Consider the following 68,428-nt stretch of genomic DNA (forward strand, 5'->3'; position numbering starts at 1 on the left):
TAGCACGTTGTATTCCGTCTGGGTAGCTTCCAAACTGATGGCATAAACATTGATTTCTCCAACTTCTGGTAATGACCCCCCCCCACCACCCTTCATATTCTCCATCTCCTCCTCCCCACTTTTCTTTCTTCCATGGCCTTCTGTTCTCTCCTATTATATTCTCCCTTCTCCATCCCTCTATCTCTTTCACCAATCAACTTCTCAGCTCTTTACTTCACCCCTCCCCCTCCCAGTTTCATGTATCACCTTGAGTGTCTCCCTCCCCTCCTTCCACCTTTTAAATCTACTCTTCATCATTTTTTTTATTCCAGTCCTGCTGACAGGTCTCAGCCCAAAACGCCGACTGTACTCTTTTCCATAGATGCTGCCTGGCCTGTCAAGTTCCCCAGCATTTTGTGTGTGTTGCTAGAAATAGAGTTAAAAATTCATAGTACAGAAACAGGCCCTTTGATACAACTCATCCAAGCCGATCAAAATGCATATCTATGTTAATTTGATTTGCCTGTGTTTGTACAGTATTTCCTGTCTATCTACCTATCCAAGTGCCTTTTAAACATTGTAATTGCACCTGCATTTATCACCTCCTGTCAGTTCGCACCATATACTCACTGTCCTCTGTGTGACTAACTTGTCCCTCAGGTTCAATGTGAGAAGGGAAAAAAACTTAAAAGGGAACTATGTCCTCTAGGTTTATACCCTCCTTATTGGGGAAGAAAACTGATTATCTATCCTACCTATGCCCCTCATAATTTTAAAAACCTCACTCCAGGAGAAAACAGCCCCAACCTTTCCAACTTCTTTATAACTAAAACCCTCTAATTTAGGCAACATTTCTGTGAATCTTTTATTTATTGAGATACAGTGCAGAATAGACCCTTTGAGCCGTGACACCCTACAACCTCCGATTTAACCCTAACTTAATCACGGGACAATTTACAATGACAAATTCATCTACCATCCAGTACATCTTTGGATTGTGGGAGGAAACCAGAGCACCCGAAGGAAACCCACGTGGTCACGGGGAGAATGTTTATACTCCTTACAGATAGTGGTGGCAATTGAACCTGGCTCTCTAGTATTGTAAAGCATTGCGCTAACTGCTATGCTACTGTGCCGTCCCTGACTAGTTCTCAGCCCTCACGCTAGTTCCTTCCTATAACACATTGATCAGTATTGCACACAATGTACTTATGATGAATGAAGGAGCTGGGCGACAGTACATAAGACCATGAAACATAGAAGCAGAATTAGGCCATTCAGCCCATTGAGTCTGCTCAGCCATTCCATCACAGCTGATCCCGGATCCCATTCAACCCCATATACCTACCTTCTAGCCATATCCTTTGATGCCATGACTGATCAGGAAACGATCAATTTCCGTCTTAAATATACTCAGGGACTTGGCCTCCACCGCAGTCTGTGGCAGAGCATTCCAGATTAACCACTCTCTGGCTAAAAAAAAAGTTCCTTCTTACCTCTTTTATAAAGGATCGCCCCTCAGTTTTGAGGCTGTGTCCTCTAGTTCTGGATACCCCCCACCATAGGAAACATCCTCTCCACATCCACCCTGTCTAGTCCTTTCAACTTTCAGTAGGTTTCCATGAGATCCTCATACATTCTTCTAAATTCCAATGAGTACAAGCGCAAAGCTGCCAAAAGCTCCTCATATGTTAGCCCCTTCATTCCTAGAATCATCCTTGTGAACTTTCCCTGGACTTTCTCCAATGACAACACATCCATATGGAGCCCAAAATTGTTGACAATACTCCAGGTGCGACCTGACTAGTGTCTTATAAAGGTCAGCATTATCTCCTTGCTTTTATATTCTATTCCCCATTAAATAAATGCCAATATTAAATTTGCCTTCTTACCACAGACTCAACCTATAAATTAACCTTCTGGGAGTCATGCATGAGGACTCCCAAGTCCCTCTGCACCTCTGATGTTTGAACCTTCTCCCCATTTAGATAACAGTCCGCACTATTGTTCCTTTTTCCAAAATATGTTATCATATATTTCTCCACACTGTATTCCATCTGCCACTTTTTTTACACATTCTTCCAATTTGTCGAAGTCCTACTGCAATCACATTGCTTCCTCAGCCCTACCTACCCCTCCACCTATCTTTGCATCATCCACAAACTTTGAATCAAAGCCATCAATTTCATTTATCTAAATCATTGACAATGTAAAAAGCAGCAGTTCCAATTCTGACCCCTGAGGGACACCACTAGTCATCAACAGGCAACCAGAAAATGCCCCTTTTAGTCGCACCTGCTGCCTCCTGCCTGTCAGCCATTCCACTACCTTTCCTGTAAAGCCATAGGGTTTTTATCTTGTTAAGCAGCCTCATGTGTGGGTACCTTATCTAACAGCTTCTGAAGATCCAAATAAATGACATTCACTGCCTCTCCTTTGTTTATCCTGCTTGTTACTTCCTTGAAGAACTCTTAACAGATTTTCAGCCAAGATTTCCCTTCACAGAAACCATGCTGACTTTTGACTTATTTTATCATTAGTCTCCAAGTACCTCAAAACTGCATCCTTAATAGTAGATTCCAATACCTTCCCAATTGCTGAGGTTAGACTAACTGGTCTATAATTTCCTTTCTTTTGCCTTCCTCTCTGCTTAAAGAGTGGAGTGACATTTGCAGTCTTCCGGAACCATGCCAGAATCAGGTGATTCTTATAAGATCATGACCAATGCATGCATTATCTCTTCAGCAACTTTTCTCAGGACTCTGGGATGTAGTCAATCTGGTCCTAGTGACTTATCAACTTTAAAACCTTTGAGTTTATCTAGTCCCTCTTCCTTTGTAATAGCAATGGCACTCACTCCTCCTCCCTGAACTCGCGGACCTCTGGCACACTATCAGTGTCTTCCACAGTGAAGACAGATGCAAAGTACCCTTTAAGTTCATCTACCATTTCTCTGTCCCCCATTACTAGCTCACCAGCATCATTTTCCAGTGGTCCAATATCAACTCTCACCTCCGTTTTAATCTTTTTATAACTGAAAAAAAAACTTTTGGTATCCTCCTTTATATTATTGGCTAGTCTGCCCTCATATTTCATCTTTTCCCTTCTTATAACTTTTTAGTAGCCTTTTGTTGGATTTTAAGAGCTTCCCAATCATTCACCTTCCCACTCACTTTTGCCACCTTACATGTCCTTGGCTTTTATGCAGTCCTTAACTTCATTTGCAGCCATATTTGCCAATCCCATGTAGAACACAGTTATTAAAAGTGCAAGTGTCATTAATATCTTCACCTTAAATACATCTCAAGAAACTATTTCAGAATTACTACCCCGTCTATGCAGAAACATAAATGATAGCCAAATTTGACCAGTAAACCGTTGCATCATCAACGAATTCAGATTGAATTTGCAACCACACTAATGACGTCCAATGAGAATACACAAATTGTTCATTGAAAGAATTAACAGATTCTTTTCACAAAATTATCAAAGACACCAGTGAATTTGGTCTGAAATTATTAATGTTTACTCCCCTCAAATAATAAATTGCAACAATTAAATCTTAAGAAGTGGAACTCATTTAAAAACCTACATATGGTGAATAAGTCACCTATTTACCTTTTTTAAGTTTCCATTTATTACCAAAGTATAATGGCTGATGCAGGTTAACCTATATTAGGTATGCCAAATATGTCTTGATCATACAAATATTTTGCTAACCCCTGTGCCATACTAGATAGTGATTTATCACTTCACTTGTGGGTGGTCTTGTCAAATCAAGCCCATTCCAATGCTGGATTTCTGGCTGAATTTGTTCTCTTGGCATCTTTGAACAATAAAACCTGTCTAGTTAGCATGACACATAGTCATTATCTGTGAGCTGAACAAATGGATATACTTTAGCAGTAGGTAAAACAGGTTATTAAATTAATGTTTTGTCAACTTTCTTGAAGGTTCTTTTTATCCATTCATTCCAGAATAATTTCAAAGGGAGAGAGAGCAGCCCTCACTATTTCACTGATAGACAATCTTCATTTATCCCTGAAAAGTCTATGGCACATTCAAAATTATGAACATCTCAATCATGCATAATCCACTCACACCTGTATTCCCACATTTTTACTAGTTAATAGAAGTAGCCCAGTTGCACAGATTTAGATCAATTTTTATTTATTGAGAGAAACCAGGAACTTTCTGGTTATGATACATTCTACAATACAATTTCCATTGATACATTCTATTGTATATTTTCCATTGATGGATTGCAAGAATAGATCTTAATTTATTTTATAAGTTCATTTTTCTTAACTTCATATTAATGTAATTTCAGAATAGATGGTTTGTGAATTACAAAAAGACAAAATTACATTTTGTATTTTTAATACTGTAATTTATTTAAATTACATCTAAAGTGTTCAGGAAGTGACACATTGATGTGCATAGCATTTTTTTAAAAATATCAAACTGCATTTTATTGCATCCATAAATGTTACATTATCTGCAGATTATGTTTAATTATTTTCCTCATTTAGTGGATTTTGACCTTGTTGAACTAGACAGAATTCTACTAAACCTAATGGTACTTAGCTGTATGTGTTCAGATATACCATTTTTAAAAGAATCTCCAGATAAAAATCTAATTAAAAGTAAATGAAGGCAATAAAACTAAATAGAGAATGTTAATTGCAGTTCAACAGCTTCCTTTAAACTAGTTATTGAATAGTTTCACTGTTACTAATTCTGCTAGGGGTCATGTATGTTCAATGCAATTTCTCTAAATGGATTTCTCTGAGGTGCATATTGTCTCTTCCTTAGTTAGATGATTTTTTATTGCTCAGCTAGCAGTTCTTTAAACATTTTAACTTTAGTCAGCTAAAATCAATTTTCAAATTGATATTAATGCCAAGACAAATATAAAAAACTGCCACACATTTGCTCTGTTAGCCATAATATATTAGAATATTACATTTTCTATTCTCTGCTGAAATCCTTTGATTTTGTTTGTGACGGGGGAAGTGCCAAGAATTTTCACCTTCCCAGATAGAACTCTTGCTGGGTGTCAGTTATAACAACTCAGTTTTCATCTTTATTAACAACAGGGATCAATGCATTTTTACTTGTTTTTGTTTTCTGGGTATTATAAAGGTTCGTAAGTTAAAATTATAGACACACTGAATAAAAGACGATTTTACATGGGTGCTCTCATTACCTTGGAGTACTTCACTGTTCAAAAGGACCTCATTGATTTTAGTCAATGGTTTTATGTAGAAGTGAATGAAATCAACTATTCCAATCAATTATCCTTAATTGGAAGCATCTGAAAACTAGATATTTTTGTATTTAAATTCACACTTATTTCATTTTCTTTTAGATTGTACAATTAATCATCCAGTTACTGGGTGATTGATGTCTCTACCCAAAAGCCATAAGGCGCTATGTTTGCCTCATTTCAGATGCAGGTTTGTTGGAGTTTGCTTCCATGGTGATTGCTATACTGCAAGATTTTTGTAGTTTGTTGGCAGAATTATGGGGGATCAATGAAAGAGCCTGCAGCCTGCCTTCAACTTTCTAACAAGAATTTGCAGTCACACATCTGTATGTCAGAGAATAAAGAAAGGTACAAAGACTAATTCTACAATTAGGCTATCGATAGTACTCCAATTTCATTATTTTTGATGATTGTCACTGCTTCAATTTTTTTCAAATTTTTGAACAACATTCCTAGTGTACACTGTTGTTTTTCCTTAAAAGCTCAACTGAGTTCCAATAAACATTAGGTGACTCTTAGCTTAGATTATACCAGTTATAAAATGCACAAAGCTTCTGTCTGCCATTTTTGGAATTAGTAGGGCAAAGTGTCTACTGTTAGCACAATAGGGAGAGGATTAGGTCCAAATTTCTGCAATCTTCAAATAATATTTAACTAGAAACTCACACAAAGTCTACTGGAAGGGCCAATAGCATTCTAGACATTATTTCATCGGAACAGCTGAGTTTTATTCTGTAAATCAAGATATTAAACTCCTAATTTTCAACACTTGTTTTTTCGCTTTAGTACAAAGATAATTAGCCTGCTATATATGCTGACTTTCATCAAGAATAGGATAATGTGTTGGTACCTATGGTCTCCAACACATAATTCAATGATAAAAAGGGTAATTATGAAATATTATCCTAGTCACAACATTCAAAAAGATCTAAATTTAATGTTATAGAGGAGCTGATCCATTTATGGAAACTGCCAATAAGTGCAAGTTTGGAACATGGACTGCTAACCTAACCAGTAACACAAATAACTAAAATGGACAGGATGATCCTAGTGAACTTACAAGCAATTCACTATTTGAAGCAATTATTTATAATGGTAGACTGCTGCCAAGGTGGACTTTTCAGTAGTAGGGTACAAAAGTATTTGAGTGCCGTTACCATCACAAATACCATTACAAATAAATTAGCTAAAAGTTTGCAAAATGCTGAACATCAGCTAGTCAACATCGAAAGCTTTTTAGCTGTGAATAAGAACACTGAAGCCCTAAAGAAAATAGTGATACTTTCCTCTCGGATTATTGGGCTTTACAAAGTTGAAAAGTTATACAGATGCCTACAAAACAAGTAAGGATATTCTAACCCAACTGTGTCAAAAGTACACATTGGTTGTCGTTGTCTTAAGTGTTGAAGAAAAATCTAATTTTTTCAAATGACTAACTTAAAATTCAGTTAGAGAAATAACCAGCCAATAATACTTACCATTCTCAATAAATCATTATGTACTTTAAATGATATACTATCAACAAAGCAAATAAATATAATTGCCTTCACCACCATGAATTTTCCATAATTACAATTTGCTTTATTTAAACACTTATAGGCAATATTGTACTGATTTCTCCTTTCTTGAGGAAAAAGTGCATTGCCCAGTAAAGCTCTAAAGCTTACTGATTTTCTGAAATTGAGCTACAAGACTCAAGACCTGTTCAGATGCTTCAATATGTCTTGTCCTCAAGTACTGGACACTGTTATAATTGGTATCTTCCAGGAAATAACGATAATTAGCCATAATTCCAGAGGATGATGAAATGCCACGAGGGCTTGTGTCAGCCAACCAGTTTAACCGCCACATCACAGCACCATTTTGAAGATGAAAGTTGGCTACTTGATTAAGAGCAGCCCCACGATGTTTTTCTCCATACAAGTACCAGGCACAAAGTCTCATAAGTGGTAGCTCCAGAACTTGAACAAGTTTTTTGGACTTCACCCACTCATTGGTGATAAGCAAACTCTTAAGTTTTTCTAATACAGAGTCTCCAATAATTTCCTGGATTTCTTTACACTCAGCTTGTGTAAGGATTCTGTTTGTAGTTCCTTCCTTCATTTGGTCACTGATGATTGCAACTAACCATTTTGTGAAGCCAGGAACAGGAGATAGACTGGAAAACCGCTTCATGTGAGGAAACTCGCCCTGAAAATTAGATTAAAAAAATGAATGCCAAAGCCACTACATATTTCAAATATAATCAGTAGTGATATTACTTCAGCCCTGCTACATCAAGCTTTGTCTGCTCCTCTTTATTATCCCATTGTTCCCTAAAAGTTTAATTTGCATAATATTCAATGTGATAAAACTGCCTGCATTATGAAAGTAGCAATTCCAAATAAAGGTTGCATACTACAATGCACATTGTCCGAAAACCAGATAAAAAGGTGCTGCAGTTCGACTAATTATAAAGAATTGTGCTTTTCAGAACATGACATGAACCATAAGCAAAAATGTAGTTCCTCAAGTCTGCTGCAGCATTCAGTAAGGTCACAGTTAAATCCACTTACAATAGTTTTGTTGCTGCCCAAAACTATAGTAATCTTCACCTGAATATTTTTACCTATCAAGCAGCTACAGCTCTGGAGGTTGAGAATTATAAAGATTTATAAATGAGTAAAGGCATTTCTTTCCTATGTCTGAGACAATTTCACCTCGTTCTAGACCCTGTACAAGAAATTGGACTTAACCTATTTTTGCAGTGCTGCATTTTATCCTCACAGCAATTCAACCAAAAAAAATTGTGAAATCTGGATAACTTTTCTTTAGAAATCATTATTGTGATTTATTTTCTTTAAGTAATAATAAAACTGGCCTGCACAACCAAGGAGGCTCCTGCTAGGTCATTCACATGCTGTTTCATGGTGAACCTCAGACTGGCAAGGGGATTAAAGAAATAAGAATGAGAGTCAGATCTTGGCAACTCATAGATGACAAACTGATTGTGGAGGTGGGGGTGTGTGTGCAAAAGAAATAACAGTATAACATGTGGAGCGGACGGGTCTGTAGATAGTGGCAGGCTTGTAGATCCACATTTCCTTCGCCAATATAAGGAACCATGAATATCTCTCAGTCATGGTGGAAAGTGGCAACATTGTAGCTACAGATCAAGGCATCACTGAACCAAAGATTCACAAATGCTTGATCTCATTCAGGTTGCTGACAAAGTTTTAATATATTAGAATGGCAGGGGTCGAGGCCCTATAAAATATATTAAAAATTCCATAGTTTGGATTATATATGATTCTTTACATTCATCAAGAAGTGTGTGTGTATTACATAGAATTAAAAAATGAAGATCTTTTGATCCAAACTCCATTTGTATGTTGTTAATGAGCACTGCATGCATTGATGATGTTATGGTAGGCACAGACTCCATAAATGTCACTGAAGTTGAGTAAATTACAATAAGTCTAATTTACTAAAGAGCATGAGCATAATACTTCAACACATGCAAAACACATTTTTGAATGACTTTCACATAAAGAAGGGTGCAAATGCATTTTTAAAAAATCCAATTATCAAGCAGTACCGGTCTCTCCACAATATACCATGTCAGTCTCTCAGAATCTTGTAAGTTTTGATGAGTTCATCTCTTATTCATCTAAACTTCCATGGCTCAGAAATTCAACTGCATACCACTTTGTTCAGGATTAGACATACACACATTTTAGTTTACCTACAGTGACCACAATGACCCTGCATGTCATTTACTTATTTACTTAGCAATACAGCATGGAGTAGGCCCTTCGAACAGCACGGCCTTGACAATCCTGATTTAACCCTAACCTAATCAGGGGACAATTTACAATGACCAATTAATCTACCCAGTACGTCACTGGACTGTGGGAGGAAACGGCAGAACCCAGGAAAAACCAACATATTCCACAGGGAGGGTATACACACTCCTTACAGAGGAAGCCGGAACTGTACTCTGAACTCTGACACTCCAAGCTGTAATAGCATTGCATTAACTGCTAAACTTCTGCAGCACCTTTTAAACCACTCTGGCTACTTTGTTGGAGTGAATCAAGTTTGCATACCCTAATCAAGCAGAGGGTGACAGTTTTTTGTCCAAAACTTGCATTAGAGAATTGCAAGGGAAATTAGAAAAGCCATTGTCTTCCAAGGTAGGTGAAAACTGGGGAATGTTCCTTGTTCTGTCCAATGTTTTTGATCCAGGTTTTAGTCTATTTGTCATTACTGATGAAATAGACAACATGAGGCTTGCAGTTTCAAAGAATCCTTTCTAGTCCCCTATATTGAGACTTTAAAGGGACCTCAAAGGATAAACAGGTGCTGCAATTTGTGTGACCTATTTTTCATAAAATTTTGACAGACGTGACATGGGGCAGTAGTCAACAGCAAAATAAGTTACTGAGTGATGTTGACTTCAAAGTTCTAGTTGCCACCCAGATAATCAAGTTGAATTGCACATCCGTGAAGCTTGTTTGGTAGCTTGGCAATCAAACTGGGGGTAATGCACTGGGTAAGAGAACCACTGCAAAGGCACCCAGGCAGAGCCTGCAAGTTTGCAAAAGCATACCGATCCATGCTTTAGTCTTGTTAGCTCCTTTCACTGATAGTTGTACAATATGAGCTGTTGGGGTCAGGTCATAGGAAATCTTCTCTCCGGAGAAGGCAATGCCAAATGTTTTAGTTGCCAGGCTCTTTACAGGTTGTAATCTGGTTAGACCATAAGACATAGGAGCAGAATTAAGCCATTCAGCCCATCGAGTCTGCTCTGGCATTTCATCACGGCTGATTTGTTTTCCCTCTCAACCCCATTCTCCTGACTTCACCATGTAACCTTCGGTACCTTGATTAATCAAGACCTATCAACCTCCACCTTAATGACTTGGCCTGCATAGGAGTCTGTGGCAATAAATTCCACAGATTCACCACCCTCTGGTGGCGATGAATAAATTTTTCCTCATGTCATTCTAAATGGATGTCCCACTTAGGCTGGGGTTGTACCCTCTGATCTCAGACTCACCCACGTGAAACATTCTCTCCACATCCACTCTATTTAGGCCTTTCAATATTTGATAGGTTTCAATGAGGTTCTCCACCACTGCCCTCCCCCCCCATTCTTTTACACTCCAGTGAGTACAGGCCCAAAGCCATCAAACCCTCCTTATATGTTATCCCTTTCATTCCTGGGATCATTCTCATAAACCTGCTCTCGACCCTATATAAGCTAGCACATCTTTTCTTACATAAGGGGTGCAAAGCTGTTAACAACACTCCAAATGCTGACCTATGCCTTATAAAGCCCCAGCATTACATACTTGCTTTTGAATTCTAGTCCTCTCAAAATGAATGCTTGCCTTCCTTACCACTGATCCAACCTGCAAGTTAATCTTTAGAGAAACCTGCAGAAGGACACACAAGTTGCTCTCATCTCTTGAGTTTTGTATTTTCTTCTCATTTAGACAACAGTCCATGCCTTTATTCCTTCTGCCAAAGTGCATGATCATACATTCCTTTACACTATATTCCATCTGCCATTTCTTTGCCCATTTCCCCAATCGAAGCCTTTCTGCAAACACCCTGCTTCCTCTAGGTGCCCTCCAACTATCTTCGTATTGTTCACAAACTTGGCCACAAATCCATCAATTCCTCCATCCAAATCATTGACAGAAAATGAGAAAAGAAATGTTCCCAACACTGACTTCTGTGGCACACCAGCAGCCAATAGAATAGGCCCCCTTTATTCCCAATAAGTTCTAAGGAATACTGCAAAGTCACAACTCTCTCACAAATTACCCTGTTAAATATAATACTACTCTAATGGCATAGTATAATTAGCGTCATCAAATTGGAGAGCAAACATCAAGAAATACTACCCCAGTGTAAAGCCCCAGAGGGCATACTCAGCCAACCTGAAAATGACTGATTTACTTCTCAGCCAAGAAAGGACACTGGTGCAGGTGGTGCCTGATCTACTGATAGCCACATTTTGTTTTATTTCAGATTTGCTGCTCATTCTATTTATTTCTATTCCCTATTTTCTGTCCTTAAACAAAACTAAATTGCAATCCTGTTTTACCATTTATGCTGATCTTTCTTTTTGCAATCTAGCAGTCTTCTATCAAGGGACTGAGCAAATAACTTTCCAGATGGCATCTGCTATTGGCAAACAGATGAACTGCTTGGAATAATTTTTTGCTTTCTTTACAGGGCACTTTTTCCCTCAACTTTCGTGGCTCTCTTCATTTAAAGTAACTGAAATGAGGTTTGTGACTCAATCACTATTTGGTGATGCTTTATCTGTATATTTACTAAAGTGTGATGTATTGTTCTTTTATGCTTACTTTTCAGGCCTAATAAAACGGTAGATTTATAAACTAAGCAAAATAGATTTCACAGTTTTTCAGTTTTTTTTAAATTTGGGGTTTATCGTACTTCATGCATACAGTTACAACTGAGTAGAGGTGATACATGTGGTGAATTAAAATAGGGGAGAGAATCTAGCTGCAAGATCAATGTCTAATGTACAGCAGAGCCCAAAAAAGTCAGAAACTGCTTAATGAAAGATGGCAAACTAATGGGAGACTACAGTGGAATCAGCATTTAGATTAATTATATCTTTGCTCACAAATATTCAATGTTGAATTACAAGAAAAAAGCCTATTGGTATGTAGTTTAAACTACATTGTGTAAGTATTAGCAAAGCATACAAAGTTAAGATTTATATAAAGCATGGCCATTTTCATTACTATAGGATAACATATTATAAATAATGTATTATAAAGTTCTAGTTGAATTTATTTTCATTGCATTTTAAATGCAATGACAAAAGGCCTCTACGTCATTAATTTAATGGATTAGCCATCGAAAAGAGATGTGCATTATATACAGGCAAGAAATACTCTTTATATTGGTACAACCTTACCTACTAAATAATGTATTAATACAACCATTCTGATATAATCTAACAGTGCAAGTGAAATTAATAGCAAACAGTGTCAAAGTCTTTAAAAGTGGAAGATATAGGACTTTAGGTGTTCATTTAAGTAGCACAGAATGGCGTTGAAAAGTAATTCCCAGAATGGGGAGATAGTGAAGGAAAGACAGCTTCCTAAGGTAAAGAAAAATAAGTGGAATGTCAGAACAAGAACAATATATACGTTTGTATGTGGGCTTTGTTGCTACCTTTGGCTATTAACCAACTACAAAGCAGACATTGTAAAAGTACCACACATAAAAGTTGCTGGTGAACGCAGCAGGCCAGGCAGCATCTCTAGGAAGAGGTACAGTCGACGTTTCAGGCCGAGACCCTTCGTCAGGACTACTCCCTTACTCACTCTTCCTTCAGTTAGTCCTGACCAAGGGTCTCGGCCTGAAACGTCGACTGTACCTCTTCCTAGAGATGCTGCCTGGCCTGCTGCGTTCACCAGCAACTTTTATGTGTGTTGCTTGAATTTCTAGCATCTGCAGAATTCCTGTTGTATTGTAAAAGTACAGTCATCACTGAATGGAAGTAAGCTTCTACAATTGCTTCTATTCTAAAATGAAAAGAAAACATCGGAATTCAAGCAGAATGTCACTAATGTAGTGCATTGTTGGAATTAGGGGCTTCAGAACAAGATGAATTGAGGCCCAGTCTTCCTTCTTACCTACTACCCATTATGCCATTGATGCTTAGGGCACCAATAAAGGTCCTTCATCTGTCTGTATAGAAGGATTCTTCATTGCTGTTTCCGTAACAATTGTTTTTGATCAGTCAGGGTTGTTAGCCCTGAGCTAAACCCCCGAACCTGGAAGACTAATGGACCACTCTTAGTCTGGCCTCTACCCTTTGACTTGTTTGGCATGGGTGATCCTACCAAGAGTCAAAGCACAGGGCCGACTCCAAGCAACATACAGTTGCAAGAAAAATTTTGTGAACCCTTTGCAATTACCTGTTTTTCTGCATTAATTACTCATAAAATGTGATCTGATCTTCATCTAAGTCACAATAATAGACAATAGAAATAATAAGCAATAGTCGCTATGCCCAGTGAATATTACCAGGCTTTCCGCGTTTTGGATATGGACTTGGACTGCAGACTTTTTTCAGTCTTATAGCTTTTTATATTCCGTGTTTTTCACCCAATTTGTCTTGTTTTTTTTTTGTGCAGGGAGGGGAGTTTTGGGTGTTGATGATCGTGCTGCCTTTCTTTTCTTTCTTGGTGTCATGGCTACCCAGAGAAAAAGAAATTCAGAGTTGTATACTTTGATAATAAATGAACCTTTGAAACACAATATGCCTAAACTAATAACACACAAACAATTGTACTTTTCCTGTCTTCATTGAACTCATTACTTAATCATTCACAGTCCAGATTAGAAGAAATCTGTGAACCTTTATATTTAATAACTGGTAGGACCTCCTTTAGCAGCAATAACCTCCACCAAACATTTCCTGTAGTTGCTGATCAGACTTGCACAATGACTAGGAGGAATTTTAGACCATTCCTCTATACAAAACTGTTTCAGTTCAGCAATATTTCTGGGATACCTTGCATAAACAGACCTCTTCAGGTTATGCCACAGAATCGCAATTGGGTAAAGACCTGGACTCTGACTTGGCCACTCCAAAACACAAATTTTCTTCTTAAACTATTCTGTTGTTGATTTACTCTTGTGTTTCGTATCATTATCTTATTGCATCACCCAACTTCTATTAAGCTTCAGGTGACGGACTGCTACTCTGATATCCTCATGTAAAATGTCTTGATACAATTTTGAATTCATTGTTCCCTCAACAGTTGCAAGCTGTCCATGCCCTGAGGCAGCAATGCAGCTCCAAACTATGATGCTCCTTCCACCATGCTTCACAGTTAGGATGAGGTTTTGGTGCTGGTGTGAAGTGCCCTTTTTCCTCCAAACGTAGTGGTGTGCATTTCTGCCAAAAAGTTCAGCTTTTGTCTCATCTGTCCACAGAACATTGTCCCAGAAGCTTTATGGACATCCAGGTGGTCTTCTGCAAACTTGAGATGTGCGGCAATGCTTTTTTTTTGGGGGGGGGGGGGAAGCAGTGGTTTACTCATTGGTGTCCTTCCATGAACACTATTTTTATCAGTGTTTTTCTTATAGTGGACGCATGAACAGAGATTTCAGCAAGTTCTAGAGATTTTTGCAGGTCTTTTGCTGTTACCCCTGAGTTATTTTTCACCTCATTCAGCGTTGCACGTTGTGCTTTTGGTGTGACTTTTGCAGGCCACTCCTAGGGAGAGTTGCAACAGAACTGAGTTTCCTCCATTTGTAGACAATTTCTCTTACTGTGGACTGATGAACACTCAGGTCTTTCAAAATGCTTTTGTAACCTTTTCCAGCTTCATGCATCTCTACAATTCTTCTTCTAAGATCCTCTGAAAGTTGTTTTGATCAAGGCACAGTGCATATAAACAGATCTTTCCTGAGAAGAGCAGGCTCTTTCAGTAACCTGACTGTGTATCAGTTTTTATAGGACAAGGTACCTCTATGACCCACACCTCCAATCTCATCTCATTGATTGCAACAACTGAATCCAAAGAGCTTTTGTGGAAGGCATTACCCCTGAAGTTCAAATACATTTTTGAATCTAGAGTGTGGTTGGTTAAATGGTGTACTCAGTATTGACGAGAAGTAGTACAATTGTTCGTGTGTTATTAATTTAGGCATATTGTTTGTCTATTATTGTGACTTGGATGACGATCAGACAGCATTTTATGAGTAAATAATGCAGAAAACCAGGTAATTGCAAACTTTTTCTTGCTACTGTTGCTCTCTGGGTCATTGAGACACACAGGCCTCCAAACCTTATTGCAAGGTTGTGTGCTTTTGGAGGAATTTTCCTTTTCAGCTGTATGAAAAGTCAAAGGCATTATTCTAAAAGTACTGGACAGAGGATATCCCATGTGTTGCAGTCAGTACGTGTTGCTCAACCACCATCAAAAGACACCATCCTGTCTGTGGTAATTTGTTGGGGTGAAAATTATCTGCTACACTTACTCTATCACAATATCTACAATTAAAAAATAGCTCAGTAATTGTAAAGATTCAAGAGATATTGAGTCCATGGAAGGTTTGATATCAATATAAATCCTGCTTCCTTTTATTTTTACTTTGGTTTAGTTTGCAGCAAAGGATTTGTGGGGGACTGATTTCCAGTTTTAGCATTCACCTAATAGACAACAGGCAGACTGATCATGTCCATTGTCTAAAGATTATTTACAGTGGACCTCATATACAATAATGAGGATAAACCTCAGAAAGAAGCTCTCTCTCACCACTTTGGTGTGTATTGGTTGCCGACTTCATTGACTTGTATCTAAAGCTAAATGTCCTGAAAAGCAAGTCTAGATTTAACATGCTAAGGCTATAATGTGACAGGATATGAACAATAAAACAGATGATGGAATTGGTACCTGGGCAGACCTGTACTCAGCTTTACTGCTTCTCAAATCTGTCAAATTTTAAAGTGTTTCTGAGTAAACTATTAAAATCAACTAAACAATTGCACAATTTTATTTAAATCTTCAAAAACAATTAATTAAAAATAAAAGCAATCTGTTCTTAGTACTTTTCGTTGGAATTAATCGGGTGCATTCAACTGAATGAGTCAGTGGATCCCATGATAAATCTGACACCCTACAGCTTTAGTGGGTGGAATAATTATATAGCCACTGGTGGATTCAGTAAGAACTTGCTTCAGCTCCGAACTCCATACAAAGTTCAGTAGCAAAGTTCAATCAGGACAATGCTGACAAAGATAGGTCAGCATATTTGGGAATACAGTATCCACACGGGTATCCTGAACTTGCTGGCATTTACTATAATAAGTGCCCATAACTTCCCACACAATTTCCTTGCATTTCCCAGCATAGTTTAATATCTGTGAAGTACTACTGAATTAGCTTTAAACAGAAACTAACTGTTATCCAGCAATCACTTTGCTGATGACATATTTATCAGCTTGGTGGTAATTTTTACTAAAAAAAAATGCATGCCAAATAGACTTGATTTTCAAATTGCAAAGTAAATTTATTATTAAAGTACATACATGTCACAATATACAACCCTGAGATTCATTTCCTTGTGGACATTCACAATAAATGTAAGAAACACAATTAAATCAAAGGAAGATCACATCCAACAGGAGGGATAACAACCAGTGTGCAAAAAAAAAAAAACAAATTGTGCAAATACAAAAAGAAATACTAATAATAAATAAGCAATAAATATTGAGAGCATGAGATCAAGAGTCTTTGAAAGTGAGGCTATAGTTGTAGGAACAGTCAGTGATGGGTTGAATGAAGCTGAGTGAAGTTATCCCCTCTGGTTCAAGAGTCTGATGGTTGAGGGGCAATGACCGTCCCTGAACCTTGTGGTGTGGGTCCTGAGGCTCATGTAATTCTTCCTGATGGCAGCAGCAATGAGGGTCTTTGATGATGGATACTGCTCTCCTGCGACAGAGCTCCATGTAGATCTGTTCAATGGTGGTGAGGGCTTTACCCGTGATGGACTGGCCCATATCTGCTACTTCTTGTAGGCTTTTCCATACTAGGGCATTGGCGTTTACATACCAGACCGTGATGCAACCAGTTAATATACACTTCACCACACATCAATAGAAGCTTGTCAAAGTTTTAGATTCACCTTTGCAAATTTCTAAGTAGAGGTGCTGCCATATTTTCTTCAGTATAATAGTACTTGCGTATTTCTAATAGTACTTGCGTATTAGATCCAGGGTGGATCCCCCGAAATGATTACAGCTAGGAATTTAAAATTGCTGACTCTTTCCACTCTGATCCCCCAATAAGGACTGGCCCATGAACCTCCAGTTTCCCCCTACAGAAGTCAATATTCATCTCCTTGGTCTTGCTGACAATGAGAAAGAGGTTGTTGTTGTGGCACCAATCAGCCAGATTTTCAAACTCCCTCCTATATGCTGATTCGGCACTACCTTTGATTCAGCCAATGGCAGTGGGAAACAGTATGTGAAAGCAGAAGATGACATTGCAGTTATTGGCTAGACAACACAAGAAACTGAATCAATCCCTCACATATGAATAATTTAACATAATCATTTTCACAATTTTCCATCAAGGCTTCCATCAATGCACTTGGTAACTGTATGAGCAACGTCAACAAAGTTTGAGGTTCAGATAATTGTAGTCAGCAAGTGTACAGTTTGCACAAAAATTACTTTCACTCTTGTGGTTGCTTAGAAGTAGATTTTGAAGTTCAAGGTGCTTTACTGTAATAGAAGGAAAATAGGGATCAGGCTAGATAGAGAATGCTAAGGAAAGGCACTAAGTGAATCATTAAAGAAGTGGATATTGAGTATCTAAAAAAATGAGAAATTGTAAGATATGAGAAGCAAATTCCAAGAGGTCAGCTAAAATGACTGACAATGCAGAAAAGGAAAATGCATATTGAAAGGGTAAATTCCAACAATATGTTGAAAAGAACCACAGCAAATAGAATTTAAAAATTGCTGAGAGCTCAGTAAAAAAACTGATTATAATATATACAAGTGATTTTTAATTAATGTTTTTCCCCTCACACACAGATATAAGTTTATTCATTCATTATATGCCATGTCATAGGATGTGGGTGATCATGGTCTTTCCATGATCATGATTGTTCTTGGCAAATTTTTCTACAGAAGATTCCATTGCCTTCTTCTGGGCAGTGTCTTCACAAGACATGTGATCCCTTATCCCACCCATTATCAATAGTCTTCAGAAATTGCCTGGCGTCAGTGGTCACATAACCAGGACGTGTGATCTACACCAACTGCTCATGCGACCATCGATCACCTGCTCCCATGGCTTCTCCTGACCCCGATCAAGGGAGCTAGGCAGGTGCTACGCCTTGCCCAAGAGTGATCTACTGGCTAGCGGAGGGAAGGAGCGCCTTACATCGCCTTTGGTAAGACGTAGCTCCACTCTGCCACCCAACAGATACGAGTTAAATCTAGAGGCTACATTAGCAGTGCAGTGATACAAGCTAAACACTTGGTAATGTGAAGATGTCAATCATCCTGTTAACAGGTAGTAGAATAATAATATTGAGACTGCTGGTGAATGCAAGTCAATTGACAACTTGGTTTGAGTATCAAAATTGAAATTCAATGCTGATTAGTTTGCAAAGCACATGTACACAAACTGAGCCACTGTATAAACCATCACTTGAATAAACAAGGGCATCGTGCTACTGGGACAGATTATTTTATGTTACCTAAACAGCTTTGGAAAACTATACAAAAATTAATCTCAACATACAGTAGGCTTATTCAGAAAGTCAGAAGGCATGGGATCCAGGGATTCAGAATTGGCTTGCCTGCAGAAGGCAGAGGGTCATGGTGGAGGGAGTACATTCAGATTGGAGGATTGTGACTAGTGGTGTCCCACAAGGATCTGTTCTGGGACCTCTACTTTTCGTGATTTTTATTAACGACCTGGATGTGGGGGTAGAAGGGTGGGTTGGCAAGTTTGCAAACGACACAAAGGTTGGTGGTGTTGTAGATAGTGTAGAGGATTGTCAAAGATTGCAGAGAGACATTGATAGGATGCAGAAGTGGGCTGAGAAGTGGCAGATGGAGTTCAACCTGGAGAAGTGTGAGGTGGTACACTTTGGAAGGACAAACTCCAAGGCAGAGTACAAAGTAAATGGCAGGATACTTAGTAGCGTGGAGGAGCAGAGGGATCTGGGGGTACATGTCCACAGATCCCTGAAAGATGCCTCACAGGTGGTTAGGGTAGTTAAGAAAGCTTATGGGGTGTTAGCTTTCATAAGTAGAGGGATAGAGTTTAAGAGTCGCGATGTAATGATGCAGCTCTATAAAACTCAGGTTAGGCCACACTTGGAGTACTGTGTCCAGTTCTGGTTGCCTCACTATAGGAAGGATGTGGAAGCATTGGAAAGGGTATAGAGGAGATTTACCAGGATGCTGCCTGGTCTAGAGAGTATGCAATATGATCAGAGATTAAGGGAGCTAGGGCTTTACTCTTTGGAGAGAAGGAGGATGAGAGGAGACATGATAGAGGTGTACAAGATAATAAGAGGAATAGATAGAGTGGATAGCCAGCGCCTCTTCTCCAGGACACCACTCCTCAAACCAAGAGGACATGGCTTTGAGGTAAGGGGTGGGAAGTTCAAAGGGGGATATTAGAGGAAGGATTTTTACTCAGAGACTGGTTGGTGCGTGGAATGCACTGCTTGAGTCAGTGGTGGAGGCAGATACACTAGTGAAGTTTAAGAGACTACTAGACAGGTATATGGAAGAAGTTAAGGTGGGGGCTTATATGGGAGGTAGGGTTTGAGGGTCGGCACAACATTGTGGGCCGAAGGGCCTGTACTGTGCTGTACTATTCTATACAATATGTATTATATGTTATGTGTACTACTATGTTTTACACTCTGGTTTGAAGATGATTAATATAATCATACACATTATAAGGCTATATACATTATATACATGTATATAGTTAAATGACAATAAACTTGACTATTAAAGATGTATCTAATTTCCTGTATTACCTTATTTTGATCCTTTCATTAAAAGTGAATTTCTAAGTAGATGTCTCCCACCAGAGAGAAGAATTACTGTGTTTCATATGATTGGAAAAACAGCATATGATTGAGCATCAATCCACACGACTGAAGGGGGTCATTAATTTAGTCAGAACTGATAGTCTCAGAGAGCTGAGAGGTGCAGCTGAAGTGAGAAATGGAAACAGCACAGAGGAAAACAAGGTTATTTTCTTCTAAACCTTTGCTCTACCAGAACTAGCAGTACTGACTGACTGATAAGACTTACAAAAAAAAATTGAAAATAAAATGTTTTCTCAGCACTGACAACTCCAGTCTTAATGCAAAATAAAAGCAGACTACTTCAGTGAAATTAAGTCAGCACAAAAAATCAGTTTAGGGAAGAAGCAACGATAAACCAGTGGAAACATGGGACTGAAAGCTATACTGTTTGAGTGAAAATTAATTGAGAAAGATTAATTTATCTTTTACTTTCCATAGTTTAAATTCTGAACTCCATCTATAATCCAGTATATTACAAATGATAAATAGATAAATTTTATAACTACTTTTAGGGTAAAATATAAAAGAATGGTCATCAGTGATAGTTAGGAACATCAAAACAATATATAATCTGTCCTGCAGTTATCAGTCATGTTTTGCGGCAAGCTAAGCTCACTTATTGACATTGAACACTAATATCAGTTATTGTTGGACAGTGATCCTTGCAGACTACATACGTACTGTGACTAAGACCTACCTGTAACTCTTTCACTACTCGCTTGATGAGATAATTTCCAAGCTCTACCTCTTGCAGTCCTGGTTGTGTAGAACTGATGGAGTAGAAAATAGCTGTAGAGATCTTGTTAACGTCTTCAGTCATCTCAGGAGTGGGATCCCGTCCAACAATAGCCTACCACAAAACATTAATATACAATTAAAACCCTTATCCTTTTCCACGATCTATTTTCCTTTCAAATATTGGATGCACATTAGATATACAATTGCACAGCTTTTGTATGAAAACACTAACTTTAATCTTCATCTAAACATAAAGTTCCAAAATTATGGCTACAAATATTTTATGACTAGGATTCAATGTTGAAGCTAGGTGATTTTGTTTCCTAAATATGTCAATGTTTCACTATTGATTTCATATTTCCTCCATTTCATTGGTGCTTTCAGTCTGTCTCCAGACCAGACCCAAGACTGACATAAAATAACAAACCTAATCAAACTCCTCCACATCCAGGCCCCCAATTCATGGTGCATTGAACTGGCTTCCCCTTGGTGGTCACTGACTTCGGTTTAACCCTTGGTCCTTAATTCCAGACTTGACCAAATGCAATGACCCTCACTTCACTTCTGGAGATCAGCTCTTTGTTCCATGTTTGAGCTGAGTGATTCTGATGAAACCTAAACAAGGTATTAATGAGCAGGGTTATTAATGTCCCTTTGACAGCCTAGCCAATGACACTATTCACAACTCTGCTAAGAATTCCAATACCAATCAATTCATTCTCCTTTATACTCATGTACTGAAGGATGGCAATAAACAATCTCGAATCCTGGATGCAAGTTACTTGAAGATACAGATAGCCTGGTTCAATTTGATTGAACAGGACATGCCTGGAGAATTCTGCACATTGCCAGATGCCAGTGTTGTATCTGCACTGGAACAGCTTGGCTCAAGGATCAGCCATTTCTGGAGTTCATGTCCTTAGTACTAGCAAGAGGATGTTGTCAGGCCTTATTAACTTTGTTGTATCCAATCGCTCAACAACGGAGTGACTAGAAAAGGTTTGCTATATTTCAAACAAATACAATCCTCCCCAAGTCTGACAGCTTTGGTGGCATGCTCATAAATCTCCTCCACATCTGTTCTAAGATCATTACAACCTTCTGTAACTAGATGGAATTAAGCATTCAAAATACACTCAATTAACATTTTGTTGTTTGGGCGTAACCTCCCTTGTGCTATATTCTATGTTTTGCCTAATAAAAGGAAGTTTCTTAATGACCACTCTGCTACCTTCAGAGACATTTATACATGCACTTGTCATTCCAACATCCAGTGCATTCTTTCTCATGCCTTGTTTGCCCTATGCAAATACATCACCTCACACTTCCCGAATTGAATTCCATTAGCAATTAAGTTCTTCATCCAGACTAATAATACATTTCAACAAATTTCTTTTTAAAACCAACCTTTTATGCCAAGGTAAAATTAATTTTGACCGGATCAGTCATGACACGATGGGCTAATTCTTTACATGACAAGCTAATCAGTAACTACAAATAGAAGCTGCTGTATAGATCTACTGACGAAGGGTCTCGGCCTGAAACGTCGACTGTACCTCTTCCTAGAGATGCTGCCTGGCCTGCTGCGTTCACCAGCAACTTTGATGTGTGTTGGTTGTATAGATCTACTAGTGGCTTCTTTGATTAGATCCAGCTTTGTCCCTTGGCTGCCATTAAATTTATACAGTACTGTGCAAAAGTCTTAGGTACATAATCATATTATATGTAGCTAGGGTATCTAAGACGTTTGCACAGTACTGTTGTAATTTTATGCATTGCACTGTACTGCTGGCACATAGAAAAAAATTCATGACACATATGAGTGACGATAAACCTAATTCTGATATGGGCCTCTACTGTGGACTGAGAATGGGGGAGTGGGAAGAGGACAGGGAGAGGGGAGTCATGGTTGGGAAAAGCGGAAAGGAGAGGAGAGGGAGTGGGAAGCACCAGAGGGATATTCTGTAATAATCAATCAACAAATTGCTATGAATCAAGTGACCCTGCCTTATGTCTCGTGTGTCTGCACACAAGTCACTGGTACTCTTTCTCTGCCACCTGTCCCACACACATTGTGGCGCTCCATCCTTGCCATTCCCAACATTCTTTGCTCCCGCCAACTCACTCTCCACACCATATTGACAAATACAGTACTCTACAAAAGTCTTAAGACTCTCTAGCTATATACATGTGTGCCAAAGACTTTTCCACTCTATTGTATCTGCTTTAATCAAGTTTAAATCATTTATTTGTATCACAACATAATCAAAATGAATAGTATGATATAAATTTTGGCTATTCCTCTATTACTTTGCCTTTCAGAGCCCAGTTACCCACCTGAGCCAGATGCGACTAAACCATATGTGTAAATATCGGGCTGTATTATGTTGGATTGAATTAAATACTTATAATTTGGGTTTGTCTTGGGTTGGACCATGCTGTGCCAGCTCAGCACTTTATGCAGAATAATTTCAGGTTCATTTATTTGTTTCTATCTTCAAGCAGGCCAACAGCATGTTTGAGATTATTATCCCTACAAAATTAGTATGGTTGGGAATGGAAAGAAGTGAAAGCACTTGAGCTCCTATTGGGATAGCTTTAGGTCAAGTTTAAATTACTTATTTTTAGTAGCAATCTAGTTAGGATCTATTTCACTTGTAACTGACAATTTATCTGAATTCTTAAATGCCAATGCACATATTTTTCCTCGCTCTCATGGTCCTAGAATTATATGTATGCCAATAAAATTTCTACTAAAACCAAAGCAATGTATGATTACAAATTTACCAATAATGACTGTGATTTTCTTTCTGAGCCTTTCATATGAATGATACACTATTGCACATATGTCCCAGATACTCGCTGCCAACAATGTACATCTGAACATCTCTTTTGTAAAAAAGGGAACCAATGCTTTCCTGGCATATATGATGAATAAACTCTTCTCGGGTTACCCGTACCTGCTGGTAGCCCGAGAAGAGTTTATTCATCTCTTTTGTGTATATTAATAATGTAAGCTGGACTATACAAAGGCACGTGAAGTCATCTTCAACACAGCTTAAGACTACTGCCCCAGTACTGGTAAGCTGACCTTAAAGCATCTAGCAGGTGTTCTCTTTCAGATCTCGTAACCTTGCTAACTACACGTTGATAAAGATCTGGACATACCCTCACCCCCCACAGTACCCCCAGGGCTGACTACAACCACTAAATCTCCCCACAATATTTTGACACTCATGATGCTGATCACAGCAACTATCAATCCATTTTGCCAGACCACTTTTCCTGTATGCCCTAGGCCTGTCCTATTTGAACACAAAACCTTGGGCTTCTGTGTAAGAGCTTTGCAGCAGTGGACTATTAAATATATTCACTGGCCTTTCACACACAGTACTTTGAATGTGTACCATTCAGCCACTAATATATTTCTGATGTTAGCAAGTTTTTTAAACCCTCATATCTACTTCATCAGGAGCTCTTCATTTGCAGAATCTCTTATGTTTGCTATTCCAATTAGTAATGAAGTTAGTGAAATCCTTTGCAACTCTTGTAATGTTTTAAGACCTAGCCAGGTTTTCCAAACACGTTTGCTCTTTCTTCTGCTAAATGTGTCGGGTACTGGTACAGCAGGGGATGGGGATCACTGGCACAAGACTTACAGAAACAAGACAGTTATTCTGTTTTCTACTTCAATCCATATAGTTGATCTTTCATTATGTGCCATGTTGTATGACGTGGGCGATCATGGTCTTTCCATGATGCTTGTTCTTGACAAATTTTTCTATGGAAGTGGTCTGCCATTGTCTTCTTCTGGACAGCGTCTTTACAAGATGGGTGACTCCAGCCATTATCAATACTCTTCAGAAATTGTCTGCCTGGCATCAGTGATCGCATAACCAGGACTTGTGATATGCACTGGTTGCTCATACGACCAACTATCAGCTGCTCCCACGGCTTCGGGTGAGAATAATCAGGGGCTAAGCAGGTGCTTCACCTTGCCCAAGGGTGACTTGCAGGCCTTGCACCTCCTTTACAAGAGACGTATCTCCACCCCACTCTCTGAAGTTCAATGAAATGAAAAAAAGGGCACAAGAAGCAGTATTTTACTCATCATTACTCAGACCTCCAGTGAATTTTTTGAATATTCTCCTGATGGCTGTATTTTAATAGTTCATTCAATCAATGAGATGTTTAACAACGTAACCCTCCCACCCCTTTAATTTCTTGGGTTTAGATTTTATGTTCACATCTCTAGTTAACCTACAACCTCATGATTGATTCACTGGTAAAACTGCTACCACTGAGCCATGGCTAATTAATTGAAAGTTACCAATCTTTATGAGTAATCCAACCAGGACATTTTATTTTTGAATATTCCATTGATACATTTTATTTAATTTGTAAATACTGGGTTCTGACTAACAAACACTGTAAACTAGTAGTAGTAATAATAAGCTCACCTGTATATTTTTAGATACATCATCTGTTAGTGCTACATGTAGGACTATCAGAGGTTCACCTGGCATAGTACCGTGTGTGAAAACATAGCACCTTCTGTAAGGTCCAACTCGGCGTTTAATATCAGTCCAGCTTCTGACTGGATGCACTGCCTCATATCTGAAAGAAATAAATGATACATTCAAGCTGTATTCAAGGTTAAGTGAAAGAATGTTGTCCTGTTACACAAGTTTAGGGAGCAAGTAGCCATTTAAAAGCTGGTCCTCAAAGATTTTCATGTTTAGCTACAATCTGGATTGCTTCTGGTGCCACAAGCTACTGAGTATAAGAATAGATAGATCAAATGAATGCATGGCTGAAGGAAGTTAGTACAGCAGGATAGGCTTTAGGCTCCTGGATCACTGGGAGCATTTCTGGAGAAGCAAGATGTGTCACATGTTAACCAGATATGGATCTGCGCTGGGAGCAACAAATCAACTGCTGTAGGAACTCAGCAGGTTCAACAGCATCTCCCCCAGAGGAGGAGGCAAACTGTCAACATTTTGCGTCAAAGCTGAGCAGGCGGACTGAGAATGGAGAGGGAGGATAGCCAGTATAAAGAGAAGACAAGCAATGCAGAATGCAATAAAGTCATGATTGGTGTACTGAGGAGTTTCAGCTTATTAACAAATTATTAAATGGGCTTGCAACACTGAGAAGGGATGAATGCTTCAAGGTGTGCCTTGGAGAGCTTTTTGACACATTAGGTACATAGGTCAACCTGGACCTCATCTTGAAGAATGTAGCTGGTTAGATGGAAAATGAGAAGAGTAACATGTTGGAAATAGTGACAATAACTCCATACATTTTAAACTGATTGTTGAAAAGATGGACCATTAATAAAGGTCTTAAATTGGGGAAGGAAAATTGGAAGCGTCTACTTGCAAGTTAGTCTATCCACAGCCCTTGCAGTGCGTGTGTACAAAGCTAGGCAAGGAGTTAAACACCTTCTCAAAAATCACCCAAGTTGGAAGCTTTCTTCAAGGTTTTTAATGAGAGCTAACTTGTGAAACAATATTGCTCTTTTAAGAGCAAATAAAGAGTGGACTGAGATGGATGTCTTTCTTCCATGTGCTTCAAGTCAAAATCCAATGAATCCACATAGAAAATGATATTAAAAAAAGCTTATGTACAGGAAGTGATGTTCATACAAAGTAAACTGCATACAAAACAAACAGCGCCTCCAGAGGCCAGAACACTCCCCGCCTAGTATCCATAGGATGACTGAAACTAAAAGTCAAATATCATTTCATTAAGTCTTTGGCAAAAGAAGGAGAGTCTCAGAGAATAGTCTTGAAAACAGTCTTACTACAGACTCACTTCTCACTTCAAAAAATGTTGGCCTTGATTACCACTTGCTTTTGGTAATTTCTAATGAGCAGAGAGGCTACATAATGCTTACCCAGAATGATAATTGTTACCTCTGAAGTGAGTTGTACCCTCTTAATACTTCCTCCATCTCACAAAGGTCCCTCAGAGTCAAGGAAGGGACAGAGTTTACTGAGGTAACTTGAGATCAGGAGAAGTTCCTCTGCAAACACCATTCTTTGAAGAAGAAGGATTCTAACCATTGCCCGATTCAGTTGCTATGTGCTAAGAGGTTGCTTACAAATATGCCAGCTACAATAAAGGTTGCCTTTGGCTACTCCTATAAAGGACTGAGAAATATGTGAGATTGCTCTGGTAAGCAACTTCCAGCTTGAAAAACACTTCAAGCATGCACTGCCAAGTTGGAGCAGTGATAAATGAATGATGTTAGTTGAGGCTTGAGTACTTATTTCTACATCTACCTCAGGGTTGAAGAAGTCAATAGTCTCCTGCTGACTATGGTCTTCTTGGGGATCTGCTGGAGACACTAAATCAGCATGATTGTTCCTTAAGAGTCTCTCCATGAACTCCACATGATGATCCTTCATTTCTGTTATTCTCCTCAATGTGTGACTGAGGGACACGAGTCGACTAAGGGCCTCCTCTCTGTTGTTTGGTAGAAGTGTGATGGAGAGCAGAAAGGTAGGGGAGCTACCAAACTGCTTGAATTCTCACTTTGTTCATGATTCAAAGGAATACATCTTCAATGGAAAGTGCCAGCTTGTAATCATCTTCCAAGTGACAGGAGATCAGCTTGCCTAAATCTGGTTGAGCAGAGGTAAGTATGGTCTGCTTATCTACAATATTCTCTTTCGTACAGATTCTACTCTCAGGGTCTGAAATAGCTTGAAGGCACCCTCTCCAGGGGATTAATTTTAAATGCACTGGCAGTGGACCATCCAGGTAGCCTTCACCCACTATGACCCAACGCAAGTTCAGTCGTTGGGCATAAGGTGCATTGTGCCAACCACCACACTGTTCATGTACCTTAGGTGCACAGATGGTGTCTCTGCCTAGCACAGAAGAATCTCAGCAGAAGAGTCAAGTGGGGCAATCTTGCCAGCTATGGCCTTAAGATGTGAATGACCGCAGCTTCAGGAGTTGGTTTTGTCTTTCAGCAACTTCTGATGTTCCAGAACATGTGTTTAGACTGTAGAAGAAAGTAGTTACATCTGATGGATGTTCAGCTGACTTGTGCTGTGCTTTGCAGTGGGTGTGCTGGAACCAGCCCAAGGTATTGGCCTTGCATGAAGTGCTGATATGTGATGTACACTGTTTCACTCAGTGCAGTGTATGATAGCTATAGCAAGATGTACTGGCTGTTATGATGTCAAAGCATGACTGATTCTGGCTATAGACCCACCGCTATTTAGGCCAGGTGCTGCTTCATACACCTTTGCCTCTGTTAAGGCAGCCTCAACTCCCCACTCCTCCTTGAGTGCACTCAATCTAGCCCCGATACATGCTCTCTCCATGTCTTTACGAGCTTTCTCCATTTGCCTTTCAACATCACACTTAGCATTTATGCTGCTCTCATTTTTGTCGCTTCAGCTCTGGCGTGGGCCTGTTATGCTTATTGTGGTTTGCTTGAGCATTGGTGAAGATGTGATCAATGTGCCACATTCTAACCTGACTTCTGGGGTACTGCGATCAATGTTGTCTGGGCCAGAAGCTGACATTGTTGCTTATTGTGTTCAGACATGTCTCCGGTCCATGTGCAATGCGTTTGAAGACAAGTTATTTTTTTCACTCTACTGCCTCTGCAGTGCGTGTGTACAAAGCTAGGCAGGGAGTTAAACACCTTCTCAAAAATTGTCCAAGCCAGAAGCTTTCTTCAGGGTTTTGTAAAAGAGAACTTACTTGTGAAAAGACAATTGCTTTTTCAAGGACAAATAAGGAGTGGATGGACATGGATGTCTTTCTACTGTGTGCAGGAAGTCAAAACCCCAATTAACCCATGAAGGAAATAAAATAAAAGACAGCTTACAGTAAAGTCTAAAACGTTAAGAACAGGAAGTGATATTCATACAAAATGAACTGTGCCTCTAGAGGTCAGAACAATCAACATCTGCAGAGCAAGAAGAACTCAAAGGAGTAAAAGGCAGTTCAAGGCCAATAAGTTCCTATAAGGGTAAAAGCTGGGGTAATAAGTATAAGGAAACCTGGATGTCAAGGGATCTGGAGGGTTAGACAAAGAGAAAATAGGAAACACGTGATAGGTATAGGAAATGAATGATGGAGAAGCATGTTGAGAGTATAATAATTACAAGGAGGTTCTTAAATAACAAATTAGGAAGGCTAAGAGAGATCACAAAAAAAATCACTAGCAAACAGGATTAAGATTAATTTGAAGGTAGTCTATCAGTATACTAAAGGCAAAAGAATAACCAGGGATAAAGAAGGGTCCATTACGGACAACATGAGCAATCTGTGCGTGGAACGCAAAGATATCGGTGAAGTCCTAAATGAATACTTTTCATCAATATTCACAAAAGAAACAGACTGTGGTTGGAGAATTCAATAGCATGTCTCCATAAATAAAAGTTATCAATGCTTTAGCAGACTTAAAAGATAAATAAATCCTCAGGATCAGATGGGACTTATGCCAGGCTGCTGTGAAATATAACGGAAAATATTGCTGGGGGCTCTGGCTAAGATTTTTAAATCTCCTCTGTACACAACTATGGTACTAGATGATTGGGGGACAGCAAATGTGGTTGGAGTTTTCCAAGAAAGCAGGGAAAAACAAAGAACTTAACATCAGTGGGTAGTTGAGAGATTAATGGAAAAAAACCATGAGGGAGAAAATTTGTGATCACTCAGGAGGATAAGGACTAATCAGAGACAGCCAGCATGGCTGTCTTCAAGGCAGAAAGGCAGAAGAAAGGAATCTATAGAGCAGTTAGTCTGACCTCAGTGGTTGCGAAGATGTTGAGTCCATCATTAAGGATGAGGTGACAGGGTACTTGAAGGGACTTGATAAAATAAGCCATAGTTCTCAAGGGAAAATCTTGCCTGACAAATCTGTTAGAATTCATTGAAGAAGTAACAAGTAGGATAGACAAAGAAGAATCAGTTGACATTGTGTAATTGGATTTTCGGAAGGCCTTTGACAAAGTGCCACACATGAGGCTGCTTAACAAGCTATGAGCCTATGGTGTTACAGGAAAGATTCTAGCATGGATAAAGCAGTGGCTGATTGGCAGGAGGCAATAAGTGGGAATAAAAGGAACCTTTTCTGGTTGGCTGCCAGTGGCTAGTGGTATTCCACAGGGATTTGTGTTGGGACCGATTCTTTTTCCATTATACATCAATGATTTGGATGATGGAATTGATGGCTTTGATGCAAAGTTTTCAGACGATATGAAGATAGGTGGAGGGGCAAGTAGTTTTGAGAAAGTAGAGAGGCTACAGAAGGACTTAGACATTAGGAGAATGGGCAAAGAAATGGCAGATGGAATATAGTGTTGGGAAGTATATGGTCATGCACTTCAGTAGAAGAAATGAAAGTGTTGACTACTTTCTAAATGGAGAGAAAACACAAAAAATTGGGGCTCAAAGGAGTATGGGAGTCCTTGTGCAGAATTCCCTACAGGTTAATTTGCAGATTGAGTCTGTGGGGAGGAAGGAAAATGCAATGTTAGAATTCATTTCAGGAGGACTAAACTATAAAAGCAAGGATGTAATGTTGAAACTTTATAAAGCACTGGTGAAACCTCACTTGGAGCACTGTGAGCAATTTTGTGCCCTTTATTTTAGAAAGAATGCGCTGAAACTGTAGAGGGTTCAAAGGAGGTTCATGAAAATTTTTCCAGGATTGAATGGCTTGTCATATGAAGACCGTTTGTTGGCTCTGAGTCTGTATTCACTAGAATTCAGAAGAATAAGGGATGACGCCATTGAAACCTATTGAAAGTGAAAGACCTTGAGAGAGTGAATGTGGAGAGGATGTTTCCTATGGTAGGTTAGTCTAAGTCCAGAGAACACAACCTCAGAAAACAGGGACATCCTTTAAGAATGGAGATGAGGAAGAATTTCTTAAGCCAGAGACTCTGTGAAATCCTTTGCCACAGAGAGCTGCAGGGGCCAAGTCTTCATGTATAATTAAGGCAAGATTGATAGATTCTTGATTGGTCAATACATGAAGGGATACGGGGAAAAGGCACAAGATTGGGGATGAGAGGAAAATTGGATCAGCCATGATGAAATGGTGCAGCAGACTCGATGGGCCAAATAGCCTAATTCTGCTCCTATACCTTATGAACTTACGGCTTTGACAAGGGTGGATCCTGTCTAACCATGAATACAACAGATTCTGCAGATACTGGGAATCTTGTGCAACACACAAAATGCTAGAGGAACTCAGCAAGTCAGGCAGCACCCATGGATTCAGACTGGGACTGGTTGTGTCCTGCCTGACAAATATTATTTCATAGTTTGAGGAGGTAAGAAAGTACATCAATGAGAGCAGGAAAGTAGATAAAATATACTTCAGTAAGCCCTTCAACGTGCTTCCACATAGGTGACTGATTCAAAAGATTACGGCCATCGAATCAGAACAAGTTGGCAAATTGGATTGACAATAGGAGACTGAAGGTGATACTAGATTTTTTTCGTGATTGGAAGCTTGTGAAGAGTGGTGTGCTACAAGGATCAGTACTGGGATCCTTGCTGTTTATAATATGTGAATGATGTGGAATTGGGAAGTATAATCAATAAATATGAAAACTAGCAGTGTCATTGACTGTGTGAAAAATAGTTTTAAGCTGCAGACAGATGTCGATATATTTATGGAATGGGCTTAAACTGGCAGATGGACTTCAATCCTGACAAATGTGAGGTGATGCATTTTGGAAGTACTAATGAGGCTAGGGCACATACCATGGAAGGAAGAGCCTGAGGGAGTATTGAGGAACAACTGGATATTGGAGTACAGGTGGTAACACAGCTAGATAACATGGTTAGGGATGCACATGGGATATTGGCCTTCATGAGTCAGGTTATCAAACACAGAAGTAGAGAAGTTATGCCCCAACTTTATAAAATCTTTTTTCAGATCTCTGTGCAGATCCGGTCACCATGTTATAGGCAGGATGTGACAGCAGAGATTCACCAGAAATTGCTTGGGATGGAGCAATTCAGTTATGTAGAGAGACCAGTCCCTAGAGTAGAGGAGGTGAAGAGAGGATATGACTGAGGTATATTATAAGAAATATAGATGAAACTGACAGTAGGAAAAGCTTTCCCCACATCAGAGATACATAATCTATAGGACATAGATTTAGGATAAGGAGGAAGAGATTTAGAGGGGACATGAGAAGCACTTTCTTTACCCGGAGAGTGACATCCCTAGAATTCACTGCCTTAGAATGGTAGAAGCAAGCTCACCCACAGTACTTAAGAAGTGTCTCGATAGCAATTGGTATAGCAGGCTAACTAAGTGCTGAGAGATGGGGTTAATGCAGACATCCCACCCTGCAAAAACTCATTTCAGGGAGGTAGCACCACCAATTTGCAGGAGAATCCCGGAACTTCCAGGAGAGGTGGGATGTCTGCAATAGGGTAGCTCCTTAGCAGCTAGCCAGCTAGTTTAAATAACATTAGCTATGCTGATGAACGAATAACATCTGTTAAACTTGCCTCAACATGTCTTTTACAGTATTAACCCACCATGGGCAATAGAAAAGTCACTGTTGCAAACAGTGCAGCGAGCAACACTGTCATTATTTTTGACCCCTATTAGGCAGGGGTACACTTTAGTGTAGTCTGGGGTGATGTACGTTTTATATTTTCTTTTTTTTTGGAATACTCTGCCATGGCGCACTCCCTCTCTCTCTCTCTCTCTCTCTCTCTCGCTCTTGCTTGCTTTCTCGCTCGCTCTCTTGCTTGCTTTCTCGCTCACGTACTCTCTCGCGCTCTCGCTTTCTCTCTTGCTTTCCCTCACTCGCTTGCTCTCAAAAAAATTAATTTCTGTGATATTGTATATAATTTGCAGGCATCAGGGAGCCACTATTCATATGTGGGAGACTCCCGGAACTTCCGGGAGAGGTGGGATGTCTGGGTTAATGCAGAAGGATGCCAGCTGGTTGAATGGATGAGTTGGATCAAATGGAATGATTTCATGCTGTATGAGACTATATGAGTCAAGGTAAAAGTGGTACCAAAGTCAGCATCATAAAAGATGTTTACAAAACTGAAATGCAACAATTAAATGGTCTCAGACTAAAACTGTGATTATAGATATGGATAATTTATTCAAAGCAAATTAAAAATAATTTCCCCAATCTTACTTTGGGCTGGTGGGCAATAGAGTGACTTCAAATATACTTCCTATAAAAGAAGTCAATTTTAACTCAAGGCTTATTTTCACGCTTCATCATTAACGATCCATCAGGCTTCAAATGCCAGCCAACTTTGAGTGCAAAAAATGATCAATACTAGAATTTGACCTTATTGAAGCACTACTAAATTTTCTTGTAGTTCTGTCGACAAATTAGGGATTGTTTCTACCAGAGTGATTAACAGATACCTACTGACTAATTTTCTGCAGCAGCTCACAAGAGGATTGCCAGGTGACACGTTCTAATTTCAAGAATCCTGTAGAAAACCAATTTGAGAGCAGTGTCTTCAATATCCCATTCATTTCCTGAAACACAAAGTTTGTCAGAAAATATAATCAACTTCTGAGGCCCAGTAGAATACTCTTCTCTGTTCAGATAATTCAATAATACCATGTAGATTGTTTTCAAGGTAGCCCTATCAACTCCATTAGATTTAGAATAAAGAAAATACCAAATTCTGGTAAGTTACTATACAATTTAACTAATGGGCTTCAATCATGTACAATTTAAATGATATCCATCAAATAAAATATACAAAGAACTGCATTTTTAATTTCAGTGAACAGATCAGTACTGTTTCCTTTTAAAACAATCTTTTTGTTATAGTTGGATGGTTGCATTGGATAAAAGCTCATGGGAAACAAAATTTGGATTTAAGACGAATTATAATGCTTGGAGTACACTGTAATAGCCAGTGATTTTGGCCTAAAACATAATCATTGTGGACACTTGGTTTAACAATGGAACATGGAAAAGCTGGACAAGTAAGATGTAAATACAGTACACATCAACATCACAATGATCAAAAAAAACCCTGCTGCAATACTTTCAGCTGGTTTGTTAATGTATATATTTTCATCATTTGTACATATGTTTACATTTTCAAAGCAAAATTGATATGTCCATGAAAAAATTGCAATTATATATCAGTGGCTCATATAGAAAGGGGCTCATGATTGAAATGCTGAGGCCTTAAACTCACACTGCCTGGTGATGTAAAGTTTCTGGAAAATGAAATTGAAGATCTCAGAGCAAGATTGCAGTACCAGAGGGATATCAGGGACTGCTGTGTACTTTGCTTCATAGAAACATGACTAACCCCCACCTGGTAGCCATGTACATTCCACCTCAGGCTGTCAAGCAGGCACTGGAGCTGAGCACCATGATCAGCAGTCATGAAACAGTGCACCCTGATGCCTTCCCTAACGCCAAGCCAGCTTGAAGAAGTATTTCACCATCTACCACCAACATATCGCCTGTGAAACCAGAAGAGCCAGCACACTTGACCACTGTTACACCACTGTCAAGAACTCTTACTGTGCCATCCCACCCCCTCACTTTTGAAAGCCCAATCACCTATTCCCAGCATACAGGCAGAGACTAAAGACCATAGCACCAGCGGTGAGGACCAAGAAGGTATGGTCAAGGGAGGTGGAGAGGTGCTTACAAGACTGCTTTATGTCAGTGAACTGGACAATATTCAAGGATTCATTTTCAAATCTGAATGAAAACACCACAGTTGTCACAGATTTCATCAAGACCTGTGTAGATAAGTGAGTGCTTTTGAGAACATTCTGGACATACCAAAACCAAAAGCTGTGGGTGAACCAGGAGATTTGTAGTCTACTGAGATCGAGATTGGTGATCCAGAACTATACAAAAAGTCGAGTTACAACCTATGGAAGGCTAGTTTAAGAGCGAAAAAACAATTCCTATTAAGTTAGAGACAGAATTGGATACACTTCAGCTCGGGCAGAATTTGCAGGCCATTACTTCTTACAAAGTGAAACCTAACATTATGAATGGTTGTGATGCTTCATGGTTAGATGAGCTAAACGACTTTTATACACACTTTGACAGAGGAGTGAAACTACTCCTGTGCGAATGAATACCAATGGCATCTGGTGACTTTGTAAACAACAGGAGTTCTGCAGATGCTGGAAATTCAAGCAACACACATCAAAGTTGCTGGTGAACGCAGCAGGCCAGGCAGCATCTCTAGGAATGCCATCCCCTTCTCACAATTCCTCTGTCTTCACCGCATCTGCTCTCAGGATGAGGCTTTTCATTCCAGGACGAGGGAGATGTCTTCCTTTTTTAAAGAAAGGGGCTTCCCATCCTCCACCATCAACTCTGCTTTCAAACGCATCTCCCCCATTTCACGCACATCTGCTCTCACTCCATCCTCCCACCACCCCACTAGGAATAGGGTTCTCCTGGTCCTCACCTACCACCCCACCAGCCTCCGGGTCCAACATATTATTCTCCGTAACTTCCGCCACCTCCAACGCGATCCCACCACTAAGCACATATTTCATTCCCCCCCTTCTGCTTTCCGCAGGGATCGCTCCCTACATGACTCCCTTGTCCATTCGTCCCCCCCATCCCTCCCCACTGATCTCCCTCCTGGCACTTATCCTTGTAAGTGGAACAAGTGCTACACATGCCCTTACACTTCCTCCCTTACCACCATTCAGGGCCCCAGACAGTCCTTCCAGGTGAGGCGACACTTCACCTGTGAGTCGGCTGGGGTGATATACTGCGTCCGGTGCTCCCGATGTGGCCTTCTATATGTTGGCGAGACCCAACGCAGACTGGGAGACTGCTTTGCTGAACACCTATGCTCTGTCCGCCAGAGAAAGCAGGATCTCCCAGTGGCCACACATTTTAATTCCACATCCCATTCCCATTCTGACATGTCTATCCACGGCCTCCTCTACTGTAAAGATGAAGCCACACTCAGGTTGGAGGAACAACACCTTATATTCCATCTGGGTTGCCTCCAACCTGATGGCATGAACATTGACTTCTCTAACTTCCGCTAATGCCCCACCTCCCCCTCATACCCCATCCGTTATTTATTTATATATACACATTCTTTCTCTCTCTCTCTCCTTTTTCTCCCTCTGTCCCTCTGACTATACCCCTTGCCCATCCTCTGGGTTCCCCCCTCCCCTGTCTTTCTTCCTGGACCTCCTGTCCCATGATCCTCTCATATCCCTTTTGCCAATCAACTGTCCAGCTCTTGGCTCCATCCCTCCCCCTCCTGTCTTCTCCTATCATTTTGGATCTCCCCCTCCCCCTCCAACTTTCAAATCTCTCACTCACTCTTCCTTCAGTTAGTCCTGATGAAGGGTCTCGGCCTGAAACGTCGACTGCACCTCTTCCTAGAGATGCTGCCTGGCCTGCTGCGTTCACCAGCAACTTTGATGTGTGTTGTTTGGTGACTTTGTAATCTCTGTCTCAGAGGCCGACATCAGAACACCTTTTATGGTGGTGAGCCTTTGCATCTGTGCCAACGAACTGATGGGAGTGTTCAAGGACATCTTCAATCTTTCAATGCTGCAGTCAGGGATTCTAACCTAAGTCAAAAGGGCAATAATCATACCAGTGCTCAAGAGAGCAGGTCGATATTCCTCAACGACTATTGCCCAGTTGCACTCACATCTACTGTGACGAAGCACTTTGACAGGTTGGTCATGGTCAGAATCAAATCCTACCTAAACGAGCTGTAATTTGCCTATTGCCACAATAGGTCTACAGCGGATGCAATCTCACTGGTTCTCCACTTGGCCTTGTATCAGCTGGACAATAGCAATACCTAAGTCAGGCTGCTGTTTATTGATTATAGCTCAGCATCTTTGAACCACCCTACCCCTCTGTACTAATCATCAAGCTCCGAAATCTGGGCCTCTGTACCTCCTTCTGCAATGGATCCTTGACTTCTTCACCGTGAGACCTCTCCTCCTCACTGACAATCAACAATGGCACACCTCAAGGATGCATGCTTAGCCCACGGCTCTATTCTCTCTACACCCATGACAGTATGGCTCAAATGCCATCTATAAATTTGCTGATGAAACAACTATTATTAGCAGAATTTCAGAAGGTGATAAGGAGACAGAGGAGTGAGATACATCAGCTGGCTGAGTGCTGTCACGGCAACAACCTTGCACTCAATGTCAGTAAGACCAAGGAATTGACTGTGGACTTCAAGAAGAGGAAGTCGAGGGAACACACACACCAGTCCTCAGCAAGGGATCAACAGTGCAAAGGGTGAGCACTTTCAAGTTCCTGGTTATCAACATCTCTGAAGACCTATCTTGGGCCCAACATATTGATGCAATTACAAAGAAAGCACAACAGCAGCTATATTTCATTAGTAGTTGAGGAGATTTGGAATGTCTACAAAGACTCTTGCAAATTTCTACAGATGTTCAAAGAACAGCGTTCTAACTGATTGCATCACCATCTGGTATGGAGGGGCCCCTGCACAGAACTGGGAAAAGCTGCAGAAAATCGTAAACTTAGCCAACTCCATCATGGGCACCAGCCTCCCCAGTATCGAGAACATCTTCAAAAGGCAATGCCTCAAATAGGCAACATCCACCAAAGCTACCGTCACCCAGGACATGCCCTCTTCTCATCACTACCATCAATGAGGTACTACAGAAGCCTGAAGACATATACTCAATGTTTTAGGTACAGCTTCTTTCCCAATACCATCAGATTTCTGAAAGGACAATATAACCCATATTCTTTTCCTTTTTGTTCTTTTTGCACTTATTAATTTAATTATAATATATTTCATATTCTAATTTATACTTTTTAATGATGCATTGCAAAGTACTGCTGCTGCAAAACAACATCTTTGATGCCAGTGATATTAAACTTGATTCATTAATAATGAATATTTAAAAGAGTATAGGTCTCCTTGAAAATGGAAACTACAGCATATTTTGAATTTTCTATGGTTAATTCTGTGAACATGGTATTAACAATGAACTCTTCCAAGCTATGAATAATCACATAGAGTTCTAATACATCACAAATTCCAACTCCATTTAACAAGTACTCCTAACAAGTTTTAACCAAATATTATGAGTTTCCATAGACTGTCAAGTTATGAATTTCTGCGCATTTTATGAACCCAATTCAGAAGCCTCTATGGACCTACAATTCCCTTCATAATGATGCAAAGGATACTCCTGAGCATGCTCTTGATGTAAGTTCTGATATGGATAAGAATTAATAATATAGAATAAAATGCCATGGCGTATTGTGTGCTTTCAAGAGCAGTGTGCAGTCATTAATCACAGAGTGGAAGTGGAAATACGGCAGTCTTCTTATCACTCTGCTGAACTTTTATCATTTCTGATACTTTTACTGAAGTGAACGAGAGGACAGGCCTAACATTAGAGATACTGAAGATGAAGCTCTTTCCTTCAACTACCCAATACTGTTTTCAGACAACTAAGATCCACAACTTCACCCTGGAAAACATAAAGAGCCATCTCTCAGTGAAGGCAAATGCTGATGATGAAACGTACTCCCACCTCTGGCATACCAGAGGCACAGCCTCTACCAACAGAGGAGAAGAGGTTGGAGTCTATGACCTTCAGGTTGGTTCTGAACTCATGTCTGCAGGGATTCCCACCAATGTATGCTGCGTGCATGAAGCCCACCTGCAGTAACACCTCAAAACACTAATTCCACACAACTGTTGCCCTCATAAAATCCTCCAAATCCAATGACAGAACAGGCAAACATCAACAACTTCTTGCAACATTCCCCAACGTGAGGGCTATGTCAACATTAAACTACATTATCCACATACAAGACAAAATCTGCTGATGCTGGAAACCAAAGTAATATACACAAAATGCTGGAGGAACTCAGCATGCCAGGCAGCATCTTTGGAAAAAGAAAACAGTTGACGTTTCAGGCCGAGACCCTTTATCAGGACTGGCTGATTATCCACATTACATTATCCACATGCCTGACATCAGATTTCCGAACAAAAAGCACTCTAATCTAAGCATCTGTATAGTAAGAGATTTCTAGATGGACATAGAAAAGTGTTAAAGGCATTTTTAAAATCTCCTTGGAAAAAAAAAGTTTTTTCACTGACCCATGGGAATCCCCGGCCTATGACTACTCAAAATTGAGGAGTATCACAGAAAGCAATGAGCATCTTGTGTCTCTGCAACTCAAAACCCATGAATAATGAGGGGAATGAGGAAACACCATGCTAAACAGCACACCCACCAACTCTGTCAAGCTTCACTTCCTCTAGTCAGCAGATCCCACATAGGACATTAGCTATCTCACAGCCAGAATGAAAGTAAGCCATTCTCAATCCTGAGACATTGCCTAACAGGAGTCATTAAAACCAAGCTGTACAATTCCGGTGTAGATTTTGAAAATGCTATCAATCCTATGGGAACTCAAAACTTCATGTGGAGCACTTTTATGGTAAAATTCCTGCTTTGCTCATAACATACAACACTCTTCTTAAAAGAAATATCTTAATTTCAAGCTCCTGCATATGGCTTTCCAGTGATTCATGGAGTATGAATTATTTAGGATCACAGTTAAGAACACTTTGATGATTCACACTGTTAATATTAATACTATTGCTTGGTGCCTAGGAGATTGGACTCAATCTACAGCAAAACAAGCTTCTGTTAAGCACTCATCCTAGTTGGCAAAAATACTCTTGACTCTAACTTTTGTAAAACTGCAGTCACAATAAGAGTTTGCCTTAAAGGAATTGCTAACATGCTGTATCATCAACAGCTCAATTTTTTCTTTGATACTTCGAACACAGACTAATGGAATAATAAATCAGTTTGGAAAAAAGTACAGAAAAATGACCATTAAAATAGATTACCCAATTTTCTTTAAGTGTAGCTAATAACATTTTAACAATTTATATTTACACCAACTTGTAGCCATAAAGGTTTAAAATAAATCAAGATTAAAATGCTTCTCTCTACAAACTTTATGTTTAGAAACAGCGGCCTTTCAAATGTGTGCTATTCATACAGTCTGTTGTTTGTCTGCATTGGGGTGGGAACTATGTTAAAGTGCTGGCATATCTATATTTTTAAATCTATTAGTCTCATCAAAATGAAAAATCTAAACAATGTTCTTAAAAGCCCCAATAAGTCTGTAATGTTTTTATAACATACTTCACTGAATCATGCATCCATCATTTAACTTTGAAAGGAGCACAAAAATAAAGACCATTTCTTCTAACATTTTTAAACTAATGTTTCTTCCTCATTTTGCAGTGATTCCATTGGGACAGTCATCATTGTATGACTGCTGACGAAATTCAATTTCTGTCATTTTTAAGGGGTAAACACCAGAGACTGTAAATTCATACCATTCTACAAAAAATATCGATGTTAGTAAAGAACATCACCATGGAATTAATTGCAAAACTTAAAAGGAGAAAAAAATACATATTTTTGAATGACTATAGCTGGCTATGGCAAAGCCTGATTGTGGTCATTCACATATTTTCATTTAGAAACTGAGAGAAAACTATTTAAAGAAAATATTTAATAGCTTTATAGTATCAAGAAGATTCTGCAGCAATCTACAGATGTATTAACAGTTTGTTTTTGGTTTCTTTGACTCATAAGTAAAGTCATACTGGGAGAGAATCTAAGACTCAGTTTGTTTGCCCCACATCACTAACAGTGCCAAACAATGAAAATTGTAAAGAAGTAGAACACATAAAACACGGAACAGTACAGGCCCTTCAAACCATGATGCTGTGCCAACCTTTTAACTTCTCTAAGACATGTTACAGCTGTGAGAGAACTTTAGAAGTTTACACCAAAACACCACAGCTTTCTCCACATATCTATCACACAAATCTCAGAAAATAACTTCCATAATTTCCAAAGTTAGGTTGAAAGTTAGTGTATAAGAGATTCCTTATGCCTAGTCATTCATAAATCATTGAAATCCACCAGAGGGCAACTTCAGCTGAAGCCACATGCCATTTTCACCTGGCCTCAGCATAAATGTGTGCCAATGGCAACTTTCAAATCTACTCAGAAAACCTTTCCACAGGCTTACAGAACATCAACCATCCTTGAAAACTACAAACGTTAAGAATTCAAATTATTTTATAAACAATTTTAGAAGTATACGGTTATATGAAACCAACGTTGTAAAATGATTTTGTATTCAATACTGTTGAATAACACTGTGTCTTATTGAAAGTTACATTCTGTGTGGCAGCTGACTATAGGGCATATTGAAGGCTGAACACAAAGCCATTAAAACCATTATTTCAAACTGGATGACACGTTGATTGAGGATGCAAATTATTTGGGCAATGTAGCATTCCACACCTCAACATCTGCAGCAACAGCAGTGTTTGAACAAATTTATCAAAATGCCAAAAAAAATTTGAATTCTTCAACATAAAAAGCATGACACAAAAATACACAAAGGTTCATGATGTAAAATTAGATGATGATAAATTATATCAGTAGTAGAATACATTTATCTCAGTAGGGTAAAAAGCATCATGGCAATAACTACATATAATGCAGTGAAACTGATGAGAAAAAATCCATCAAATTTTCAGGTATCTAAATTAAAACCTGAAATATTTCCAAATCACCTTGGATATCCTGCTTATGAAGCAGATGTCATTCTAAATTTTCTTCATTGACAAGGTACAACAATGAATTATTTAAGGTGCATTCTGGATCAAGTGCCTTAGGAAAAATCCATAATATCAGATAAATAGGGAATAACAAGAATACAAAAGTTCAAAGAAAACTGTCAGCTAACACAATCAGGTACTGGCAACTTTCAGTATTCCAGACTGAATGCAAAGTAAAGCACTGCACATAAAGCTGGGGTAATTCAAAATTTAGATGGATAGATTTAATGAAAAAGATGTTGAATCAATAAGAGATTTTGTTTTTTTAAAAACATCACTTACTCATTAGCAAAATTCAAGGATAAATCTCTACAGCCTTGGAGCAAGAGAGTGAATAATTAAAAGGTAGTAACTTCAAATTAATTTTGGAGAATCCAAATAGAGATTTCCACATGAAATTTGTACAAACAGCAAACAGCCAGCTCAATTATCAACACAAGAAATTCTGCAGATACTGGAAATCCAAAGTAACACACACAAAATGCTGAAGGAACTCAGCAGAACAGGCAGCATCTATGAAAATGAATAAACAATCGATGTTTTGGGCTGAGGCCCTTCTTCAGGACTGCCTGGAAGGGGGAAAATGACAGAATAAAAGGCGGGGTTGTTGTAATTTGAATAAAGTCACTGGAGAAAGACTGAAGCTAGTGGATACAGAAGAGTCCTGTTCAACCCAATATTACATGACAGTTTATATGCTAAAGATCAAAGGACAATTCTATATTTACAATGTATCTACAATGTTTGCTTTGAATTACAGATATCGTTCACACCTTCTTCGCACCCACACTCGAGACACCCAAAATGAAATGTTAATCAGCATTATCTGGTTTTCCAATTAACTGTTCACGGCTTTAGGAACCTATTGTCCAGGGCTGCATTTTAAATTTAATCTACAATCCATGTTCAGGTCCAAAGATTAAGCCAAGCGGGTAGGAAAGGTAAAGGGCTGTATTATACTTCTCCAAACCCATTTTAACAGATCTAAATTTCAATTTTACAGGAAATAAGTTAATTGATTTAACTATATAAGGTTACCCTATAGTAAGACATCTTCCTACATGCTTCAAATGCTTAGAGTTAATTCAATCTTCAAGAAAATGATCCAGGATATAAAACAATAAAATAAATCTGAAACCCTTGCACTAAGTTTGGCACATGGTATTTGGACTATCAAGAATTTTTCTTTCAAAGAATTACCACTAGGATTTAGATACTAGACAGTAGTGCAAATTTTGAGCTCTGAAACTATTACTAGTCACGGCATGTGTCAAGTCAAGTGAAGTTTATTGTCATTTAACTACATATAATATATAAAATATATACAGAAACGAGACATTTCTTCAAACCAAGGTGTAAAGCACATAACACATGGTAACTTATGAAGGCATGGATAAAATCTACAGATTAATCATACATAAATAACAAACTGAAGTGCATTAATATTACATACTGTAAGGTATGAAACAGATTAACCAGTGACACGTTGAATACGATGCGAGCGGCAGTTCAGAAGCCAAATGGCCTGGGGGAAGAAACTGTTTCTTATCCTAACCATTCTTGTTTTTTTCACATCATGGTCTCTTGCCTAATGGTAGAAAGTCAAAGATGATACTAGATGGATGGGTGGGATCCTTAATAATACCAAGGCCCCTGCATATGTAGTGCTCCTGATACATGTCCCTAATGGATGGTAGACCCCTATGATGCTCTCAGCTGTTCTTATAGCCCTTTGTAGGGACTTCAGGTCCAATACTCGACTGCTCCCATATCAGATCAGATGCAAATTGTGAGGATGCTTTCAATGGTGCTCCTGTAAAACACAGTTAAGATGGGGGGGGGGGGGGGGAAGAGTCTTGCTTGCCTCAATCTTCTTAGGAAGTGGAGGCACTACTGTGCCTTCTTGTACAGGGAGGTGATGTTAAGGGACCAGGTGGGACCATTATTTGTAATGTGAACTCCTCGGAACTTAGCACACTTAACTCTATCTACAGAGCAGCCATATATTCACTGAGGGGGATGATTTGTCTGCACCTTCCTGAAATCCAATGATTTCCTTTGTCTTTTCCACGTTCAGGCTTAGCTCATTCTTCTTATACCAATCCACCAGCCGCTCCACTTCTCAATACTCCATCTCATTATCGTTCTTGATAAGGCCCACTGCTTTTGTATCATCCGCAAGCTTGATGACACAGCTTGAGCTGAATCCTGCAACACAGTAACACGTCAGCAGTGTGAACAGCAGCAGGCTGAACACACAGCCTTGGGGAATGCCAATGGCTCAGCATAATGGTATGACAGATGTTGCTGCCCACAAGGACTGACTGTGGCCTTACTGTTAAGAAGTCCAGTATCCAATTGCAGAGGGAGGTGTTGAGACCCAGGGAGGACAGTTTCTGGGGTATGATGGTGTAAGTGGCATTCTGGCACATGGGACCTCATTTACCAGGTGGGATGGGGGGAGTGGAGGACAGAGGTTATTACATCATCAGTGGATCACTAAAACAATGTTCAGTGACAAACATATTTAGAAATCCCAATTATTGTTCCATACCATAATGATAGTCGGTATTCCAAAAACTCAATATTAATCACTCAAGATATCAATAAGATCATCAGACTGCTCTGAAATTTGGTGAAAGATTAATATCAAGGGCCTTGTGTGATTACTGAAGAAAATACTGCCTCTACAATAAAAATACAAATATAAACTGCAATGTCACAGATGGACTCCAACTGATTAGCTAGCCAGTAATGGAACATGTAAGCCTTCTCATTTATAGTTTGTAGATTTCACTGGAAATGTAGCCTTTACTGGCCACTCTAATTATACTTTTCTACAGTCCTGGTGGTGTTCCAGGAAAAAAAAAACTGGAAAATGAAGGCTGTCCATCTCACCAGCACATTTCAATTTCATCTCAAAAACCAGTGACCTTCAACCTATCCAATATTATGTCTTGCCTGAGAAAACTTACTTTACAATTTAGCCTCCATCATAGCAACACTTCAGGAGATCAAGTCTGGGTTTGTCTAAGAACTGAAAAGTAGTTCCATTAATGAACTGGAAAACTACTACATCTATATGGAAGTAAAATTCTGCAAAAATATTGTACTATATTTTTTGAAAGTCACATCTCAAAGTTTTTGGCCCTTATCTCCTTCTGACAAAGAATGTACTTTAAAATTATAGACCCTGAATTTTTCAATTTTATATTGTGGAATGAAGTTACTTTATATCACCAACAGTGCAGAGAGTCATTCATCCATACTATTCAGGATTTAATAAATTTAAATCCAATGTTAACTTTGGATACTGGAACAAAGAAAAATCCCCTAATTTGCAATTTTACCACATTCTAAAATTATTTCTATTAAAGGCACAGGATGTGATCATCGAAAAATAGTATCTTAAAAACTCAAAATGCCAGGAAGTGGGAGCATGACGGAAATAAAAAGAGAAGGGGAGGAGAGCAAGAGAGTGACAGAAAGAAAAAGAACCTTATATAGATTCTAATTCAGAATCAATTCTCAGGGTAATTAGCTGCTGAAACTATCCAGTGATTTACAGCGATGTCCCAACTTGTAACATATTGCAATTAGCTTCACATAACAAATTCCACGTGTCTTTCATTCCACTTATTCAGTCTGCTTACATGTCTTTGTCTACATTTACAATGATCTAATTAAAAAACGGTATTTATGCAAAATAATTTCTTCTTTGCTTTAACAGTGTTTACACAGCCAACCATGGATTTTAAGAGGTCACCATGTAACTTCAGCTTCATGATAGGGTAATTTTTTTGTAAAGGAAAAGATTAGGTCCCAATGTATTGTGCCATTGGGACAACCTATTCTCAACAACAAAATGCTAATTTATTAGTCTGGACTATTAATAGGCAATAGAATCTGATGATCTACATTCCAGAGTTTTGAAAGACACTACTGAGATAGCATATCTCTGGTTATCTTCTTCCAAAATTCCATAGATTCTGCAACAGTTCCTGAAGATTAGTGGGTAACAAATGTAACTATTATTTAACAAGGAAAGCATGTGGGGAAACAGGCAAGTAACAGTTAGCTTAATGTTATAGTCAGGAAAATACTAGAAATTCTAATAAATAATGTGATCCAAACAGACAGAAAAGAATTACATCATTAAGTAACTAATCATAATAAGGAATTATGAAACAGAAATCATGTTCAACTGATCCATCAGAGTTCTTAGAGGAAGCAGCTAGCAGACAGAGAAGTACAAACAAAAGGCTAAAATGAACAGAGGATTCTAGTTAATTGGGGCACATCAGGACTAGTACATTTTGGATTAATTGAACAGCAGCCCCAATTTACCAAAGTTTCATAGAAACTGATAAAATGTATTTAAAAAAACATTTAACTGAGTAACAATTTATGTATTTAAATAAAACAGAATTAGAACACTGCCAAAACCTCTACAGTACAATAAAACTGTGTATTAGTTCTTACTAGTTATTGATGGAGGAATTCATCTATTTTTTTTGATTGACTGTAAACAAACAAAATCAGCACAGGCACCTAGTGGAAATAATGGACTGCCTTCGTACAATGCTTTAGGTGACTGCATCCTCCAAACCCTCACTTTCATTGTACCTTTCAAGATGATTGTCAATACCTTTGTAGTACCTAACTTGTTGAAGTATTGAAATCATTTCATTTTCACTCCCGTTTCTAGCATCTCCAGGCCTGAATGCTTGAAACCACAGTCAGCAAAACAGTTCCAAGTTGTTTTACTGCTTATTTCGCATCAACTCTCACTAACAAAATAACTATTTAAAAACTGACCACTCTAGGCAAGTTATAGTGTCCAATGGCCAAGCAAATGCATGTGACCAACTGTTTGGCAAGTCTCCTGCTCCAATTAAGTGGCATATTATCCCAAATAAACAAAGGGATTGTTGGCTATTTTTTCGACTTAATGTTTGTTCTTCAAGAGTTGTCATAAATAAACAACTGCTCTGATTAATCGGACTCCATTGTATTTGGATTTTCACAAGGGCTTCTCGCACACAAGACCATAAGACCATCATCTATAGGAGCAGAACTAGGCTATTTGGCCCATTGAGTCTGCTCCACCATTCAATCATGGGCTGATCCAGTTCTTCCAGTCATCACCACTCTCCTGCCTTCTCCCCATACCTTTTGATGCCTTGGCTAATCAAGAACCTATCTATCTCTGCCTTAAATGCACCCAATGACTTGGCCTCCACCGCTGCTCGTGACAACGGATTCCTGATTCACCACCCTCTGACTAAAGTGATTTCTCCGCATCTCAGTTTTAAATGGACATCCCTCAATCCTGAAGTCATGCCCTTTTGTCCTAGAATCCCCTACCATGGGAAATAACTTTGCCATATCTAATCTGTCCAGATCTTTTAACATTCGGAAAGTTTCTATGAGATCCCCCCTCATTCTCCTGAACTCCAGGGAAAATAGCCCAAGAGCTGCCAGACACCCTTCATACAGTAACCCTTTCATTCCTGGAATCATTCTTGTGAATCTTCTCTGAATACTCTCCAACGTTAGTTCATCCTTTCTAAAATAAGGAGCCCCAAACTGCACACAATACTCCAAATGTGGCCTCACAAGTGCATTACAGAGCCTCAACATCACATCCCTGCTCTTAGATTCTACACCTCTAGAAATGAATGACAAGTTTGCATTCGACTTCTGCACCATTGACTCAACCTGAAGGTTAACCTTTAGGGTATCCTGCACAAGGACTCCCAAGTCCCTTTGTATCTCTGCATTTTGAATTCTCTCCACATCTCAATAATAGTCTGCCCATTTATTTATTTATTTCTCGCTCCTCCACCTATCCTGGTATCATTGGCAAAATTAGCCACAAATCCATTAATCTCATAGTCCAAATCATTGACATACATCGTAAAAAGCAGCGGTCCCAACACTGACCCTTGTGGAACTCCACTGGTAACCAGCAGCCAGCCAGAATAGGATCTCTTTATTCCCACTCTCTGTTTCCTGCCGATCAGCCAATGGTCCACCCATGCTAGTAACTTCCCTGTAATTCCATGGGCTCTTATCTTGATAAGCAGCCTCATGTGTGGCACTTTGTCAAAGGCCTTCTGAAAATCAGGTACACCACATCTACTACTTGTAATTTCCTCAAAAAATTGCAGTAGGTTAGTCAGGCAGGATTTTCCTTTCAGGAAACCATGCTGGCTTACCTACAGGTACTGAGGCTACGTCCACACTAGACCGTATAATTTTGAAAACACTGGTTTCGCAAAAAAATGGTAAGTGTCCACACCAAGCATTTTTGAAAATACTTCCATCCACATTAAAATGGGTATTTGGGTGAATCTCCTCCTACTGGGCATGCACAGGACACATCTACAGAAAACAAGCGAAGAGAAAATGGTATACTTGGTTCGCGTTTGTCCAGTTACAGACTAGAAAAACTTAAAAGGAAATTGCCAAACGACGGACAGCTGTTGGCTCTCGCGCAGGAGGACTTAAAACTGGAAAAACAAATACTGGAGCGTAGGGAGGCAACCGACAGGGAGTTCACGGACAGTATGACCCGGCTGACGACAAACATTGAAAAACTGACTAACTCTGCTGCAGAGGGATTTGCACTGATGAGGAATATGATGGCTTCCCCCCTCCCCCCCCCCAAGTACTTTTCACTGCCACAATACCAGCCTCACAGCCACTACAATAGCTACACATACTGACACACAGACCCCCGGGTGGCCCCACCAACATCTTCCCCACTCCCACAGAGGGGTCACCCTGGAAACATTTTCTACAGCCATAGTCTCTTCACCGATGAAAGTGACGACAGCTACAACTAACTGCAATAAGGCTTGTTACTGGGCAAAAGTAAAATTTGCTGTTACCTCATTAATTTGCCTTTACTTTTGCCATGTCTTTCTGTATTATTTTGCTATACTTAACATGCACAATAAACCGAGTTACTGGGCAAAAGTGATTTTATTTTTACCTGAGTAAAAGTGAAACTTACGATTCTCCTTTTTTAGCCTTAACATTTTCATGTCTATGCCAAACATAAGCTACTACTTAAAAATGACATTTTGAAAGTAGTGACAATTGCATCTATTGAATGTTTGCACAAGCAATACATTAATAAAGCACCTTGTTAAATGTACCTATTCGAACGTACCTATGCAGAACTCCACGCAAATATCCCCTAAACATTTGTCACATTTCTTCCGTACATTTCCTAGAGAACATCTGTTCTCAATTTATGCTTCCAAGTTCCTGCTTGATAGCCTCATATTTCCCCTTACTTCAATTAAATGCTTTCCTAACTTGTCAGTTTCTGTTCCTGTCCAATGCTATGGTAAAGGCGATAGAGTTGTGATCACTATCTCCAAAATGCTCTCCCACTCAGGGATCTGACACCTGACCAGGTTCATTTCCCAATACCAGATCAAGTACAGCCTCTCCTCTTGTAGGCTTATCTACATATTGTGTCAAGAAACCTTCCTGAACACTCCTAACAATCTCCACCCCATCTAAACCCCTCACTCTAGGGAGATGCCAATCGATATTTAGGAAATCAAAACCTCCCACCACGACAACCCTGTTATTATTACACCTTGCCTGTAATAGATGTTGCCTGGCCTGCCGAGTTCCTCCAGCATTTTGTGTGTATTGTTTGTATTTCCAGCATCTGCAGATTTTCTCTTGGTTGTAGATGTTATGCTTTTAACTCCAAAACATAAAGCAAATGAAAACAAAAACAAGGGAGCCCAAGAGATGTGTGTAAATTTTGTTCTTTTAGTGAGGCACGCCCATCTAACATGCTGTGCAATGACATATGACATTCACATATTTTTACATATAACCTGTCTTGAATTATTTAAACAAGAATGCTTAATCAAACAATTTACAGTATTACTGAAATATTAAATATATAACACTCCTCCCTGCTCAGCTATAAACTCCAACTTAACGTAAGATTCATTTCAACTATATACATAGTGTATGATATAAAACAACTATAACATAGATATCCACAGCATAGTAAATTTACATTGCCCCATTCTGGCCTCAAGATTTAATCACTGTGGAGGACTTCTTACTTGTGGGATAACATCTTTGCTGACCAGGGAGGTCACTCGGCTTGGCTTGAAACAATCTCAGGTTCGGGGGCCTCCTCCGGGTGGTTACAGGAATTGACTCTGGGACTGCAGGAAGTGATTCTGACAGCTCTGGATACTTTTCTTCTGCAGGTGTTGGCATCCTGAATAGTGCGTAGTAAACTGCTCCATCTGACTATCCCAGCCCACCTGACAAAGCTTTGAGCCAATGCATTCATTTTGACCACATTAAGATGACCAGCATGTAGCTCCTCCAACACATTAGCTCTCAGCTTGGATTGTACATCAACTTACAATCCCCACATAAGGCAACCCCCTACAAGGGTAAGTTCGTTATAGCCCTGGTCAAAATGGGGTAACTGGGATTTCAGCTGTACATTCCCGCCATTTCGGGGGGGCCATGTAGGCCTGAAAGAGTGTGGCATCTTCTCTGGTTTCCCTTTGGATTATCTCTGGCATAATCGGAAGACTTTCAACTTGCATTAGCGAGAATATGTCAAGAGAAGTGTCCTCTTGTAAATTTTTCAGGAGTTTCCTTTTCCAAGGATAATCCATCAGCATTTCCATGATTAATACAAGAATTCAGTCTTGTAATTGTGTCCTAGAAGAAATAGAGCCCATCTCTGCATTCACGCTGCTGGAATACCCTTCTGTAGAATGAAAAAGGACACTAGTGGTCGATGATCAGTAATGAGGGTCAACCCTCTCCCATACAAGTACTGGTTGAAACACTTTACACACCAAACCAGACTCAAGGCCTCTCTGCCAATTTGTGCATAATTTTCCTTTGTAGCAATAAGGGAGAGTGATGCAAAGGCTATGGGGCGTTCACTGCCATCACTCATAACATCTAACATGACTGCACCTATACCAAAAGGTGAGGTGTCACAGGCAAGCTTTACTGGATGATGTGGATCATAATGTGCAAGTACAGTGTCTAATGTCACTGTTTCCTTTACCCTTTTGAAAGCTACCATACACTGCTTTGTCCATTGACACTTCTTCCCAATCTGTAGTAATGAGTTCAAGGGGTGGAACACAGTAGCTAGGTTTGGCAGCAACCTGTCATAGTAATTGACAAATCCTAAAAAGGACTGCAACTGTGACATTATCTTTGGCCTTAGGGCATCCTACACTGCGTGAATTTTCTCAACACACTTGTTTACCACTTGTGCAAAAAATGGTGTAACCACAGTAATTGGTGCTTGGTTTAAAGAATTCACACTAGTTGCATCATGCTCTGAGCCCCTAATCTTCCAATATAACCATATCACCATATAACAATTACAGCATGGAGACAGGTCATCTCGGCCCTTCTAGTCCGTGCCGAACTCTTATTCTCACCTAGTCCCACCGACCTGCACTCAGCCCATAACCCTCCATTCCTTTCCTGTCCATATAGTTATCCAATTTAACTTTAAACGACAACATCAAACCTGCCTCAACCACTCCTGCTGGAAGTTCATTCCAGACAGCTACCACTCTCTGAGTAAAGAAGTTCCCCCTCATGTTACCCCTAAACTTTTGCCCTTTAACTCTCAACTCATGTCCTCTTGTTTGAATCTCCTCCACTCTCAATGGAAAAAGCCCATCCACGTCAACTCTATCTATCCCCCTCATAATTTTAAATACCTCTATCAAGTCCCTCCTCAACCTTATACGTTCCAAAGAATAAAGACCCAACTTGTTCAACCTTTCTCTGTAACTTAGGTGATGAAACCCAGGTAACATTCTAGTAAATCTTCTCTGTACTCTATTTTGTTGACATCTTTCCTATAATTCGGTGACCAAAACTGTACACAATACTCCAAATTTGGCCTCACTAATGCCTTGTACAATTTCAACATTACACCCCAACTCCTATACTCAATGCTCTGATTTATAAAGGCCAGCATACCAAAAGCTTTCTTCACCACCCTATCCACATGAGATTCCACCTTCAGGGAACTATGCACCAATACTCCTGGATTCCTCTGCTCTACTGCATTCTTCAATGCCCTACCATTTACCATGTATGTCCTATTTTGATTAGTCCTACCAAAATGTAACACCTCATATTTATCAGCATTAAACTCCATCTGCCATCTTTCAGCCCACTCTTCTAACCGGCCTAAATCTCTCTGCAAGTATTAATCTTTTTAATAATGTCTTGAGATTTTGGAAACATTTCTTGTCATTTTTACCAGTAAAAAAATTATATTATCCAGTTAACACTGAGTGTCTGGACAGCCTTGCAGCACCTGCTCCATCGCTTTCTGCCAGTGTTGGCACAGATGCGATTCCAAAAATAAGCCTATTAGTGATAAAGCCCTTTGTGAGTGTTTACGGTGCCCCGCTGTCCACTTTGCTGAAGTGTTTTCCTCCAGTAAAGTTTGCAAAGATATCCTCATACAAATGTCATTTCCACAGGAGATATCTTTTCTCCAGTACAAGTTCTTAGGTGGATATCTGCAGGCTTCAGTTCAGTATCTTTGAAATGCTGTTTAATTTCAATCTGTGGAATGAATGACTGAAACAGCCCAGCCAGTGCCCAATTCCATTTTAATTAATTTGCTGTTCACTTCAGTACAAGTCATATTGCTTATCTATTGATATTTTCACATTATAAATTCCAAGCTATCCAGTTCTGTGTCACTCTCATCAGACTTTTCATCAACAACTTGCAGATTACTGCTCTTTATGAAACTGCAACTTGCATCTTTTTCACCTCCCTGTAGTCTTTTTACTTTTGTCTGCCCAGCATGCTCTTTGTATGTAGCATTAGTGGCTGACAAATCAATTCACGGGGGGGGGGGGGGGAAAGAGAATTTTAAAAAGGAGTGCTTCCTGGGGCTCGGTGCATTAGCTGCAGACCAATCGATTTGCGATTCATTTGCAGGAGCAAATAAAAGTAAAGCAGGGCCAAAGCAGAGCGGCCATTGTGTGAGTGGACAAGTGTAGAAGTGAGAACATGAGGCTTTGGCAAGGAGGCACAGGTAAGGCTTTTGTAGTGGTTGAATAAAAAGTCACTAAATTACAGCTAATTAAATAAAGGGATAATGCAGGATCAGGTGATATGCTGTAGCTGCATGACGCGGGAGCTGGTACACCCCACTGTGGTTCCTGGTGACCGCATCTGCAGCAAGTATTGGCTGCTTGAAGAACTCAGGCTCAAAGCTGATGACCTGGAATATGAGCTTCAAACACTGCAGAACATCAAGGAGGGGGAGAGTTACCTGGATTCTCTGTTTCAGGGGGAAGGGGGAAGTCACACCCATTAGATTAGCTGCCTCAAATTTAGTTTGTGGTCAGGGGGAAGAGGGTCTGCACGCAAGTGAGGCGGGTAGTGGGATCCAACAGACAGTGCTGGACAAGCCTCAGCCCTTGAGCTTGACCAACAGGTCTGAGATTCTTGCTCTGTCTGAATGAGAATGGGGGTTGTAGGAAGGATTAGCAAGCCTAACTGTGGCACCATCAGGGAGTCATTTAAGAGGGGGGAGAGAAGAGAAATGTAACAGTAATTGGGGATAGTAGAGTCAGGGGAATAGACAGAGTTCTCTGTCGCAAGGATAGAGCGTCCCAAAGGCTGTTTTGCCTGCCTGGTGCCTGGGTTCGAGGCATCTTATCTGGCCTGCAGAGGCATTTGCTGTAGGAGGGAAAAAATCCAGTTGTTGAGGTCAATGTGGGTAACAATGACATAGGTGGAGCGAGGAGAGAGGTTCTGCTAAGGGAATTTGAGCAGCTAGGGACTAAATTAAAAAGCAGAACCAAAAAGGTGGTAATCTCTAGGTTACTACTTGAACCACTTGCAAATTGACATAGGGTCAAGATTAGAATTAAATGCGCGGTTCAAGGATTGGTGTGGGAGAAGTGGGCTTGAATCCATGGGAAATTGGCACCAGTATTAGGGAAGAAGGGAGCTGTACCAATGGGACGGGCTCCACCAGGGCCGTGATGGGACCAGGATCCTAGAGAATCGCATAACTAGGACTGTGGATAGAGCCTGAAATGAAATAGTGGGGGGGGGGTTGGTTCAACAGACTGGAGAAATAAAGTAAAAAGTGTCAATACAGATAAAGAAAAAGCAAAAGATTAAAAAAAGAGAAAAGTAAGAGTGGAGTGAAGTCAAGTACAAAAGAGTAAAAGATTACAAGATTTTAAAAGCACAATGAGGGTAAGGGTACTTTCTTTGAAAGCCTGCTGTATTCAAAACAAGGTCAGTGAACTTGTGGCACAAATCAGTACAATAAGGTATGATTTAGTGGCCATTACAGAGATGTGGTTGCAGGGCGGACAGGATTGGGAATTAAATATCCAAGGATATCAAGAAGTACGGAAGGATAGGCAGGAAGGTAAGGGAGGTGGGGTAGCCCTCTTAATTGAAGTTGAGATTAGGACAATAGTGAGAGATGATACAAGATCTAAGGAGCAGAATGTTGAATCCATCTGGGTAGAGATTAGGAATAGAAAAGGGAAAAAAAAAATCACTGGTGAGAGTTAGTCAATCGGCCATCGAATAATAACATTAGTGGCACAGGCAATAAACCGAGAAATATCTGAGGAATGGAACAGCAATTATCATGGGGAACTGTAATTTGCACATAGATTGGGTGAATAAAGCTGGTCGAGGCAGTCTTGAGGAGGACTTCATAGAATACGTTCATGATGCTTTCTTGAACAGCATGTTACCGAACCTACAAGGGAACATGCTATCTTAGATCTAGTCTTGTGCAATGAGACAAATAAAATTAATGATCTAGTAGTTATGGAATCTCTTGGAAAGAGTGATCACGGTATGATTGAGTTTCTCATACAAATGGAGGGTGCAATAGTTCAATCTAAAACCAGTGTATTATGCCTAAACAATGAAGACTACACTGGGACGAGGAAGGATTTGGCTACTGTAGACTGGGAACACAGGCTATATGGTGGGACAGTTGGGGAACAGTGGAAGACTTTCAAAGAGATTTTTCATGGTGCTCAACAAAAGTATATTCCAGTTTAAAGCAAGAACAGCAAAGGTGGGGAGAGCCAGCCTTGGATAACTAAGGAAATAAAAGAATAAAAGAAGGCATCAAACTAAAAGCTTGTGCATACAAAGTCGCCAAGAGTAGCTGGAAACAGGAAGATTGGAGAAACTTTAAAAAGCAACAAAGAACCACTAAGCCAGCAATAAAGAAAGAGACGCTAGATTATGAAAATGAGCTAGCACAAAATGTAAAAAACGAATAGTAGGAGTTTTTATAATTATATAAAACAGAAAAGCGTGACTAACGTGAACATAGGTCCCTTGGGGAACGAGAAGGGGGAATTGATATTGAGTAATAAGGAAATGGCAGAGGCTTTGAATGACTATTTTGTGTCGGTTTTCACGGTGGAGGACACATCTAACATGCCAAAGAGAGATGCTATGGATGCAATGGGAGGTGAGGACCTCGATACTATAGCTATCACTAAAGAGATAGTGCTGAGCAAACTTGTGGGCCTGAAGATGGATAAGTCCCCTGGTCCTGATGGAATGCATCCTAACGTCCTGAAAGAAATGGCAGAAGTTATAGTAGAGGCTTTGCTGATAATTTACCACAATTTTCTGGACTTTGGGCAGGTCCCAGCAGATTGGAAGATGGCGAATGTCAAGCCACTGTTCAAAAAAGGATGTAAGCAAAAGGCAGGTAACTACAGGCCAGTTAGTTTAACATCTAGTTGGTAAAATGCTTGAAGCTATCACTAAAGAAGAAATAGTGAAGCATCTGGAAAGAAATGGATCCATCAGGCAGACACAGCATGGATTCAGCAAAAGCAAGTCCAGTTTGACAAACTTACTGGAGTTTTTGAGGATATAACAAGCACAGTGAATAAAGGGGAGCATATGGATGTTATTTACTTGGATTTCCAGAAGACGTTCAATAAGGTGCCGCATCAAAGACTTGTGCATAGAGTTGAGAGTGATGTATTAGCATGGACAGAGGATTGGTTAACTAATAGAAAGCAGGGAGTTGGGATATATGGGTGTTATTCTGGTTGGCAATCAGTGATGAGCAACATACTTCAGGGGTTGGTGCTGGGCCCGCAACTGTTCATGATATACATTAATGATCTGGAAGAGGGGACTGAGTGTAGTTTATCTAAGTTTGCTGATGATACTAAATTAAGTGGAAAAGCAAATTGTGCACAAGATATGGAGAGCCTGCAGAGAGATAGAGATAGTTAAGTGAGTGGGCAAGTGTCTGGCAGATGGAGTATAATGTTGGTAAATATGAGGTCATCCACTTTGTAGAAAAAAATGAAAGAGCAGATCATTATTTAAATGGTAAAAATATTGCAGCATGCTGCTGTGCAGTGGGTCTTGGAAGTGCTTGTGCATGAACCACAAAAGGTTGGTTTGCAGGTGCCGCAGGCTATCAAGAAGGCAAATGGAATTTTGGCCTTCACTGCTGGAGGGATTGAATTTAAGAGCAGGGAGGTTACGCTGCAACTGTACAGGGTACTGGTGAGGCTGCACCTGGAGTACTGCGTTCTGTTTTGGTTTCCTTACTTGAGGAAGGATACACTGACTTTGGAGGTGGTGTAAGAGGAGTTCACCAGGTTGATTCCAGAGATGAGGAGGTTAGACTATGAGGAGAGATTGAGTCACCAGGGACTGTACTCGCTGGAATTCTGAAGGATGAGAGGAGATCTTATAGAAACATATAAAATTATGAAAGGGATAGAGGCAGGAAAGTTTTTTCCACTGGTAGGTGAGACGAGAACTAGGGGACATAGCCTCAAGATTCGGCAGAGTAGACTTAGGATGAAGATGAGAAGGAATTGCTTTTCCCAGAGAGTGGTGAATTTATGGAATTCTCTGCTCAATGAAGCAGTGGAGGCTACCTCGGTAAATATATATTTATAACAAGGTTGGATAGATTTTTGTCTGGTAGGGGAATTAGAGGTTATGGTGAAAAGGCAGGTAGGTGGAGATGATTCCATGGCCAGATCACCCATTATCTTATTGAGTGGCAGAGCAGGTTCAAAGGGTCAGATGGCCTACTCCTGCTCCTATTCCCTATTTATTTCTTATGTATGTCTCCTTCATTGGTGTATTTTCTGCAAGTTTAATCTTTAAACCTGTATTGGTCTGATGTACATGATTAGCAAAACTGGCAATTGCTTTTCATTGGCTAATTCATTTGCTTCAAAATACTGCTCACTTGCTTCATACATATTCTAGTTATCTCTTGCGCAATCTAACGCAACGATCTTTCCCATGTAGTCAGCCACTTCTGCTTTGTTTTAAAAATTTATGATTGTTATCACGTGATATTCACTGTTTATGAACCCACTAATTTGTCCGTTTTCTGCCTTTTTTTTATTTAAACGTCTCTTCCCTTCCAAAGAACACATGATATGATTTTTTTTACTCTAATGACTCACTACACTTTTTTTAAACTGGAACAGCTCGCTGCGCTTCAACAGGCAAGTTGTCATCTCGGATATATTTAAAACTTACTTGTCGCCACCGTTATGTTTTGTAACCTCAAAATATAAAATTAAAAAGAAAAGCAATGGAGCACGAGAGATGCATGTAAATTTGGTTCTTTACTATGAGTGAGATGCACATTCACATAATTTTACATTATCGAAACAACAAAAATTCTTAATCTTAAATATATTTGCAATGTTACTAAAATATTCTGTACACAACAGTAGGTATAAGGGTGTTGGATGGGGTGGATGAATACTGAGTGTTGTGGAAGAATGCAGTCCCGAGGTGTAGAGGCTAGTTGCGTTCCCACCTACCCCCTACTCTCACCTTGATATGCGGACTGTCGGCAGGCCTCATTTTCAGGTACCGCAGGACGTCAGCCCGCAGGTCGACAATGAACTTCACTCCGTCCTCCAGGCGACCGATGCGGCTGATGAGGACGCTGTAGCGGGGTGTCAGTGCGTTCCGCAGCCGCTCCTCTGCCTGCAGCAGGGCGCCCAGGTCCCGGCACTGGGCCTCGGCCAGCCGGCCGCACAGTTCGTCCACCCGGCCGTGCTCCACGCCGTACTCGGCTGTCAGCTTGGCCAGAAAGTCCGGCCTCTGCTCTGCGCTTAGGCCGCGATAAAAGCGCACAAACTCTCGCGTCTGCTCCTCGAACAGAGCCGCCGGCGCCGTCTTCTCCCGGGGCTCGCAGGCCGCGACCGTTCGCCGGAGCACCTCGTCCATCTCGGGGCCTCGGGCTGCGCTGCAGAAGCGCGGCCCTCCCGGGTAACACAGCAAAGTGGCCGCCTGCCGCCCGGACGCCCACAACAGCGGCCAACGCATTCTGCCTTGGTTCAAATCGGCCTGCGCTGCGCCCGTTCTGAGCAGTCACCCTGGCAACTGCACCGGCACTTCCCACCCGTGCCCGGAACTTGACATTTCTAGATAGCACTTGCAGAAATATGGTTAATGCACCTAGTCTTTTTTTTATCTGGGAAAGGGAGGGACCAAACAAAACTAGCGGTCATAGGTTTAAGGTAATTTAAAACGGACCTGTGTGGCAACTTAATACAGAGAGCGGTATGTTGAACGAGCTGCTAGTGATGGGTGCAAAACCACTTATTTGGATGAGTACATAGATAGGGCAGAGGTTCCCAACCTGGGGTCCATAGACATTCGGTTAATGATAGGGGTTCATGGCATAAAATAGGTTGGGAACCCCTGGTGAGGAGGGATATGGGCCAAATGCCGGCAAATGGGACGAGCTTAGGCGATCAGCATGGACCAGTTGGTTTGAAGGACTGCTGCATACTTGTATGATTCTCTTTAGCGTAGGCTTCAGCTTGCTGGCTGAACATTGCAAAAAAAAAGTTTAATTCACCTACCTACACATACTCTGACCTTATTTGCCACAGATGAAAAAAAGGAGAAAAAAAACCTACTGAGCAAGAAAAAGTGAGAAAAAAAAGGCGTTCAACCCCAGAGCCATGCGTCATACAAAAGCTCCTAAAGATAAACATCAAACTGCCAGCAAAAAAAAGAAATGTACCAAAAATTTACAATTAGATCATGAAGGAAATCTATCAATTAACTCAAATGATGATAACGAACAAATGAACCCCATCTTTTCTCAAAATCAACCTAGGTTCAAAGGTTCGACTTTTAATTTTCTCCAAACTAAGACATAGCATCACTTAAGAGAACCATTGTGACAAAGTGGGAGCCGATGTATCCTTCCACTTCAACAAAATGGCCCTCCAAAAGGGGCAGTATCTACTCATATCTTAAAAAACAGAGACTTTATTAGGGATAGTCAGCGTGGCTATCTGCAGAGGAGGTCATACTAATAAATGTTAAGTTTTTTGAGGTCATAGAGATGATTCGTGAGGGTAGGGTAGTGGATGTTGCTTACACAGACTGCAGTTAAGCTTTCAACGAGGCCCCTCATATCCACAAGATTAAGCCACCTTGGAACTCAGTAGATTAGATTCAAAATTGGAAGGCAAAGAGGAGTGAAGGAGCAGTGTTATTCTAATTGGAGGTCTATAACCAATACATCAGTGTTAGGACCTCTTTTGTTTGTGATAATGTAAATGATTTGAACAAAAGTGTAAGTGGGCTTATGAGTGAATTTGCAGATGGCAGTAAAATCGGCAAAGTTGTGAATAGTGAGGAACATTGTCAAAAGAAACAACTGTATATATACCAGTTGGAAATATTGGCAGAAAAGTGACAGATGGAGCTTATTCTAGATAACATTGGCAAAACCCTTAGGACAATTACTTACAGAAGGATCTTGGGCTGCAAGTTCAAAGAGATGATTGTGGACTTCAGGAAGAGTAAGACGAAGAAACATGAACCAATCCTCTTAGAGGGATCAGAAGTGGAGAGTGTGAGCAATTTCAAGTTCCTGGGTGTCAAGATCTCTGAAGACCTAACCTGGTCCCAATATGTCAATGCAGCTATAAAGAAAGCAAGACAGTGACTATATTTCATGAGGAGGAGATTTGGTTTATCACCGAAAACACTGAAAATTTTCTAGACATAGACAGTAGAGAGCATTCTAACAGGCTGCATCACTGTCTGGTATGGAGGGGGGCACAGGATCGAAAGAAGCTACAGTAAATTGTAAAATTAGTCAGTTCCATCTTGGGTATTATTCTCCATAGTATTCAAGATATCTTCAAGGAGCAGTGCCTCAGAAAAGCAGCGTTCATTATTAAAGATCCGCATCACCCAGGATATGTCCTCTTCTCATTGTTACCATTTGGAAAGAGGTACAGAAGCTTGAACGTACACACTCAGCAATTCAAGAACACCTTCCCCTCTGCCATCTGATTCCTAAGTGGACATTGAACCTATGAATACTACCTCACATTTTTTTTTTTGTTTTTATATGTCTGTTTTTGCACTATTTTAATTTAATCATTTAATATACATATATACTTACTGTAATTGATTTACTTTTTTTCTCTATATTATCATGTAGTCCTTGTACTGCTGCTGCTAAGTTAACAAACTGGCTGACATATGCAAGTGATATTTAAGCTGATTCTGATTCTATTTGATCTCAGAAAATGGCACACAAATATTAAAGTTGTAAAGAAGGCAGATGGCTTACTTGCCTTCATCAATCAGGGCACTGAATGTAAAAATTAGGAAGTCATTTTGCAGTTGTATGAAACTTGATTAGACTACATTTGAAGTATTGTATATAGTTCTGGTTGCTACATTACAGAAAGGTTGTCGAGTTTGTGATGGATAGAGCTAGATGATGTTTAAGCTTTTTGCCAAGCTCAGCTTTCTAACATAGCAGCTGACCCTCCTAGAGATCAAAGAGTCAGAGTCTCCTCGTGGCAGCTCGTGGAATAAGACATTTTTGTCGTAGCTCCATCTTTCACAACTTACTTTCCACTGTTAGATTTGTTTAAAGTTTGAAGATTTATTGTTCTTGCTGAAGGATCTACGATTTAATTACGATGGCTGATTCTCAATCCGGAATCAAATTCAGAGGTGGCAAAGCTTTTCCTGAAGTTGAACAAACAAAGAAATTAGAGGAAGTCTCTACTTCAGAAAGAATGCTCTCTTTAATAGAAGCTAGTAATGCGAAGATCGGTACGGTGGACACCAAGGTCGATAAACTGATGAACGCTCATGAAAAGCTGGAAAAAAACATTTTCGCTGTTCAGGAATCTTTGAAGAATCTGGAAGTTCAATATCAGACACTTAAACAGAACACTCACAGAATTGAAAGAGAACAGGAGTTAATGAGTCAAACTATTAAAGAACAAGAATTGAAGATGTCTTTTATGGAAAAGAAAATTAATGAAGCTGCTTCGGAATTATCAAGAATTAAGAAGAAGTTGATCGATCTGGAAAGCAGAAGTCGCAGGATGAATTTACGCATACTGGGTTTGCCTGAAAATATGGAAACCGGTGAGCCATTGAAGTTTTTTTCGAACATGTTATATTCACTTTTTAGTGACATTCTCAAGGACTGTTCGATTCTGGACAGAGCCCACCGAATTCGACGTCCTAAGCCTTCAGCCGAAATGAAACCACGTCCTGTGATTCTGTGTTTGCATTATTTTACAACCAAAGAAGTATTCTTTGGGATACAAGGAAAAGGGATAAGCTAATTTATAATGAGGTAAAGATCCGTACAGTTGAAGATTTTACCCCAGAGATATATGCTGAAAGAATTAAATATCGGGAAGTTATGGCTGAATTTTATAAGATTAACTGTCGTCCTGCTTTGCATTACGTAGCTCATCTGATAATTACTCCACCTAATACTCGTCCATAATGGATTGACTCCCCAGAAGATGGTTGGAAATCTATAAAGGAGTTTAAGTCCACCTTGCAAGCAATTTGAAAAGCTAATCCTTTGCTGGGAGCTGTTTGTTACGGTTTCGATGGAAGTCCGCTCCACATTTTATGAGTCCCCAAGCATGGATTTGGTTGACTTACTTAGATCTATCTGTTGCTGTTTGCTTTAATAGTTAATATAGTTTTGGATATATAAATAAATATTTTTTTTTCTTTGATTTGTGAGTCTTTAACAGTTGTAGTATATTAGTTGGTTGGATTTAGCTTTTTTCGAATACATGGTTACGTATTTTAAATGGATTTAAGATGCCCGTCGTTAGTTCGGTGTTAACTTTTGTTAGACATAATATGAAAATATTTGGAATCTGTTTATTTCTTTATGTACTCTTTGTTATGTCTTTTTGGTGGTGGTAACATATTACTTTGTAAGCAGGGGCTGCTATCTGGAGACAGGGGTCAAGGGTCATTAGAGTAGCATGCTGTCCGCCTATTGGACAGTTTCCGGGTTTTCGGAGGAGGGTGAGTCTATTAGATTAGTTTTTTTTTGACTGGGCAGTCCTGAGAGGTTTTTTTTTGTCAATTATCTTGCTTTTCTTTCTGATCGAGTCATGCTTTGTCCTTTCTTCGGATTTAGTTTGCGCCTGCACATTGGCTTACCTTATAAAATTTTAAAATTAAACTTTAAATATGGATCTTAATAAAATTAATATAATATCTTAGAATTTGAATGGTATGAACCAACCTATTAAGCGCAGAAAGATTTTTAAGAAATTAAAAACACTTCATGCAGATATTGTTTTTGCGCAGGAGACTCATATCCGTAGGCAGGATGAAAATTATTTTTTTTAATTTTGGAAGGGACCCTTATTTCATTCTTTATCAGTAAATAAAATAAGAGGGGTATCTATTTTTATTAATTCTAAAATCCCCTTTGTTCATTTTAATATTGTTACTGATTTAATTGGAAGATATTTAATTGTTACTGGTCTGTTATGTGGTCAAAAGGTGGCTTTGGTGTGTGTCTATGCACCTAATATAGATAGTCCTGAATTTTTTAAGAAGCTATTTTCTGTGCTGCCGAATTTAAATAAATATAAGTTGATTATGGGCAGTGACTTTAACTGCTGTCTCTATCCGTCGATGACAGATTGTCCACCAATCCGTCGCTTCCTAATAAAGCTGTGACTTGTATTAATTCTTTTTAATTAGAATACGGTCTGATGGATATTTGAAGATTTAGACATCCTAAAGAAAAATATTCTTTTTTTTCACATGTATACCATAAATATTCAAGAATTGATAATTTTTTGCTGGACATGCGATTGGTGCCCTCTGTTGCTGATTGTGCATATGATGTGATTGCGTTGTCAGATCATGCACCTATGAAACTAACTTTGAAGTTTTCTGATAATATTCTGAAGTTACCTCAGTGGAGACTTAATGTTTTATTGCTACAAGATTCAACTTTTGTATATTTTATTAACTAGCAAATTTCTCTATTTTTTGAATTAAATACAACTGAGGGAATGTCAAATTTAGTTATTTGGGATACGATGAAATCTTTTCTTAGGGTATGGGTAATTTCATACTCAGTAGGTTTAAGACGGAAAACCAAGGCAAAACTTTTAGTGATTGCTAATAGGATTAAAGAAATAGATAAAGTTTATTCAGTAATGCCTAGCGAAGATCTCTTTAAGGAAAGGATGGAACTCCAAACACAGCATGATTTGCTTTTGACTTTTCCCATTGAGCAACAACTTCTTAAATCTAAAAGTCAATTTTATATACATGGAGACAGGTCAGACAAATTATTGGCTGGTCAATTAAAAGCAAATATGGCTAGAAGACAGATCCTGAAAATACGAAGACCTGATAGAACTGAAACGGTAGATCCTTATGAAATTAATAAGGTATTTATGGATTTCTACTCTAATCTTTATAAACCTAAATTTTCAGACAATATTACTTTTATGAATAGATTTTTGCAAAAATTGAATATACCTAAAATTTCTATTCAAGATATGAATATATTAGATGCTCCTATTAAACAAGAGGAAATAGCAAGGGCTATATCCTCTTCCCAAGTAGGTAAGGCCCCGGGACTGGATGGATATACAGTGGAATTTTATAAGACTTTCACTGAAATACTCACACCTCATTTATGTCACATTTTCACTGACTCTATATCCTCTGGGATTCTCCCAAAAACTTTTTATGAAGTATCAATCTCATTAATTCCTAAAAAAGAAAAAGATTTATCTGAATGTGCTTCCTATAGACCAATCTCACTACTGAATGTGTATTTTAAAATTCTTTCTAAGATCTTGGCTAATAGATTTGAGAGTGTTTTACCTAGTGTTATTTCCAATGATCAACCTGGGTTTATTAAAAATAGATGTTCACATTTTAACATTTGAAGATTATTAAACATTATTCACTCTTCTCCATCTAAAGAATCTGAATATATTGTTTCTCCTGATGCAGAGAAAACCTTTGATAGGGTGAAGTGGTCTTTCTTATTTGAGGTTTTGGAAAGATTTAATTTTGTCTCGGGATTTATTTCCTGGATCAAATTGATCTATCATGCCCCTATGGCTGCGGTTATAACTAATAATCAAAAATCTCTTTACTTTAGATTATACAGGGGTACTAGGCAGGGATGTCCTCTTAGCCCTTTATTATTTAACTTGGCTTTAAAACCCCTTGCTATTGCTCTTAGAGATTCTAATACTGTTCAGGGTATTAAGAGAGGGGACAAAGTACACAAGGTTTCGTTGTATGCAGATGGCCTGTTAGTTTATATTTCAGATCCTAGGAAATCTATTCCTTCTATGTTATCTATATTTTCTGAATTCAGTAGTTTTTCTGGATATAAATTAAAATAAGTGAGTTATTTCCCATTAATAATTACTCAGATCAAAATCATCAAGTACCTTTTAGTATTGCTAAAAATTACTTTACTTATCTTGGTGTTAAAATTACTAAAAATTTTAAGGACTTCTATAAGTATAATTTTCTCCCATTAATTGATTACACCCAACAAATGCTTTCTATATGGTCACCTATGACATTGTCATTAATTGGTCGAATTAATGCTATTAAAATGATAGTTCTACCAAAATTCTTATATATATTTCAGGCAGTTTCTTCCTTTGTTCCTAAAATGTTTTTTGACAGAATAGACTCTATAATCTTATATTTAGAATAATAAAAATCATAGATTGAGTAAACTCTTACTGCAGAAATTAAAAAAGGATGGTGGTATGGCTTTGCCAAATTTTAGAATGCATTATTGGGCAATTAATATTCGATACATTACTTTTTGGATTCATTATTCTGATGATATGTGAATGTCCTTCATGGTTGGAATTGGAGGAAAATTCGGTGAAGGGGTTCTCTTTGGCCTCTTTACTGGGAGCTCCTCTTCCCTTTTTGTTTTCTAAGATTAGTAGACAAGATTTTAATCCCATTATTAAACGTACTTTAAGAATTTGGTTTCAGTTTTGTAAATTTTTTAAGTTAAACAATTTTGTTCTTTCTAGTAATATGTCACGTGACCGACAACAATGAATATAGAAATGAGTCAGGTTTTATAAACAAATAAACATTTATTAAACTCAGCTCAAAATTAGTAAAAATAAACAAACAAAAAATCTCAACCGGAAGTAAACTGCTATGCGGCCATTTAACAAACCTCCACTCAGTACTAGTTCTTAAAGCGGTAAATGCGAACAGTCTTAAAGTGGTAAATTAGAACACAGTTCTTAGAATGGTAAATTTGAAAGACCAAGTGATTTATACAGTCAATTAGGAGAGATTTTCCTGAAGTAAAGAATTTCTCGAAGACTCGATGTTACTGCCAATCCCAGCCGGAACCTGCCTTGTCCACAGGACTCACAACGATGGAAATAAAATGGTTTAAAAGCACTAACCTTTTTCCTCCGTAGACTAGATACTGCACGACCTTTACTGCTGCTTTTAGCAGAAGTTATCTCATGCAGATCACTCTTACTTGAAGGAATTCAATAATTGTCGATCCTCTCCAAAACCGCCGAACGACTCCTTCAGGTTCCCATCTTCACTCTCCAATACAACTGAAAAAATGCATCAACAGACCTGGCAGCGATTGGTGAAACTACCACCCCAACACTTCTGTACCTTACAATAGAAAGTAAAACTCAGTTTTAAAACGAAACTGCATCATAAAAAAATACACAGCAATATGGAGTAACTGACGAACTAAACTTAAAACTCAACTGGAAAAATCTAACTGCATCACCAGGGCTATACCCTTTTATATATCTGTTGAGAACAGATCATCAGGTGACTTCACATCGACGGGAAAATTTACATCATGTGACCTCTGCAAGACCATTACATTATCCTCATAATACAGTCACAAGATATCCATGAGGTATGTAACATATCCATCTCAATTATTTTTTTAAACCATCAATTTTGGATAAGGCCTTTTAAATTTGGAAACCAAGGGAATAACAACTTTTCAGATTTGTTTTCAGGGGATTATTTAATATCTTTTTCTCAGTTAGTGGATAAATATGATTTATCTAATGTACACTTTTTTAGATATTTACAAATTAGGAATTTCTTACAAGGTTTGCTGCCAAATTACCCTTCTGCTCATCCACCTGATATGACAGATGCTCTTTTTCAGCTTAAACCACTTCAAAAAGGGTTGATCGCTATAATTTATAAATGGTTATTGAATTTACGAATGATATCTAATGATAAAATTACAGGTGCTTGGGAATTGGAATTTCAGGAGTCATTTTCAGATAATCAATTAAATAAAATTTTTCATTTGTTGAATAACTCATCTATTTGTGCCTGTCATTCCTTGATACAGTTCAAGGTAGTGCATCGGGCCCATATGTCAAAGGATAACCTAGCACGTATTTTGTCCAACAATAATCCTATTTGTGACAGATGTAATATTGAGGTGGCCACTTTAACTCATATGTTTTGGTCTTGTATAAAGCTAGATAATTTTTGGAGAGATTTTTTAAAACACTATCAAAAGTCTTGGATCTGGACCTGCAACCTAATTTACTTACGGCAACCTTTGCGATTATCCCATCGGAAGCAGGAAATATTCCTGTTTCCACTCAATGTATGATAGTCTTTTCAACTTTATTGACCATTTTATTGAAGTGGAAGAATTCTAATGCACCTACTGTCTTTTTTTGGCTTTCCTCCGTTATGTCCTGTTTAAGTTTAGAGAAAATAAGTCAGACATATGATACATCCTTTAAATTTGAGCAAATCTGGTGACCTTTTATTCAACATTTTCATTTGATTTGATTTATTACTCTTCCAATTATTTCTTTTCGAAGTTTTAGGTTTGATCAGAAAGCCATATCCTCAGAATGGACTGCCCAGTCCCGTTTTGTCCCCTTTTTTTTCTTATAGTGTAGTGTTTATTTTTTCTTCTCATTTTAAAAATTTAAAGTTTTTTTCCTCTTTCTGCTAATTGATAAGAGGAGAATTAGTTGTTTTTATTGTATATTACATTTAATTAATACTATGTATGATTTTGATAATATCTTTATTTCACTGTCTGTATTGTTACTGATATTTATATTTGAGATAATTTTCCTCTGTTTTGTATATATGTTCTTTTTAAATCAATAAAAAGATTAATAAAGAAAAGAAAGAAAGAATTGTCTTTGAATAACAACCAACATATTTGGAGGAGAAGATGGCAACGCGACGGCAGCGCACGCGGCCACTTCGCTGGTGATGTCTGTTACCTGTCAAGTAGAGGACCATGAACAATTCTGATTTGATGGAGAAAGACGTAAGAGTACGGAGGAACATCTGGAAAACTTCTGAAATGCCCGCTTCACTGCCGCTGCTACTGTATGGTAATGGAATCTCTGGAGCAGAAGGCCCCGAAATCCTCGGCTTTACTTGTTTCAGCGGCCGGGGCGAGGTCGAAGGCGCTCGGCAGAGGATGGCACTCGGGAGGCTGTATCGGAGAGGCTGATCAGAAGATCGAAGTTTTCGGACGGATGGACTCAGTGTCGGCTGTGGTCAGCTGCTTCCAAAGCATCAGCAAGTTGGTGGTGCCTGGAGGTTTATGGCAGGGAGTTTCTCCCTTTTGCTGCCTGCTATCGGGGACTCGGGAGTCGATCGACTCGGGGACTTTTGAGACTTTATTTACCGTACCCATGGTTTGTTCTTCATCAAATTATGGTATTGCTTTGCACTGCTGTAACTATATGTTATAATTATGTGGTTCTGTCAGCGTTAGTCTTTGGTTTGTCCTGTTTTCTGTGATATCAATCCGGAGAAACATTGTATCATATCTTAATGAATGTATGCATTTCTAAATGACAGTAGAAGAGGACTGAGTGTTCTCATAATCTAATATTTTGTTCAGCTTCTTGCCATAAACAAGAGTCAGTCTTCAGTTCTTAATGTAAATGGCAACCAAAAATCAGTCTGAAGTTAAAAGGGCAGATACGCAAACAAACAGTACCATTGGAAATTATTTGGAAAATATGTAGGTCAGGACATTGGTTGGGTTGATTTGTTCTCCAGTTTTGGCAATCCATTTGCAAACACTTCTTCACCATACAAGGAGACGACATCAGTGCACTGTTCATTTGTGGTGTGCCCTTCGAATGTTTGGCTTTTATATACTTATCAATTGATTGATCGGTTGCATTATGGAAACTCAATTATGACAAAGGGAGGGGGTCTTGTCGCTAATTGGTTGCATGGTAAACTTTGTATGTTGTCTGGAATTTTGTCCACATTGGCTTATAAATACGATCAAGGTCTATGTCTACAGAATCGTTTGCCTCTTGGAATTCTCTTGCATGCCGCGTATTTGCTTTTATCATGACTTTCACTGATGCCCAGTTGAAATTGTGCCCCTCTCGATCTTCATGAGCAAAGACTAGCGACAATTGGTTATACCACTTAACAGACAGTTGAAGATCATGGATCCTTGTGGATAGTTTTCTATCCACTCAACAACTCAACCCAAACAGTACTGTCTATAAAGCACAGGCCGCTGGCCCACAGCACGGGCTGGTTGCTTGAAATATGTAGTGTAAGGCAATAGGGTTGGTTTAATTGGCCTGTATCAAACTAGACAACACTGGCTAAGTTATCTAGTTCAAGGAAGTTTGCAGACCAGACTGGTACTGTCACTTACCACATCAAGTATCTGATCTATCAATAGTTGTAAGGATTGTAAACCTAGCTTCCCAGTACAGTATTAATTGTTGGTGTTTGGGA

General features: G+C 39.3%; 1 protein-coding gene across 1 annotated transcript; it reads right to left on the reverse strand.

The window, feature by feature from the left end:
* Positions 1-4,132: 4,132 nt before the first annotated feature.
* mlycd (malonyl-CoA decarboxylase) lies at positions 4,133-57,815 on the reverse strand. Its single transcript, XM_063067143.1, has 5 exons — positions 57,176-57,815; positions 33,001-33,113; positions 25,063-25,219; positions 20,562-20,714; positions 4,133-7,438 (listed from the first exon to the last, which is right to left on the reverse strand). Exons 1-5 carry the CDS (start codon positions 57,671-57,673, stop codon positions 6,905-6,907), a joined length of 1,455 nt encoding a protein of 484 aa, XP_062923213.1. The 5' UTR covers positions 57,674-57,815; the 3' UTR covers positions 4,133-6,904.
* Positions 57,816-68,428: the final 10,613 nt, after the last annotated feature.

This window comes from Mobula hypostoma, chromosome 14 (genome assembly GCF_963921235.1).
Source record: "Mobula hypostoma chromosome 14, sMobHyp1.1, whole genome shotgun sequence".
Lineage (NCBI taxonomy): Eukaryota > Metazoa > Chordata > Chondrichthyes > Myliobatiformes > Myliobatidae > Mobula > Mobula hypostoma.

Bases quoted from the DNA above. Each gene is read 5' to 3' on its own strand.
- mlycd (XM_063067143.1), bottom strand. From the start codon at position 57,673: ATGCGTTGGCCGCTGTTGTGGGCGTCCGGGCGGCAGGCGGCCACTTTG. The intron at 20,715-25,062 runs GTGAGCTTATTA...GTTTTGTGGTAG, and splicing joins ATGTATCTAAAAATATACAG to GCTATTGTTGGACGGGATCC. The intron at 7,439-20,561 runs GTAGGTCTTAGT...TCTAATTTTCAG, and splicing joins GAGTAGTGAAAGAGTTACAG to GGCGAGTTTCCTCACATGAA.